Genomic DNA, 72,089 nt, shown 5'->3' with positions numbered 1-72,089 from the left:
TTTAGCACTCTTTAGCAGCATCCCACATATTTTAATATATTGTGTTTTATTATTGTTCAGTTCAAATATTTTCTAATTTTCTGTGTATTAGTTTCCTATCGCTGCTGTAACAGATTACCACAAATTTAGTGTCTTAAGAAAATGCAAATTTATTATCTTATAGTTCTGGAGGTCAAAGATCCAAAATTTGTTTCACTGGTCTAAAATCAAGGTGTTGGCAGGCCAGTACTCACTCTGGAAGTCTAGGGAAGAATTAATTTCCATATCTTTTCCAGCTTCTAGAATCTACTTACATTCCTTGGGTTTTGGCCTCTTCCTTCACCCTCAAAGCCAGCATTGTACCATCTTCTCTCTACTCTGATCCTAGCTTCTATTCTTACATCTTCTCTCTCTGACTCTGATCCTCCTACCTGCCTCTTGTAATTACATTGGGCCCATCTAGACAATTTAAGATAATCATCCTACCTCAGGGTGCTTAATCACATCTACCAAGTCCTTTTTACCATGTAGGTAGCATATGTACAGGTTTCAGGGAGGACACAATACCTGTGGGAGGTCATTATTCAGCGTATTATACCATGTGATTTCTTTTCATTATGAGTTCCAAATATTTTCTAATTTCCCTTGTGATTTTATTAAATTGTGTTGTTAAACTTCCAAATATCTGTGGAGTTTTTAGATATTTTTTTTGTTGATTTTTAACTTAATTGTGTTTTGAACAGAAAATAAACTCACTATGATTTCAGCCCAAAATGTATTGAGACTTGTTTTTATGGACCACTATATGGTATATCTTGGTGAATATTCCACATACATTTGAATAGAATATGTATTCTGCTATTGTTGAGTGTAATAACCTATAAATTAGGTCAAGTTGGTTGATAATGCTATTCAAATCTTCTCTATCTTTACTGATTTTTTTCTTTTCTTTGATAATTTCTAAAGGAGTGTTAAAAATCTTCAACTAAGATTGTGGACTCTTTCTCTATTTAGTTCTCTTGTTTTTTGCCTCATGTCTTTGAAGCTCTCTTTTTGGGTGCATAACCATTTAGGATCACTATGTCTTCTTGATCAATAGATTCTTTTGCCATTATGAAATGTCCCGCTTTGTCTTTGGTAATGCCCTTTGTTTTGAAGACAACTTTGATGATATTGCCCACCAACTTTCTTATGTTTAGTGTTTTGACAGTAAATCTTCTTTGTGCCCCTATCACTTTGCTTTTGGAATATCTGGTATCTTTATATATAAAGCATATTTTTTGTTAACAGAATATTTGGGTATTTTAAAAAAAAATTCATTCTGATTACTTCTGTGTTTTAATAAAAGTACTTAGCCCATTCACATTTAGTTTACTTACTGATATATTTTTTAATAGTTGTTTTGGGAAAGACAGTATGCACCTTTAGTTTCTCCAAGTTTACCATGGGTTAATATTACACAGAATACATATAGTGTAAGAATCTTACAACTGTATACTTCCTTTACCTATATCACTCACTTTGTGATTTCATCATATATTTTACTGCTATATGTTGTATACCTCAGAATATAATGCTGTCAGTCTTGTTTGAGAAGTCAAATGTCTTTCAAAAAATTAGGAAAAGTTTAAACAAAAAAAGGTTTTATGTTTTCCCAAATGCTTATCATGCCTGGCAGTCTTCCATTCTTTCTATAAAAACACAACTAGTATTATCACTCTTCTTATAGAAGAACTAGTGAAAAATTCTTTCAATTTTTGTTTATCTTAGGATGTCTTTATTTTGCTTGTATTTTTAAAGGATATTTTCACTGGATATAGATCCTAGTTGATATTTTTTTCTCTCCTAGCACTTTAAAGATATCATTTCTGTGTTTGTGTGTTTTCTGGTGAGAAGTGCTGAAGCTAACGTGGCATTTTTTTTATGGTTTTGTCTTTGACTTTAAGCAATTTGACTGTAATGTGTCATATTGAAGTTTTCTTTGTATTTTTCCTACTTATTTTGCTTACGGTTCACTGAGCTTCTTGAATATATTAGTTGACATCTTTCTTATGAATCAGAAAATTATTTGCTATTAATTTTTCAAATATTGCCTTTTGTTCAAGTCTCTCTCCCTTCCTTCTGGGACTCCAATTAAACATGTGTTAGACCTCTCGATTATGCCCCATACCTCTTTAATGTTCTGTTCATTCTCCAGTTTGACTTCACTAGTCTTGTCTTCTGCTGTGGCTAGCCATGTTAAAACTCATCTAATAAGTTCTTTATTTCAGATATTGTATTTTGTAATGCTAGAATGTCATTTTGATTTGTCTTCTAGATTCTATTTCTTATTCAAAGAATTTCATATTTTCATTCATTCTGTCCACCTTTTGTCTATTTTGTTTAATAAGTTAGTCTTAGTTATTTTGAAAATCTCTGCTTCCAACTCCAATATTTAGATTATTAGAGGTCTGCTTCTATTGAGTATTTTATTTCTCCCTTTCCTTGCTTCTTTTCACGGCTAGTAATTTTTTATTATATAACAGATCTGTTGATGAAATATTTTAGAAACTTTAGATTTAGTTGGGTTAGTTTCGAAGAGAAAAAAATATTTAAAGTTTAAAAATAGATGTTTTGGGGCCAGCCCCGTAGCCAAGTGGTTAAGTTCCCGCACTCCACTTCAGCAGCCTGGGCTTTCACTGGTTCGGATTCTGGGCGTGGACGTGGCACTGCTCATCAGGCCAGGCTGAGGGGGTGTGCCACAGAGCCCAACCAGACGCACTCATGACTAGAATCTAAAACTACGTGCTGGGGACTTTGAGGAGATGAAGAAGAAAAGAAAGAAAATAGATGTTTTAATGAGCCAGCCATAATTTCAAACATCAAAAAATATGAGACTTAGAAAATTTGAGACAGATAGAAATTCAGTTTCAGTGAGGGAATCTATTAGATATTCTCTTCCAAACTTAATTATCAATCTATTATATTTCAGCCATTCATTCTCTACTACGTGAACTGTCTTGGCCACTGTCAAACCCATTATGTGTAGCAAAGTAGATACCTTGACGCTCAGGAAGACTGACTTCTGCATATGTGGGTGCACTGACTTAGTCCAAGTTGTGGCTCAGCGGCTAGTCTGGGGAGAAGGGAATGAGGATAGCGGCCTTTAAAACTTAGAGTCTGTGGGTTGGCCCAGTGGCGTAGTGGTTAAGTTCCTGCCCTCCACTTTCGTTTGGATCCCTGGTACAGACCTGCACATAGCTTATCAGGCCATACTGTGGCAGCATCCCACATACAAAATAGAGGAAGATTGCTACAGATGTTAACTCAGCAACAATAGTGCTTGAGCAAAAAAAAGAGGAAAATTGCTAACAGATATTTAGCATATCTCTTAAATATGCTAAAACATGCTAAAAATAGCTCATGATCAATCTTCCTGACCAAAAAAGAAAAAAAAAAGTTAGGTCTGAGGGAGTTGCCCAGATAGCATTTAGTCTGGCGGAGAGCCCAGCTTATCTAGCTGACTCACTCTAGAACGACGGAATGAGTACTGCATTAGTAGTTATAGAGTGAACTGCTTAGTTTATATTGTACTCAAAGCACCCAAAACTTAGAGGCTTAAAATGACAACCTTTTATTTAGCTCATGACTTTGCAAACAACCAATTTGGGCTAGGCTCAGCTGAATGGTTATTTTTGTCTCAGCTTGGCTCACGCAAAAGTCTACAGTCGTCTTCAGGGTTGGGTGGAGGCTGGCTAGTTCAGGATGGCCTCAGATGAAACGGCTTGCCACTGCTCCCAGTGGTCTTTCCAGCAGGCTAGCCTGAGCTTCTTCACACGGTGGCTGAGAAGGGTTCTGGTCGAGAGAAGAATTGTCCATGGTCTCTTGAGGCCTGTGCTTAAAACTAGCAGATGCTTACTTTCACCACATTGCATTAGCCAAAACAAGTTACAAGAAAAGCTCAGATTCAGGGGGAAAGGAAATAGACTTCAATTATTTATGGAGGAAACTGCAAAGTCACATTGCAAAAACTATAAATACAGGGAAGCATGAACAATCGTGGTCATTTTTTGTGATCCAGTGCATGGAAAGAAGGGATATATTCCTGAAAGTTGAAAGCATCTCCTTATCTCCACAACACTTAAAATCGCACCCTCTTTCAAGGCTTCTCGGAGAGGCAGCACAATGTGAGGGAGAGTGCGTGGACTTTGGAGTCAGACAGACCTGAGTTACTGGCTGCGTCACAAAGGGAAAGTACACAAGCTCTCTGAATTTCATCACGTGAAATTTGGACAATCAATATCCGTCTCAAATGATCATTGTGAGAATTCATTAATACTACCTGCTTGACACATAGTAATCACTGAATCATAGTAACATGACCATTTTTTCTTTCCAAGTCTGGTGTTCGCCTCTGCTGTGAAAACTGCACTGACTCCCTCAGCCCAAGCAGATGGCTCTCTCTTGAATGCCTACCAGTCACAGTGCTGGAGAGCCAGAAGGGACCTAGGACCTTTTTACCCCAGACTGTCATTTAGAAGTGAGAAGTCTGGAGGCAAGTTAAAAGGACTTCTCCAATATTGATTTCCTTTACCACCTATAAAGTTTGATGTCGCTAACTCTCAGTTAACATACCCTCGGCTTCTCCTGGAGCCTGTTAGCTCTTTGACAGTAGTGGTCCTACGCTATTTTCCAGGTGTGTGTCCTGCACCTAGCACGGTCGCTGGCACAGAGCAGGCACTTGGTGAAACGCAGTTGTGTGACTATGTGTGAAGAGTGAAGGACAGCAGTGTCTTCCAAGTTATCTGAAAAGGTCAGCAGGGTGGACGTTATCCATGGGCCTGGAGGAAATGAGCTGAAACTAGGGAAATTAAGATAAAAGGAAGCCTTATTTATTTATCATCTTCTCATGACCTGATCTTGAGGTTATAAATCAGAAGGAAGTAAATACAGACTCATAAATATCAATAAACATGATTCTTTATTCAAGCTGATAAATATTTACTGTGGCCCCATAGTGTATATCTCCTGGTTTCACCTCCAAATTCCCTCTCCACCTTTTGCATCGCCCAGGAAGCCATCCTACATGCACTGCTCCCTTGCTAGGGTGACCCACCCTCCTGACTTGACCAGGACATTTCCATTTTCAACTGAGCGTCCTGCCTCTCAGGAAGCTTCTCAGTTCCAGGCAAACTGGGCAGGTGTTCACACTGTTCCTGCTCTCTTGCTTCCCATTGGTTCAGCCAACAGGATGCACCAGCAGGGGTTCGGAGGTGGGAGCAGACTAGGCTTTTGTGTCTGGGCTTCTTCCTGCTGAGTCTCTGCTGCTTGGCAGGGACTTCCCTCTCTTTACCAAAGCCACAATTTCTATCAGACGGCCTTCTCCTAATGGCTACCCTTCCAAGTTTCTGCTCCTTCAGACCCAGGGGTGGGAATGCCTCCTCTGAGCGGCTAGAACTGGAGTCTTGTACTTTTTTTTTAAACCATGCCCAAATCTTTGAAAATGTCCCTTTATTAAATTGCCCTCAAATTCATGAAGAACACCACTCACTTCCTCATGAGACCTGACTGACACTGGCCCTGGCTTCCGGAACTGTGCTTGGCATGGCCACGGACATGGGCATGCACACGTGACCCCACTCACCACCCACTGCAGGGAATAATTTGTAATAAAGTCATTGAAAAGCAATAGAACAATATCTGAGCCTCAGTATTTTCAGCAATGAACTGAAGGGAATGAACTCAAAACATGCTTCAGGGGTCCCGCAATGCAAGAAAACATTTTCTGCCAATATTTTTCTTTTTTAAAGATTTTATTTGTTTTCCTTTTTCTCCCAAAAGCCCCCCAGTACATAGTTGTATATTCTTCGTTGTGGGTCCTTCTAGTTGTGGCATGTGGGACGCTACCTCAGCGTGGTTTGATGAGCAGTGCCATGTCCACACCCAGGATTCGAACCAACGAAACACTGGGCCGCCCGCAGCGGAGCGCACGAACTTAACCACTCAGCTACAGGCCTAGCCCCTTTCTGCCAATATTTTTAAATCTCACTAAACATCTTTTTCACTGTTCCATATTTTATTAAAAATAAACAAGATTTTCAAGGTAGTTTCTGGTTCCAACACAATAAGACTACTGATATCTTAACAAAGTGTAGATTAAATTTAACGTTCAGGGATAACCAGGGAGAGAAGTGCACAAGGCTGGCTTGGCGTTGTCGTGGGAGGTGTCAATGAGAAGATGGACACAACAAGCTGACCTTCGAGGATGGGCAGTTTGAGACACAGGGAAGCCGGAGGGAGGAAGGCATTCCAGGTTAAAACGGCATTAAAACAAGACCTGAGGGAACGCCACGCAGTGCTGATGAGGCAAGGGAGAGGCTAACATGATTCGTCTGGGACGGAGTCCAACGGAGCTAGATGTCGGAAGCCTCCACCGCTAGGGCCACCTGATGGGCATGTGTCCTGTTGTCTCGGATCAGGAAGGAAAACAGGTCATTCTAAGAGTCTAAGATGCGAACCTAACTGCCTTCTGTCTCACATGGAATCTCCTTTCATTTTGTGTGTGATGAGTTCACATGGGAATAACACCCAAGGTCACACCACACATGTTCTCTATAAGCAGAGAAGGTCATGTGGAAGACCAGGCTCCCAGCCAGATGCATCCTTTTGGATCAGACCCAGTTTGGGAAGCCCTCACTAGGAGGGGGACCTCAACATTGGCTGATGTTTCAGATTAATGGCATTCAGAGGGCCCGGATCTACCATTTAGAAAGACCCTTCAGACCTCTACCTGTTTGCTAGAGGAGTATTCCCAAAGCAGAGAGGGTCCCTTGATGGAGTTATTTGGTGACTATTTACAAATTTGCACAATTAATGTGACTTTTAGATGTAAATATAAATCAGCCCAGGAAAACACATGCTTAACTAGCAGGCAACGTGCAGAGGATTTTAAAAGGGCTGCCAGTGAGGGGTTAACCCCAGTCCTCATATCACACCAAAGGAATTAATGGTGGTGCCCGCTGAGCGGTGGAGCTCCCAGAATGCAGCAGGAGGTCGGCAGCGTGCAGTTATTCCCAGGTGACATCGTTTGAATGTCATTTAAAGTTCACTTTCATTATTTTAATTGTCACTGTAAAAATTTCCCATTCAGGACTGATTATGTTCTAAGAGAAATCAGAACTTAAATTCCAATCAATCATAATTGAATGTGTTGTTACAAGTGGCATATAAAGCTGTACCTCGGACATGATTAAGACAAGTATTAGTTACTTGTGAAAAGCTGCAGGAGATTTAGGAGCAAGCAGGATTAATTCTGAGTAATTTGCACAGCCAATGCTATTAGACGAGGCATGGAAACCCCTTCCAGGTGCCCTGCATGCCCAGGGAGGGGTGGGGCTGCTGCTCCTGTTCCTCCATGAGTCAGCAGGAGCCTGACCAGGCGTCGAGTCCTGGGCTCCTCGAGGAGACACGTGACTTGGCCCTGGGTCTTCCTGTTACTGGCTGTGAAAGTTGAGGGAAGGCACTTGACTTCTTTGAATATCAGTTTCTCCTTCTGTAAAACCTCTGCCTTAGAAATTTAAGAATAATTTATGGTTTAAACAACATAAATGTGCTAAAGTGCTAAATGTCCCTGAGGTGCTCCCTCGTGCTAACTTAAAGTGTTCTCAAATGTCAGCTTCTGCGGGAGGGTCAAGCGGTGGCTGGCAAGCACTGTTGGGAGGCAAAGAGGATGCAGGAGTGTGGCCAACAGGTGAGCCAGCCCAAGACACTGGTTTCATTGAGAGGGGTCCTCAGGTACCAGGGTCAGAGTCCCAGCAGAGGGGGTCTCCATTCTTCCTGCCTGTGTCCCTTCTTCCCTGCCTCTCCTCAGATCCAGCTACGCACACAGCCGCTAGGCTTGGGGGGTCATCCTTCCTAGGATCTGGACCTTGGTTCCTTTCACTGCACACAACCAAGAACAGATACCTTATTACAAGAACTGGCACAAAACTCAGGCCTTGGGATGGAAGGGAAGTTAAACTCACAGGCGTTGGAGTTAGGCAGACCAATGTGTCAAGTTTCTTAATCTCTGAGGCCCAATATCCACGTCTGGGAATAGGGATTAGAGCTACCTTCCTACAGGGCCATGGAAAGGATGAACACAGTACCTGACAAGTTGTAGGCTCTCAAAAACGGTGGTTATCAATGCTACATCAAACCCACCGTGGCATCAATGGAAATTTGGGATTTGTGCAAGGATTTCCAAAGGGAAACCAGAGGCTAGGGCTCCTGGTTTCTGCTTCCAGAGTTTCTGTCTGAGGACATGGTCTTGCAGTCCCTTGGGTCTGTGCTTCTAGACGTGCATGAAGAGGATGACCACTGCTCGTGGTCCTCACCTCTCTGCATCCTAGAGCCAGTGGCTCCCCTCCCGGCACGGCGGGAGGCAGGACCCAGAGCGGGAAGTACCAGCCTGTGGCTCTTCCCTGCTGAGAAGAGCAACAGGTTTAGGTTCTGGAACCTTCCAGAGAGAGGAGGACCTCCACATCTTTCCTCCCCCCAACTCCACATACAAACGAATTTTCTTGGAAAGGCAAGTCAGGAGAACCGCCAGGAACCTAATAAAGGTCTTTGAAAACAATGTTTCTCCATTTGAAAAATAAACCACGTCTTTAAATGCATTAACTCTGTGGGGAAATAAATGTAATAAACCAAATTCAATCCCTGCCAACATTTGTTTTCTTATCTATGTAAAATCAATATACTTGTTGTAATTATGTCTTTCAATAAATCCTCCCAAAGTCTTACTTTCTCATAAGATTTCCTGTCGCACTCAGATTCATTGCGTTCATTTTCCATCTAGAGAAATTGTTACTTGCGCTTTCAAGCCACGCGGTTTCCTTGAAGGATGCTTGCCCCACCCTCCTCCCTCTGAGCTGCCGCCCCTCTTCTGCGGGCGCCTTTCAGGAGACAGGACTTTAACGGGGTGGGGTGCTGGGCCGCTTGCGCTCAGGGTGACAGCCGTCTTCGGTGTGGGGTGACTTTCCTGTTCCGGCTGCCTCTGCCCGCCGTCCTTTGCACGGCCCTGGCCCCGGGAGGGCAGCCGTGGCTACAGTCGGTCCCCTCTCAGAGGTGAGCACACGGCTGTGTTGTCAGGGCCTGGATGGCACAGCTGCCGCGGACTCTTCAAATAGGAGCAGTTATTTCATTTGTGAATGGATGTGTGTACTCTGGGGCCTCCTGTCTCCGCCAGGCTTACAGGAGATGGATCACAGTGTGCTGGAGCCAAAAGAAACGCGGAGAATGCCAGGGCAGCCACCGGCCTGGCGCCTGCCCCTGCTGTTCCGGGAATCCAAGGGCTACTGTGTGCCAGCACCTCTGCCAGGCCTGCACACAGTGGGCTCTCACCAAGAGGCAGCCTCCCTCCCCGTCCTGGCCGAAGGCAGGACGCTGAGTTTGGAAAGGGCAGTGACTTGCCCCAGGCTGTCAGCTCTGAACTTGCTTTGTGACTCCCGACGCGACGCTGCCTGTTGTGCCGCCTCGACCCGGGTCGCAACCTCGCCAAGCGGCTTTCCCTTGTCTCCCGCTCCCTGGGGCTCGCAGATCCTTGCACCGTGTCCCCGCCCCTGCCCCCACCAGCTCTCTCCGCCTGCCCTCCGAGGGGCCCCACCGCCCCCGCCCGCAGGGCTGCCGCCCTGTTGGGGGGAACCCGCTCTCTTACAAAATCCTGTTTGTTGTGACAGGTCAAGAAAAGGCCATCAGCCTGGAGAAGTCCTGGCAGAGAGGCACAGCTTGACGAGCGGAGGAGACAGGAGAAGAATGAGCTGCCAGACACGCTGAAGGGAATGTAGACTTTAACTTATTCATTGAGCTAAATTATTTACATTAAGGAGTCGGTTGCTCTGAGTAATTTATCTCAAGCTCCAGTCCCAAAAGCGTTTTGAATAGGAGTGCTTGACCCTGGCAAAAACAAACAAAATAACTAGAAAAGCCTGGGAGAACTCGCTCAAGCGCTCCTTGCAGAGCTGGCAACTCAGAGAGGACGGGAGGCTGCAGAGCGAGGGGCTCTGGGGCCGTGTGATGTGCGCATCACCGTGACAGCGACGTCGCCCGGGGCCGCTCCCCAGTCCCTCTGCTGATTGGCGTGGTCTGTGACTCTGGTGCCCTGGGCTTTCAAACCACCTGGTTAAAGGGGACTTGAGACATGACCAGAGGCCACGAAGGAGTCAAGCCACACCCTGCAGAGATGGGAGGAGCTCCGTTCAACATTTATAAAGCCCTGCAGGAATTTAGTAATTGTAGTGGGGGTAACGTTTGCTATTCATCTCTTTTCAATTATTAATCAGCAGAAAAGGCCAGGTATGCAGGAAACCCAAGCACGAACAGTTAGCCAGGTCTTCACTAACATGGGGATCCCGGAATTGGCTGAACAGTACAAGGTCAAGACGACAGCTGTCTCTCCTTCAGAACTCCGGGGGGGGGAGGGGGGGGGGCGGCGTGGGGCATGGCCCGGGGGTGGGGGGGGGTCAAGCTCCTGAGCTCTGCTTGGGTGGACTGAGGCAGGTTCCCACTAGAGAACCTACAACTAGAAGATACAACTATGTGCTGGGGGGCTTTGGGGATTAAAGAAAAAGAGGAAGATTGGTAACAGATGTTAGCTCAGGGTCAATCTTCAAAAAATAAAATCAAAGTTCTTAAAAAAACAAAAAAAAACAACTCACTGTGGGCCTCTGGGTCCACCTCCAGGGGATGCCAGCTCCGTGTAGACGAAAAGCTGACCATCACCCCCGACTTGTAATATAGCAATGGTCATTTCACTGACACTTGAGTATCCTTTGAAGGCCTAATGAAGAGAAAAAGGCAGTATTTCCCTGGAGTAGGTCCTTTGTGTCTTCTGTCTTTTCTGGAAGAGGAGATGGAAGGTAAACATGGTGAGGAAGGCCCCAGGCCCCACGCTGTGGAGCTGGGCAGAACCAGGTTGAATTTTAGACTCTGCTTAGTAACTGAATGGTTACTGATCTCCGTTTCTACATTCATATAGTGAGGATAACAACGGCTGCCTCAGAGTTATTTCTTTTCACTTTTTTTTTTTTTTTTTTAAGCTAAGAACAGTTTAGGACTCTAAGAAAGTTTTTTTTTTTTTTTAAATTGGCCCTGAGCTAACATCTGCTGCCAATCTTTTTTTTTTTCATTCTCCCCAAAGCCCCCCATACACAGCTGTATAGTCTATTTGTAGGTCCCTCTGGTTGTGCTATGTGGGACACCACCTCATCATGGCTTGACGAGCAATGCCATGTCTGTGCCCAGGATCTGAACCAGTGAACCCTGGGCCGCCAAAGCTGAGCATGCAAACCTAACCATTGGGCCACAGGGCCAGCCCCTACCTCAGACTTAGTTTTAGGAATGGTGTGTATAAGAGAGTTCTCACGCGATCAACACTCAATATAATGGTAAAACTACCATTATTCCAGTTTACTCTCTTGGTTCCATATTATTCTCCATTTGCTGATGCAGTGCTTTGTGAACATCTGGCTGTCCTTACCATCTAGTAGAAGAAACAAAAATAACTTTTAAATTCCAAAAGTGCAGGAAGCTCTTCTGTTTCTTTCATACCCCTCACAAGGACCTCTCTGGTGCGGCACCTGCCACCTCCCTGGTGTTCAGTTAGAACTGTGCAAAGACGATGTGCTGTCAGAGGCACACGGTTTGGTGGAAAGGACCCCGAACCTGGAGCCAGAGGTCTTGGGTTTAAATTCTATTTCTACCACTTACTAGCGGGTGTCAACGAAAATAATCCATAACCAATCTATAAATGAAAATTTGGGTGAGTTTATTCTGAGCTGAAATCTGAGGATTATAAACCAAGAGAGTCTTTCCACAAAGGAACAGAGCACTCCAAAGAAGTGGGGGTATACAGGGTGGTTATATACCCTCAAAAAGGATGTTTCACATATGATTGAAATGTCCCTTTTACAATAGTCATGAGGCTGCTCTGTCGGCACAGCGATTGATGGAAACAGCAGATAGATCTGCTGTCTCAGTGAACCCCACAGGGTGGCAGGTCTGTTGCCTCGAGCTGGGTGGTCACAGATGAGTGCTGCAATCAGTTCCCAGCCTAAGGAAAGATGCTTAATCTTGAAGGAGATGCCAATGTTGGGGGGGAGGGAAGTTGTACCTTTATCTCAAAATGTCTAAGCAGACATACAATGTGTGCTCAATGGCCACAGTCAGGCCCTTTTGGAAAAACAAAGTCAGGCCGAATTAGGTTTACACCAAATGGCTTCCTCATATACTCCAATATATCCTATTGCTTGCCATTTCAATTTGTCACAGGTGACCTTGGGCTAGTCACTCTACTCAGTCATCCTCCTTACAGCTCTGTGAGACAGATGGTATTATCCAGATTTTATTTTATTTTTTAATTTTTTCCAAGATTGGCCCTGAGCTCACATCTGTTGCTGATCTTCCTCCTCTTTTTCTTCCCAAAGCCCCAGTACATGGTTGTCTATCCTAGCTGTAGATCCTTCTAGTTCTTCTAAGTAAGACGCCGCCTCAGCATGGCTTGATGAGCATTGTGTAGGTCTGCGCCCACGATCTGAACTGACGAACCCCAGGCCAATGAAGCGGAGCATGTGAACTTCACCACTACGCCACCGGGCCGGCCCCTATCCAGATTTTATAGGTGAGGAAATTCAGGCTCAGTAACCATTGACTGCAAAAGCCTACACAGCGATGGCTTCAGCTGCTAGACCGTGGAGCTTACACCCCGAGTCCAGAAGGGGTCGCTGAGGGGGTTTCAGGCAGTGTGAATGGATTTCCACTCCTGAGAGGCCAGGCTTGCCAGGCAGGACAAGCTCCTGTGTGGATGGGTTCGCACCGTGAACTGGCTCACAGGGTGACCGGGCCAGCAGGCAGGGTCTGAGAAGGAAGAGGACAGCCCACTAGAATAGTTAGAGTTTAGTGTAAAGACTCTTCACAAAGGTGTGGGCGGGGCTTAGGCAAACGTCCACAGAGACTGCCTCACTGGGAGAAACGGAGAGCAAAGACCAAACTAGATGAACTTTTTTGTCTAGTTTGTGCAAGAGACACAACTTTCTTTTTATTCTCCTTCCTCATTTATTGTGTTATCCCAGTCTATGGGGCAAATCATCTGCCTTGACCTTTCCCCTTGACTTTATCCATTCATTCGTTCATTCATTTAGTTTTTATGAGAACCTACACCATCAGTCACTCAGTCCTAGTCATCTTGTTTGGTGGTCTTGATTATCCCTCTTGGAATGGTGTTCAGCATAAACCCTACCTACTTATTGGTCCTTGACCAAACATTTCTTAAAGGCTGACTTTCTAATAGTCTCGGTCTTCCAGGTATGAGGGTTCCTGGGCCACTTGAAACTACACTTTCCACCCTAGTTGGAGGCCCAAGGACCACTTTATGCCTCTCACAACTGCCTTCCTTCTACTTTCCCGACCCTCCGAATCAACGTTTACAGAGGGTCACACCCAGGTCTCAGGACCTTGCTCCTGGCCACGCTGATTGGAGCCAGCCATCATCCCTCACACAGGAGTCCTCATTCTTGACTGGGAGCTCTAGAGCAGTTTCTATTTCATAGTCAAGAACCTTCAGAACATTTCCTTTCCTAATCACCCTAGATAGAAAAAACATTTTCCGTAATTTTGCTTTACAAATCTCCAGATATTTACTGTCCTCTTTTTTCATCTAGCTTTCTCTACCCTAAGCTCTGTGAGGGCAAGGCCAAATTGTGTTCTCAGGGCTTAGCGTAGGATGGATAATTGTATTAGACTGAATGCCCATTTTCCTGGTGACTCCAGGATGGAAAAACTGAATGGATGACTGCTCGTCAGTGGGAAGATACAGAGATGATAAAGGCATGGTCCCTGCCTTAGGAGTTTACAGTCTTTGATCCCCACAGTCTGGTGGGGAAATGGACATGAACATGCTCCAGCTGACTACTCGTTCAAGAGAAGAAAGTATCCAGTGAAGGCACGAGGAGAGAACCACAGGAACTGGAGGAAGTAGCCATTCTGCCTCCAGAAGGCCTAAGGAAGGGCTCATGGAGAGAAGGGCGCCTGGAAGACCAGCTTCCACTCTTCTATGTCCTCCAGGAGTAAGAAGCACTAAGTACACCCTTTGGAGGTCCTAGTGGGCTTCATTGGTTGTTGCATTTTCTTATTCTTAGGCTGACTTGGTATGATATTTTTCAAACAGGTATATTCCAAGTGAATCAAGGTTTTTCTCAGGCTTTAACATGTTGCTTTCACTGTACCCTCTATGCTTTTCTCCCCAAGACAACCAGGGAAAGCAGGTCAGACTTCTTATTAGCGGTTCAGAATGGATTATTTGCTTGTATATCAAAGAACCCAGGGAGAGAGAAAACAAAAGAAACGAGTCAATAATGTTGGAATTTCAAACAGTATGGAAACTAATTGGTATAAGAAGTCAATAGCTTGGAATAGAGGTACCTCTGTCAGCCACTCAGATAAAATTAAGTGGAGAACATGTGTAATTGTGCCCTTGGGGAGGGGGATCCACTTAATATCCCTAGTCATGCAGCTTTGATTCTTGTTTACTTTGAAATATCCTTGAAATAAATTACCCAGATACTTTTTCTGTTCATGGACAACAGATTAATTTTCTTCTCCTTGCTCACGTGACAGATAAGAGTAGGGAGGGCCGTCTGCATAAGAGAATTGCTACATTACATATTGGGGAGGGGCAGCCACTGGACGTTGGAGGCTCAGCACCCGAGGTTCGCCACACTCAGAGAATGACTCAGAGATTACATTTTTATAGAATAGTCACTTCCACTCACCTAAAACTATCTGTACCTAATAATAACAGAGCTGGTTAAGCTGCTGTTCACATCACCCACAGACCATCTTGGAGATTCTTATTTTAAACTGTTTGGCTTGTCCTACCCAAACATGAGGGAAAATGCTACCCTTTCTTCAACAGCTCATTATCTAGAGAATAGGATGTTCTGGAAGGAACCTCCAACAATTGGGATCAGCTACTGTGTCCTGAGCTAATAAAGAAGTGACAGACATAGCCTTGCAACCACTCACCACAGTCTCAAATTCCCCATTGCTCCCTACAACCCTTTCCCAGTCTATGTAAACAGAGGCTAAGAGGGGAAGTTGAATGTGAAATTATTTAAATTGTGTGTCCTTGAACTCATTTTCAGCCTCTCACCAGGCTAAGTCAGGAAGCTCCACGAGAATCAGTGCAGCCACTGGAATGCCTGCAGGAATGGACACCGAGCTCTCTGTCCCAAGCTGGATGCTTGTTGAGCTGCACAATACTGCAAATCCACCCTGGTGTTACCCCAGGGGTGATGAAGGGAACTTGACATAAGTACTTTGAAGTTTGGGATGTACATAAACATAAAGATGGTGCCAGATTCCTTCCTGGACATTTCTGAAGGAAAATGGCTTGCTGGAGTAGTCTGACCCAGGAAGCTGAATAGGGATTATAAGTGGGATCCCTGGGAAAAAGATGGAGCAACTTCCACTCGAAGAGGAGCTTAGCAACTTCAAGAGCTTCCTATGAAAGAACATTCACTATGACATATTGAACATGGTCCTGAACACTATGTACAGGTTAGAAGGGATGCAAATACTTCCCTTCTGTGAAGGGGCCTGATGAGGACAAGGTTGAGGGCATGATCTCCTGCTCCCGGAAAATATGAAAGCTCCCCTCTGAGGGAACTATAGTTACAGAGGAGACCAAAGTGGGGCTGAGTGCTACCCCAAGAAATCTACGCACATGATCTACATGGAGACAACCACATCCTGGAATCAGACCAAGCTAGAGGCCATGTAGTTAAAACCACGTCTTCCAGTGTATCTTGTCCCTTTCTACCACTCTCCACCACCAACAACAAAAGACAATCTGGAGAGGGAGGGAGAAGGAATAAAAGAATAAACCATACCCTGGTCACACTGAAGATCCTGAGATAAGTCAAACCTGAGCTGGGGGAAAGGGGAGAGATGATTAGATTTAAATTTAACATGGACTTGATTAAATCAAAAAATAAGGCAGCATATATCATTGAGATTTGACAAAACATTAGATTTGTCAATCCATTGTTCAAGGTACTCATTAGAAAAAGAGAAAAATTATTTTTAAGTATTTGTACTCCACTAATTTTGTCTATTCAAAAAACTGGCTATATTGCTATTGAGTGAAAATCAGACTCCCTATAACTTCCGTCCATTGATCTTGGTCCTTCTCTCTAAAGCCACCATCTACTCCCCTTTTCACATAAGGGCCCTTTAGCTACCAGAAGATGGGAGCTTGGTCTTCTTCAGGCTGAGCATCTGCAATTTTGTTAACTGTTTTCCTAACCCATGGCTTCCAGATCTCTCACTATACTGTGGCTCCCCTTTGGATATTTTCCAGTTTGTCAGGATGTCTTTAAAAATGTGATGACAGTAAGTGAATCTAGTACTCCTGGAGGGAAGCAGCCAAAACAGAATAGAAAATGAAAATGTACTTTCCCTTGATCTGTAAGTCATAGTTGGGTACAAATTCTTATTAGGTTGGCTAAAAATGAACATTTATAGTTTTCTTACTATGTGTCAGGGATTATGCTAAGGTCTTCTCTCATACTATATTATTCAGTCCTTACAAAAATCCTTGTGGGTTTTTCTCTTTTGACCAAAATAAAGTAACAGAAACCAGATTTACACTCTCACCTAAAACAAATTAAGATCTGGAAGAAATATATGAAATTACAGTGTTCAAGATACTGGACACAAGGCAACAAAGGGTAGTGATCCCCGAAAGACAGGAAGCAAACAAGCTGAGCCTTATGATCGTCTGAGCTTACTGCCTGGAGAGAGCTCTTAGGCTGTGGCACAGGGAGGAGGAGCCCAGGCAAAGCCCAGGGTTTTCACTGAGTTGAGGAGACAGAACTGGGAATCTGGGAAGGCGATAGTGGCTAAAGTTCACACAGACTGGCAGAAGAGAGAGCTGTACCTGAAAAGAACTTGAAATCTGCAGAGGGCTTCTGCTAAGTCTTCACCTGAGGGTTGAACAGTACATGCACATGAGGAAACTACCCCAGGCTGGGGAAAGAACTGCTTAAAAGGGTTAAGGGGAACAATCTCAGACGTCATGCAGAGCCAGGAATAGGACCTATTCTCACCAACAAGAATGGAAAAATCCATCATTCACAATGCATTCAGTAGAGTACTCAGAAGGGGCTTACCTCAGTAGCGGGTAAAATTAGCCCTAGACTAAATATTTTTTGTCCTGTTTAAAAAAGTTAAAAGAAAAACCTAAAGGGATAAATTGTTTCTGTGTAACTTAACTATGTCTTAGAACAAACCTCAGGAATATTTATAGGAATAAAAATATATTTAGGACTCACAAAGAAAAATCACAATGTCTAGCACCCAATGAAAGATCACCAGTCATGCAAAAAAAGAAAAAAAAAAAACCACATGATGAGAAGAAATATCAATCAATTGAATAGAATCAGAAAAATCACAGATGATATAATTACTAAGAAATAACATAAAACAGTTATTATAACTCTATTTCATATGTTGAAGATGCTAGAGGAAAGATTGAAAATATTAAGTAGAGACATGGAAGATATAAAATTCCCAAATAGAAATTCTAGAAATTAAAACTACAATTCCTCATGAGAAAAATATACTAGATGGCTGATTAGACATTGCAGGAGAAAAGACTGATGAACTTGAATGAAAAGCAATATAATTAGCCACTTTTAATACACAGAGAGAAAAAAAGACTGAAAAAACAATAAACAGCACATCAGTGAGGTGTGGGACAAAGTCAGGTAGCCTAATATAAGTGTATTAGGGAGTTTCAGAAAAAGAAGTGGGGATAGAAAAAATATGTTTTGACATAATGGCTGAAATTTTTCCTAATTTGAAGAAAAGAAGCTCAACAAAATCCAAACACAAGAAACATGAGTAAAGGTTCACCAAGGCACATCAGAATCAAACTGCTTAGAACTAGTGATAAAGAGAAAATCTTAAAGGAACCAGACAAAAACAAGTCAAGTTATAAAAAAAGAACAAATATAAGGATGACAGCAGATTTCTCATTGGAAACAGTGCAAGCCAGGAGACAATGAAGCAAACTCTTTAGAGTGCAGGGAAAGAGAGAGAGAGAGAGAGAGGAAAACAATTGGAGTGACATTAGCATTGTGGTGGTGTGACTTGTTCCCTTTGTCTCTCCTACAATCAGTAGGACATCCATAGACCAACAAAAGACTCACTGCACAGCACATCAGAATTCCTGAGAGATCCATACATCTATACCTCTGAAGGTGGAGGGACTGGACCTTGGGGAGGCAGTAGAACCAGGGGAGCAGCAGCACCCAACGTTGGATCAGGAACTGCTACACCACCCACAACCCAGCCTCCTGCCCCTGGCAGCAGCAGCAGAGCCTTAAAGCCCAGTCCTCCCAGCAGCTAGGACTACATCCAAGATCCTGGTGCCCCTGGCAGTGGTGGCAGCACCTGTGATTGGAGGCTTCAGGAACTGTGGCAGTGCTTATAACCCAGTCCCTTCCCTTTCCCCAATAGCAGTGGTACTGTCTGCTACCTGAGGCCCCAGGAGCCATGGCGATGCCTGGGACCAGAAGCTCCAGGAACCATGTTAGCATCCCAACCCAGATACAGCCCCCCACCATGGCTGTGGTGGTGGTGCCTATGACTCTGGAAGCAGCAGAAGTGCTCTCCAGCCTGGTGACCCTGGTAGTGATGGCCATGACCACAGTGACACCAGCAGTAGAAGGCACCAGCGACCTTGGAGTTATAAGCAGTGACAATGAGGGCACTAGTGACATCTCTGGCAAAGATAGTGAGGGTGGAAAGCATTGTCTCTCAAGTATAACCAGATGCAGCTCAGAATCAAAGTAAATAAAACCTTACCTACATAAGAAAGCTATTCCCTACTATAAACGCACTGACGGAGGACCAACTCATCAAGCACCATGAAAAATTATGGTAACACAGTATCAGACAAAGAAAATGACAATTTTCCAACAACAAAACTTGAAGTCATAAAAAGTTGTGATAGAAATGACAGAGAATTCAAAATAATTGTCATGAAGAAACTCAATGAGCTACAAGAAAACTCATAAAGACAGTTCAATGAACTCGGGAAAAAAATTAGTGAACAGAAGGAATACTTTACCAAAGACATTGAGAGTCCACAAAAAAAACAAACAGAAATTCTGGACCTGAATAACTCAGTAAATGAGATAAAGAATACTGTAGAAAGCACTGGAAAAAGAGCAGACCGTATAGAAGAGAGAATTAGCAAACTTGAGGATAGAAATCTAGAAATGATTCAAGTGGAAGAGGATAGAGAACTCACACATTAAAAAAATGAAAAAACTCCATGAGAAATGTCCAAATCCATTAGAAAAATCATCACAAGGATAATGAGTATCCCAGAAGGAGCAAACAGGGAGAAGGAATCAGAGAGCTTATTTAAAGAAATAATAGCTGATCACTTCCCAAACCTGGAGAAGGAACTAGATACACAGTCCATAAAGCTAATAGAGCATCTAATTATCTCAACACAAAAAGATCTCCTCCAAGACACATTATGTTAAACTGTCAAAAGTCAATGAGAAAGAAAGAATTTTAAAGGCAGCCAGGGAAAACAAAAAGATAGTAACCTAAAAAGGAACCCTATTAGGCTCTCAGGAGGTTTTGCAGAGGAAACTCTGCAGGCCAGGAAAGACTGTAAAATATTGAAAGATAAAAACTATCAGCCAAGAATACACTATACAGAAAAGCTATCCTTCAGATATGAAGGAGAAATAAAGACTTTCCCAGACCTAAAAAATCTGAGAGCATTTCCTACCACAGGACCTGCCTTACAAAAAATGTTGAAAGAAGCTCTTCCAGCAGAAATTAAAATGCAAAAGTATGCAAAACTTTAAGTCAAGTGATAAATAGACAAAACCAGAAAATTGCAAAGCTATTACAGAATAGAGTGCTGGACACTTAATTATAGCATAAAAATTAATGGGAAAAAAGGCATTAAAAAGTATTAAAGCTGGGGGCCAGCCCCGTGGCCAAGTGGTTAAGTTCACATGCTCCACTTTGGCAGCCTAGGGTTCGCCAGTTCAGATCGTGGGCATGGACATGGCACTGTTCATCAAGCCATGCTGAGGCAGCATCCCATATAGCAGATCCAGAAGGCCCTACAACTAGAATATATGACTATGTACTGGGGGGTTTTGGGGAGAGGAAGAAAAAATAAAAAGAAGAAGATTTGTGACAAATGTTAGCTCAGGTGCCACCCTTTAAAAAAATAAATAATTAAAGCTACTTCAATATGGCAATGAACTCACAACATAAAAAGGGATAATTTGTTGACAAAAAAAAAATGTAAAAGGAGAAGAGCAGAAAAACAACCTGTATAGGGAAATGGAGATAAGATGTTATCAGTAGAAAAAAGACTATTTTATCTATGAGATTTTGTATACAAATCTCATGGTAACCACAGAGCAAAACTCTAGAGCAGAAACACAAAACATAGAAGAGAGATAACTGAGAAAAACATAGAAAACCACAAAACTAAAATGACAGACAGAAACACAAGGGAAAAGAAACAATGGAGATATAGAATAAACAGTAAACAGAAGATAAAACATCAATAGTAAGTCCTCATATATCAATAATCACTCTAAATGTAAACAGATTGAAATCACCAATCAAAAAGCACAGAGTGCCTGGATGGATTAAAAAACAAGATCCAACTGTGTTCTGCTTTGAGGAGATTCATCTCAGTTCTAGACACAAACATAGCCTCAAAGTGAGGGAGTAGAAGATGATACTCCAAGAAAATGGTAGCCAAGAGTGTGTAGCTATATTTATATCAGACAAAATAGACTTCAAGCCAAAAAGGATAGCAAGAGACAAAGACAAACACTATATAATAATAAAGGGGACAATCCATCATGAAAACATAACATTTCATAATTTATATGCACACAACATAGGAGCAAAAAAATACATAAAGCAACTATTAACAAACCTTAAGGGAGAAATTATCAGCAATACAATAATAGTAGGGACCTTTAATACCCCACTTATCTCAATAGATAGATCATCCAGACAGAAAATCAACAAGGAAACACCAGCATTAAATGACACATTAGACCAGATGGACTTAATAGTTACATACAGAATATTCCATCCAAAAGCAACAGAATGCACATTTTCTCAAGTGAACATGGAACATTCTCAAGGATAGACCATATGTTGGGAAATGAAACTAGTCTCAATAAATTTGAGAATTTTGAAATCATATCAAGCATCTTTTCCAAACACAACAGTATCAAACTAGATGTCAACTACAAGGAAAAAAAAAACTGAAATAATTACAAATATGTGGATAGTAAAACACAACTACTGAACAACTATTGGATCAATGAAGAAATCAAAGGAGAAATTAAAATATATGTGGAGACAAATGAAAATGAAAATACGACATACCAAAAACCACAGGATGCAGCAAAAGCGGTACTAACAGGGAAGTTTATAGTAACACAGGCCTACCAGAAGAAACAAGAAAAATCTCAAATAAACAATCTGACACTACACCTAAAAGAATCAGAAAAAGGAGAACAAACAAAGCCCAAAATCAGTAGAAGGAAGGAAATAATAAAAAATCAGAGGAGAAATAAATGAAACAGAATCTGAAAAGATCAATGAAAGTAACAGGTAGTTCTTTGAAAAAATACAAAAATTGACAAATCTTTGGCTAGACTAAGATAAAAAGAGAGAAGCCTCAAATAAATAAAATCAGAAACAAAAGAAAAGTTACCGCAGAAAAACAAAGGATCATAAAAGACTACTACAAACAGCTATAATGCCAACAAATGAGAAAATCTAGAGGAAATGAATAAATTCTTGGAATCATACCTTTCAGGACTGAATCATGAAGAAACAGAAAATTTGAATAGACCAATCACTAGTAAGGATATTGAAACAGTAATTGAAAACAATCTACCCCCACCAAAAAAATTCAAGACTAGATGGCTTCACTGGTGAATTCCACCAAGCATTCAAAGATTTAATACTTATCCTTCTGAAACTTTTCCAAAAAATTTAAGAGGAAAAAAATGCTTCCCAATTTACTTTTACAAGGCCAACATTACCCTGACATCAAAACCAGACAAGGACAACACATGCACAAAAAATTACAAGCCAACATCTCTGATCAACATAGAAGCAAGAATTCTCAACAAAATATTAGCAAACTAAATACAACAATACGTTAAAAGAATCATACACCATGATCAAGTGGGATTTATTTCAGGGATGCAAAGATGGCTCAACATTCACAGATCAATCAATGTGATACACCACATTAACAAATTAAAGGATAAAAATCATATTATCATCTCAATAGATGAAAGAAAAGCATTTGGCAAGATTCGACATCCATTTATGATAAAAAAAAAAAAAAACCTCTCAGTAAAGTGAGTATAGAAGGAAAGTATCTCAACATAATAAAGGCCATATATGAGAAATCCACAGCTAACATCATACACAATGGTGAAAAATTGAAAAGTTTTCTTCTAAGATCAGGAACAAGACAAGGATACCCACTCTCACCACTTTTATTCAACATAGTACTGGAAGTCCTAGCCAGAGCAATTAGGCAAGAAAAAGAAATAAAAGGCATCTAAGTTGGAGTGGAAAAAATAAAGCTGTCACTATTTGTGGACATGATTTTATATATAGAAAATTCTAAAGACTCCACCAAAAAACAATTCAAAATAATAAATAAATACAGTAAAGTTGCAAGGTATCAAATCAATATGCAAAAATTTGTTGCATTTCTATAAACTAACAATGAACTATCAGAAAGTGAAATTAAGAAAACAGTCCCATTTAGAAAAAGAATAAAATACCTAGGAATACATCTAACCAAGGAGGTGGAAGTCTTGTACACTGAAAGCTAAAAGACATTACTGAAAGAAATTTAAGAAGACACAAAGAAGTGCAGAGCTATTCCACACTCTCAGATTGGAAGAATAACATTGTTAAAATGTCCATATTACCTAAAGCAATCTACGGATTCAATGCAATTCCTATTAAAATCCCAATGAAATCTTTCACAGAAATAGAACAAAAAATCCTAAAATTTGAATAGAACCACAAAACACCTGAACTAGCCAAAGCAATCTTGAGAAAAAAGAACAAAGCTAGAGGTAGCACACTCCCTGATTTCAAACTGTACTACAAAACTATACTAACCAAAAAGTATGGTATTGGCAGAAAAACAGATACACAGATCAATGGAAGAGAATTAAGAGGCCATAAATAAAACCACATATATATGGACAACCAATTTATAACTAAGGAGCCAAGAACATACAATGAAGAAAGGAAAGTCCCTTCAATAAATGGTGCTGGGTAAACTGGACAGTTGGACACGAAAGAATTTACCTAGACCACTATCTTACACCATAGACAAAAATTAACTCGAAATTAACTAAAGACTTTAATGTTAAGACCCAAAACTATAAAACTCCTAGAAGAAAACATAGGCAGTACACTCTGACATCAGTCTTAGCAATATCTTCTTGGATGTGTCTCCTCAGGCAAAGGAAACAAGAGCAAAAATAAACAAGTGGGACTACATTAAACTAAAAATCTCTGCACAGCAGAGGAAACCATCAACAGAATGAGAAGACAACCTGTTGAATGGGAGAAGATATTCGCAAATCATATATCCAAGAAGGGGTTAATATCCAAAATATATAATGACTCTACAACTTAACAACAAAAAACAAGGCAATTAAAAGATAGGCAGAGGATCTGAACAGATACTTATCCAAAGAAGACATACAGATGGCCACCAGGCACATGAAAAGATGCTCAACAGCACTAATCATCAGGGCAATGCAAATGAAAACCACAAATGAGACATCATCTCATACTCCTTAGAATGGCTATTATCAAAAAACAAAAAATAGCAAATGTTGGAGACGATGTACAGAGAAGGGAAACCTCATACATTGTTGATGAGAATGTAAATTGGTGCAGCCACAATGGAAAACAGTACGGAGATTTCTCAAAAATTAAGAATAGAACTACCATTTGATCCAGCTATTCCAATTCTGAGTATTTATCCCAAGAATACAAAAATATGTACCCTATGTTCATTACAGCATAATTTTCAATAGCCAAGATATGGAAAAAACCTAAGTGCTCATTGATGAGTGAATGGATGAAGAAGATGTGGTATATATATACACACACACAATGGATATTCTTCAACCATTGAAAAAGATGAAATTTTGCCATTTGTGACAACATAGATGGTCCTTGAGGGTGTGCTAAATACGCTAAATAAAATGAGTCAGATGGAAGACGACAAATACCGTATGATTTCACTCATATGTGGAATATGGAAAACAAAACATAACAAAAACAAAACAAATGAACAAAAACAAACTCATAGAAGCAGACTATAGATTGGTTAGAACCAGAGAAGAAGTGGGGCGGGGAGAGGACAAAATGGGCAAAAGTCATTTATATGGTGATGGATGGAAACTACACTTTTGGTAGCGAGCACACTGTAGTATATACAGATGTTGAATTACGATGTTGTACACCTGAAACCTATATAATGTCATAAAATAACGTTACCTCAATAAAAAACAAAAACTATCAACCTAGAAATCTATAGCCAGCAAAAATATCTTTAAAAAAGCAAAGGGAAAATAAAGACTTTTTCAAACATACAAAAACTGAAAGAATTTATCAACAGCAGACCTGCATTACCAGAAATGTTAAAGGAAGTTCTTTCAGCAGAAGAAAAATAATGTCAAACCGAAATCTACATCTATACAAAAGAATAAAGATCATTGAAAATGGTAACTAAGTGGCCGAGATAAAATACCTCTTTCTTATTTAAACCTCTTTAAAAGATAATCAACTGTTTAAAGAAAAAAAAGTAATAATGTATTATAAGTGTTATAACATATGTAGAAGTAAAACGTATGACAACCTTGACAGAAAGGCTAAAAGGGAGAAATGGAAGCACACACTGTTACATGGTTCTTAGACCACACATGAAGTGGTATGATATCACCTGAAGACATGATTGTGATAAGTTAAACATGTATAATACAAACCCTAATGCAATCACTAAAATAAAAATAAAATCACTAAAATAAAATCACTAATAAGCCAATGAAGGAGATAAAATGGATGCATATGAAACACTCAATCCAAGGGAAGACAGAAAAAGGGGGAAAAGGAAACAAAGAACAGATAGACAGCAAATAGTAATATGGTAGTTTTGAACTCAATTGTGTCAATAATCACATTAAATTTAAATCTTAAACATCCCAATTAAGAGGTAGAGATTGTCAAGTTAAAACAAACAAATAAACAAAAAAAGGAAGACCCAACTATGCCATCTATAAGAAACTCATTTTAAATACAAATACACAAATAGGTTAAAAGTGAAGATTAGAAAGGACACAGCATGCTAGGGCTGAAAAAAACTCACACGCACACACAAAGCAAAATTGGAGTGGTTACATTACTAATCAGACAACAGAGATTTCTAAGAAAAGAATATTAGCAGATATGAATAGAGTTGTTTCAACATGTTAAAAGGGTCAATCCATCAAGAGGACACAACAATCCTGAATGTTTATGCACCTGATAACAGAGCGCCAAAATACATGAAGCAAAATCTGAGAAATAAACCCATTTATGTTTGGAAATTTCAATATCCCTCTCTCAAATTGACCGAATAAGTAAAAAGAAAATCACTAAGGATATGAAAGACTTGAACAACACTATTAACCAACTTGACCTAATTTACGTTTATAGGAACATTTTACCCAACAACATCCAACAACAGAGTACACAGTCTTCTCAAGTGCACACAGAACATTTACCAAAATAGACCATACTCTGGGCCATTCAAAAAGTCTCACTAAATCTAAAATAAGTTAACTCACACAAAGTAGGGTCTCTGACCACAATGAAATTAAACAAAAAATCAATTATATAAAGATATCTGGGAAAAATTTAGTAAAATATTTGTTTGCTAAATTACACACTTCTAAATTATCCTTAGATCAAAGAATAAATTGAAAGACAAATTAGGAATTATTTTGAGTTAAATGAATATTTTGAGGTGAGAACTAAATGTAAATCTAAAACTATAAAATTTCTAGAAGAAAACATAAGAGAAAATATCGATGATCTTGGACTAGTCAAAGATTCTTTACATATGACACCAAAAACATTATCTATAAAAGAAAAAATGATAAATTGGACTTTAGTGATAAAAAGGAATGAACTATTGATATATGCAATAATATGGATGAATATTAAAGTAATTATGCTGAGTGAAAGAAGCCAAAGGAAAAGGAGCACATATTGTATGATTCCACTTATATAAAGCTGTAGAAAATGCAAAGAGATCATAGTGACAGAAAGCAGACCAGTGGCTGCCTGGCGAAAGGGTCGAGGTGGGGGAGGGCTGTGAGAGGGGATTACAAAGAGGGGATGATGGATATGTTTATTATCTTGATTGTGGTGACAGTTTCATGAGTGCATACATATGTCAAGACATCAATTGTAAACTTGGAAGATGCAAATTTTATCGAATATCAATTTTATATCAATGAAGTTCTTAAAAAAAGTTCTTTGCGGTAAGTATTCTTAGTAAACCCTTCTTATAGATGCAGGATCTGGGCCACAGAGAGGCTACTGATGTCTCCCAGGTTCTACATATGGGAGTGGCCAAGCCAATATCTGAACCCAACTCTGACTATAGAGTTTAACTCCACATTTGAATATTTCTTTCCACTGTAGAATGTTGCTTCGGCATTCAAGAAGCTCATGTTGAGCTAGTACTCTGTTAGACAAACGAGGACTTTTTCACACAAGCTGCTTTCCAGTCTGGACTACTCCAAACAGAGCTTACGTAGTCGTGAATGTGTGGAGCGTCCTGGCGCTCAGTGCTGGGCCTCGTCAGTTCTTTCACTATACTCTCTCCCTAGGCGATATCGCTCAGTCCTGTAGCTTTAAACACCGTCTCTAAGTTTGATAGCTTTCAAATTTGCACCTTCATTCCAGAGTTCCAGAAGTCTGTACCCTATACCTCAGACAATAAAAAGGACTGAATGTTTGTGTCCCCCCCAAAATGCCTATTTTGAAACCCTAACCCCTAACGTGACAGCATTAGAGGGTGGAGCCTTGGGCAGCCCAGGGCCAAGTAGTTAAGTTCACGCGCTCTGCTTGGCAGCCTGGGATTTTGCCGGTTTGGATCCTGGGCGAGGACATGGCACCGCTCGTCAGGCCACGGTGAGGCGGCGTCCCACGTGCCACAACTAGAAGGACCCACAACTAAATTTACAACTATGTACTGGGGGGATTTGGGGAGAAAAAAGCAGAAAAAAAAAGAAGGTGGAGTTTCTGGGAGACGATTGGGCCGTGAGTGTGGGGCCTCATGAATGGGATTAGTGCCTTTGTAAAAGAGCCTCCTGAGAGCTCCCTTGCCACTTGAGGGCACAGTGAGGAGACAATTATCTAGGAAGCAGACGTGGACTCTGCCAGCACCTTGATCTTGGACTGAGGAGCCTCCAGAACTGTGAGAAATAAATTTCCGTTGTGTACAAGTCAAAGTACTTATGGGGCTTTGTTATAGCAGCCTGAACAGACTAAGCCACCTAACAACAATGAAAACAAAACTGAGGACAATCTAGTGACAGAAACTTGGGGGGAATTTCTCTAAAAATAAAGCAGATGGATTTATAGTACGAAAAATCTTGCCAGGCTTCATCTCATAAAGAACTCCGGGCACTAGACAGGGAAATGTTTTCTTCTTTCCTTGTCATCTTCCTCAAGTCTCAGAGACCCATGTCTCCTCTCTCTGAATCTGAGAAAGTGACTCTTCCACGAGCATTGTGGACATGCACTGGGGAGGAGAGTAACCCAGATACCCTGTGTGTTGGGAAACACCAGGTGTAGACTGCTCTCTGTGTATTTGATAGCTACGCCGAGAGCAAAGTCAGGGAAACACCTCCTGATGACTCAGAGGAGCAGCCGTGTTCTGCAAACATCCAATTCGGGAGGAGAAGAATTATTTCAGGAAACTGTTTGACATTTTCAACAGAATGCAAAATAATTGGTTTCCAAAAAAGTAGGGACAAATGATAAAGAAAAGAAGTAAAGAAATAGAGGCAAAAAATCATACGGTAAGAACCAAATGGAACAAGATATAGTAGGATGAATTAAAAAGAGAAATGAACAATATAGGGAAGAATTACAAGACAATAAAAACCGAAAAAGCAAAATTAGAATCCTCTTTTGAGACTGAGAAACTGCCATAGACCAGAGGAGACAGTGAAGATACATGATGACCAAGTGCATTTTGATATCCTGAATCAGATCTTTGATCAGAAAAAGGATGTTAGTAAAAATGTAATGAAATTTGAATAAATGAAGTTTCATTAATAATAATGTATTATTCGTGGTAGGTTGAATCATGCCCCCCCCCCAAAGATTTCCACTTCCTTATCCCTGGAATCTGGGAATATGTTACCATACATGACAGAAGGGACATTGCAAATGTGATTAAATTAAGGATCTTGAGATGAAGAGCTTACCTGGATTGTCTGGGTGGGCCCAATGTACTCACTATGGTCCTCACTGGAAGGTCAAAAGCGTAAGAAGGACATGAGACAACAGAAGCAGAGGGTGGAGGGATGTGCTTTGAAAATGGAGGAAGGGGCTGCAAGACAAGGAAAGAAGGCAGCTTCTAGAAGCTGGAAAAGGCAAGGAGCCCCAGAGCCTCCAGAAGGAATGCAGACACCCCAGCACCTTGATTTGGGACTTCTGACTTCCACAACTGTAAAAGCATAAATTAGGGTTGTGATAATTTGTTACAATAGCAATGGGAAACTAATACACTTATCATTGTTGGTTTCATAGTGTAACAAATGTTCCACGGTAACAAAAGATGTTAACCGTGAGGGGAACTGGGTGAGCGTGTACAGGAACTGCCTGTACTATCTTTGCAACTTTTATGTAAATATAAAATTATTCCAAAGGAAAAGTTTTTTTTTAAAAAACAACTCTCGTTTGGGGCCTTAAAAAACAGAAATTGACAATGCAAAAGATCAATTAATGTAGCAGTCAACTGAGAATGTCTCTCAGAATACGAAAGAAAAATACAAAAGTGATTGCCAGTAAGGTTACAGATATGGAAAACAAGGAACAAACACGTCATGTTTGGAAACTGGGGTTTTGGAAGAAGATGTCAGAACAAAGGAAATAGAAACAATAAACCTATTGTGCTAGGAGAAAATTGTCCTGAACTAAAGAAAATCTGGGTTTCTAAACCATTCTGGCATTTTTTTTTTTAAAGATTGGCACCTGAGCTAACAACTGTTGCCAATCTCTTTTTTTTCCTGCTTTATCTCCCCAAATCCCCCCTGGTACATAGTTGTATATCTTAGTTGCAGTCCCTTCTAGTTGTGGCATGTGGGACGCCTCCTCAACGTGGCTTGACGAGCGGTGCCATGTCCGCGCCCAGGATCCGAACCAGCAAAACCCTGGGCCTCTGCAGCGGAGTGCGCAAACTTAACCACTCAGCCACGGGGCTGACCCCCCTTTTTTTAAAAAAAATAACAGGAATGAAGAAAAAAATCCTATAAGATTTTATGCAGAAAGAAATTCAGGTTACTACAATGGGCACCAGTAAATCTGGCTCCCCTGTGCTAAATGATTCCCTCTTGTTGGGTGAGTCCCCAGGGTACAGTGGTGGATCCACTTCCTATTGGCGTTCAGCACCCTGCCAAAGCTGTTTGGTATTGTGGTAGACAGCTGGCTCAAGTTGGACCAGTCCGATTGTCTCTCCCAGGAATGGGAAACGTGGATAGAAATATCAAGTTGTTGGAAGTATTCCAGCCAAATTACCTTGATAGCATCACCCTAGAAAGATCTATGGAGCACCGAATTACTTTGGTTCCTGACTGTCCCAAAGCTTGATTTCAGCTCTTCCTTCAACTCTGTAAAGTAATCCTTTCAATAAATCCCTTGTTTTCTTAGTTAGTGTCTTTAATTCATTCAGGCTGCTATAACAAAATACTGCAGACTGGCTAGATTATAAACAGGAGAGATTTGTTTCTCACAGTTCTAGAGGCTGGAAAGTGCAAGAACAAGGCGTCAGAATGGTTGCCTTCTGTTGAACGCCCACTTCCTGCTTCATAGCCAGCGACATCTCTGCGTGTCCTCACATGGTAAAAAAGAAGAGAGATCTCTATGGTGCCTCTTTTATAAATACACAAGCCCTAGGCACGAGGGCTCCACCTTCACAACCTAAGCACATCCGAATACCATCACCTGGGCATTAGGATTTCAAGGTATGAATTGTGAGGGGACACAAACATTCATTCGTCAGAGTTATTCTCCTTTTCTTACAACTGAAATAACTTTAATTTATATAATTATAAAAGAACCAGATCACACTGGACTCAGAAATTTTCTCCGTAACACTAAAAATCAGAAAGCAATGGAACAATTTTACAGAATATTGAAGGGAGGGAATTTATTATGTAGCAATGTTATAGTCATTAAAATTTTCCTGGCAGATATGAAAGTGCCCAGAAAATATAACACTCACATACACTTGTTGAAAAAGTTATTTGAAGATGCGTTACTGTGCTGAACAAAAATAAGGATGGGAAAACTGTAGTACAGAAGGAATGGTGTTGAGTCTCGCAACCAGTACAACACAGAACTGTCTTAAAATTGTAACTCTGGTAAAAGGAGTGTGTGCATTAAAATGCCTCTTGAAAGAGAGGATCTATATTGTAAGATTTAATCATTTGAAACTGATAAGGTAGCTGTAGTTTTATTAACAAATTATATTATACTTACACTAACAAAATTATATCAACAAAAAATGCAAGGTGAAAGGGAGAGTAGAATAAGTAAAAATGTTCCCAAACTGTTGCCTGAGGGGTCGGCAAATATAATGCCAGTTCATTTTTCACTTTGATAATTAAAGATACATAGATTTGGAAAGTGCTTTTGAGAAACATCAAACAAATCATTAAGGTAATAAGTTATATAATGTCAGAAATAATGGGCATGATAAAGAACAAGCTAAATGTAGTCCATATAACGAAAGACATTAAGGAAGAAGAAGAAAGAGCATGGACAGCTCCATACAGCAAGATTATGAAAGACTGAACTTTTAACTATGGCCGTAGGGGTAAAACGTACTAACTCCTCGACTAAGTCAAAGACTGCAGGCTGGTCTCAACAGTAGCGTAAGTCATCCCACTAAGACGAAGCCAAACACGACAAAACCAAACAGAATAATCATGGAATGAATAAGCATATATCAGAGGAAAACTTTTCAAAACACAGCAAAGTCATAGTTTTAATATTAAACAGAGGAAAATTCAAGGCAAAAAAGCATTAAATAGAAAAAAATGGAATTTCTGTATATAGATTCAAGCTCTTCATCCTATTAATGTAAAACATCTTTTTTTCAGTGCTTATGAAATATTATAAAATTTTGCCATATAAAAGGCAAAAAAATTCAATAAATTTCAACAAACGACTACTATTGGTGACATTCTTTCATAACAATGATATAATTCTAGAAAATAGCAGAATAACAGAAGTTTTATTTAAACTTCTCCACAATAACTCCTCCTCAATCACTCATAGTTAAAAACAAAGAAAAACTCCTAAACACGTCTTAGATCAAAGAGAAAGAAAACCAAGTGATTAGTGACTATACACAAAAGAATAGCAAAGTAAACCTTTTATTCTAACTTATGGGAGATAGCCCAAATTTTATTCAAAATTAAATTCTGACCCTTAAGTGTCTGTATCTTTTAGTTTTGAAATGAGGAAAATAAATGGATCATTCAACTAAAGAAGTTGGAGGAGAAACGTTTTCATATGAACATTAGTAAGAAGGAATTAATAACGATTGTTTTAAACTGAAAACAGAAAAAGAATTTAGCATAATACTATATGCTCTTATCTTTATATCATATTGCCTCTTAGGTTGATTATAAGTTCCGATTTTCAGTGCTGTGATATTCTACTTATGCAAATCATCTGAGAATCTGTTCTGGGAGCAAATTTTTAACTGCCTCTTTATAGCGGGTAGGCCATTGAATAGGCAATGGAGTGGAAACAGAGGGCTTCCACTGGGAACTGAAGAAACACAGCTTGACCAGAAGTATCTCGGAATCGACTGTACTATTTGTGGTACAACAGAACACTGCTCTGGGGTCCCCAACCGCCATGGACCTGCTGTTACCTCCCAGCTCCATCTCTCTCTTACTTGGTCTTAACAGTCAACCTTTTCAAATACAAATAATACTACCACAAGTAATTACCTATTGTATAATAATTGTTTTAAAACAATAGCCATGCTTTATCTTTGCCAGTGTACATTTCCCTTTACTTGCTATTGTATACGATACTGGGTTGCTTGGGAAGCAGACTAAGACTATCCTTAGAGCAACAGCGAGGGAGAGCACCCAAAACCATTTTTTGGTGAAGAACTGGACATTCTCTATTTCAGAAGAGTCATCAAAGTAGTCAGCAGACGTTTTCTGGGCTTCCTGACACTTGTTTTACAGTTTAGTGCTGGCTTTATCGAGCTACGCAAGGGAGGATGTTGTTTCAGCTCCTATGACACCTTAACTGGGCTCTCTTCACAAACGCCATCTTGCAAGGCCATGTAGTGGAAATCATGTGATCTCCGGAGCCACAGAGCTCTGGCTTCAAATCCTAGCTCCACCAATTTCAAGTTCTAGGACTTTGGCAATGTCTTCTCTTGATAAAATGGGATCTTTGGCTGATATTCTCAACTATAAGACAGAGACAATATAATCTATCCCCCAGGGTTCTTAAGAGAGTTAAATAAGATAATAAATACAATGTGTTTCGGATAGATCAGGAACTTAGTAAATGTCCATCTCCTTTCCATCGATTATTAAGACATCCTGTGTGCTAGGTGTTCCCCTCTTCATTTGGTAGAAGAAGATGGGGAGCATGCTCCCGAGGATTGGAACTCTCCACCAGCCCTGATCCTTCCAACAAAACCAAGAACGTTGGTTTCTCACCCTGTCTCACTCACCTTTTTCCTCATCTTCCTGTTTCTGTCAACTCTGATGACTCAACTGAGGACTGACTCTTGGAAAGTTCTGGTGAGAATAAAGTTTTGGAATCCAAAAAGCCCTTCCTTAACCAGGGCAATTCTTGGCATATTCCTTGTGTTACGCCTCTCCCCTCAGCCAGCAATACGCACTTCTGCCCGTGGTTCCTCAGTCCGCCACCTCTCAAAGTTTTCTTGGGAGCTCCCAGAGCACAGCGCTCACAACCTCATAAGTAGCTTGGGTCAGTCACCACATCCTCAGTCTGGGGAATGCTACAGCCTCTCCCAAGGCATGGAGCCCTCTCACTGCTAAAGTCCCTCGGTATTTTTCAAAATGAGAACACCTTCTCCCTTTTAAAAATTCCTGGGTATTAAAATATCTGAAAGATGCTTCTTGTGATAAAAAATCTTAAAGGACATTTTAGTGTAATAATTCATTTTCCACTTTCAACTCTCAATACTCAACATCCATTGATTCAGAAAAGTACGTAAGGTAGATACTAGAAAGGAGAAGAGCTGAGTGACAAATCCCAGGACTTGCCTAGAATTGTCCTTCCTGGAACAAGCAGGCTCGGCCCCCTTCTGTTAGGATGAGTTTCCTTGTAGGAGAATTGGATTTCTGATAGGCCTTTGCTCATGTGAATTTCCACGATGCCTGCAGCCAGATCCCTAATGTTCTGGTCCCGCAAACCTGTTCTCCTGGGGCTTGCTCCCAAACTCCAAACTTCAATGGACAAGTCTCCTTACAAGAAGGCTCAGAAACTTCTCAGAAAATAACTTAAAATTTTATATTGAAAAATAGAAGACAGGGGGCTGGTCCAGGGGTGTAGCAGTTAAGTTTGCACGTTCTGCTTTGGTGGCCCAGGGTTTGCCCTTTAGGATCCCGGGTGAGGACACAGCACCACTTGTCAAGCCATGCTGTGGCAGGTGTCCCACATATAAAGTAGAGGACGATGGACACAGATGTTAGCTCATGGCCAGTCTTCCTCAGAAAAAAAGAGGAGGATTGGTGCTAGATGTTAGCTCAGGGTTAATCTTCCTCAAAAGAAAAGAAGAAAAAAGTTTTTTAAAAACAGAAGACAGAAAGAAAAAAGAGCATAAAGATACCATGCAGTTTAATAAATTATTATTGACATCTGTTATTAACAGTGGCCATATCAAGAAATAGAATCTTGTCAATCCCAGAAATCCCCTATGGCTTCCCAGTCACATTGCCTGCCCTCCCCACTGCAGGTGGCCATTATCCCGAGTTTTACAATAATCACTTCTTTGCTTTACTCTACACTGTACGAGTTTCCCAGGGCTGCCATAGCAACTTGCCACAAGCTGGATGGCTTAAAACAAGTTTATTTCTCACAGATCTGGAGACCGGAAGTCTGAAGTCACTGTTGCAGGGTCGTATTCTCCCTGAAGGCTCTGAGGGAGGGGACTTCCTTGCTCCTTCTCGGCTCCTGGTGGCTCCTGGCAATCTTTGGCGTTCCTTGGTTTGTAGACATGTCACTTCCATCTCTGCCTCTGTCATCACAATGGCATTGCCCCTGTGTGTCTCCACATGGCCTTCTTACAGGGACACTAGTCATTGGATTTAGGGCCCATCCTAATCTAGGATGACCTCATCTTAACTTAATTGCATCTTCAAAGACTCTATTTTCAAAAAAGGTGACATTTACAGGTCCCAGGAGGATGTGACTTCTGGGAGGGCACTATTTAACCCAGTACATACTCTCAGCATTTAAGTATACATGCATTCCTGAGCACTCTATCTTCATTTAGACTGTTTTTGAACTTTGAAAACTTGCATTACACAGTATGTATTCTTTTGCATCTGTTTTCTTTCACTCAACATTAGCTTTATGATATTTAGCCATGATATTACACGTGCTGGAGTATGTTCCTTTTCGTTGCTACATGATATTGTATTATATGAATATACATTACTTATCCATTCTACCCTGATGGATATTTGGGTTTTCCAAGTCTGGGTTTATTACAAACATGTGTTACATATGTTCTTGTCCATGTCTCCCAGTATACGTGTGCATGCATATCTGTTGGATACATACCTGTAGTAAGCGGAATAATCGTTCTCAAAGATACCAGGTCATAATTCCTGGAACAAGCAAATGTCACCTTTTTTGGGAAAAAGGTCTTTGCAGATGTGATTATGTTCAGGATCTTGAGATGGGGAGACATCCTGGATTATCTAGGTAGGGCCTAAATGTGATCAACCACAGAGATGGAGGGAGGTTTGACACAGACAGAAGAGGAGGAGGTGATGTGACCATGGAGACAGATGGGAGGGATGAGGCCATGAGCCATGGAATGCCAGCAGCCACCAGGAGCGGGAAGTGAAGGAACTGATCCTCTTCTTGAGGCTCCAGAGGGAATGGGCCCTGCTGTTACCTTGACCTGGGATGGGTAATACTGATTCCTGACTTCTTGCCTCCTGAAATGTGGGAAATAAATTTCTGCTGTTTTAATCCATCCATTTGTGGTAATTTTGTAGTTCCAACAGACATAGGAAATAAAATACCTAAGAGGATAATTGTTCGGGCGTGGGTATGCAAAGTTTCCAAACTTAGAATATAACGCCGAACAGTTTTCTTACGTTGTTGTAGAACTTCACCGCGCCAACACAGAGACGTCCCTGTTACCTGCATCCTAGGACTTGTGTGAAAGGCCCTAAGATACAGTGAAGTTATTCTGTGCAGGCTGCAGAGATTTCAAGCCTAAGGCACCTGCTCAGCATTTCATCTACGTCCTTCTGGGACTATTACCTGTTGTGGGAATGAGAGCTCTAGTTGGATTAGTGAGAGTCCCAGTATTACACCTCTGAGAGTAGATACGCTCTCCTGTCTGAAGTGAGGAACTGAGCAGGCGCAAGACAGACAGGCTGGCAGCCACAGTGCAAATCCAGTTCACAGCGTTCAGCCAAGATGGAAATTCAAGGACTTGGCTTCAGTATGTAGGAGGTAAAATGTGCTTCACCAATACAATAGATGACTTCTAAATTGCTGGGGCTCAGACAGTCAGTAGCTTCCCCTCCTTGGGGTACGTGGAAATAACTAGATATATATTTAGCAAGGAGTACCAGAGGATTCAGGAATAAATACCCAGTCAAGGAGAGGGCAGCTAACAAAATTAATGTCATGCATTGAGTTAGTTCAGAAGCCACTCTGTACTGCAGAACATGCAAATAACCAGGTGGAAGTGTTAATACACAGAAGCTCAAGCTCAAGGACAGAATTCCGTCCCCCTGAAAAAGAAAATACCTTAGCAGGAGGGACTTGGCAAAAAAGCAGGGCGACTGCTGCAGGCGGTTTGGTTAGGATATGCCAGGAGAGAGGAAAGAAAGACAAGGGAAATGTACTTAGACAGAAGGGGACGCAGAGTTTAGTAGAGATATATATATATATATATAAGCTTCCATGTGAGATTCAGGTTTGGGCTGCAGAAACACCAGAGGAGCAGGGCACACGTAAGGAGAGAGAATAGTTCAAGGCAGAAGTGGGTCAGAATGAAACTCTTCAAAGACAGGGATTCAAGCTCTAGATAAACAGTTGCTGCCCAAGAAAAGATGATCCACCCAAGGAGAATGGGCGAAGGAAAGCAAACAAGAGCGAGGCTTGCAGCGACTAGAGGGTAGGCCCAAGACACTCACAGAACGTGGCCAGGCGATTCTTGAGCCTCTTTGGAGACTGCAGGATGGCCTGCAGCAAAAGCTCTGCAGGGTGATGGGGTATTGACAAAGAAGAGCACAGAGTTTGGAAGTAGACAGACATGAGCTCAGATCCCAGTCCTACTAGTTACAAGCTGTGTGGCCGTGTGCCACCGATGGACCCTTTTTAAGCTTCAGTTCCTTGTCTATAATTCAAGAACAAGGATATCACAGGTTCATTATCATGACTAAATGAGACAAGTTACGTGGAGAGTGTCTCACTACATAGTGCCTTAATAAACGCGAGACATCCTCCTCTGAGCCGCTCTCTCTCTGCCCACCTTCCTCCTTGGTACGTAATAAGCCAAACCCTTGGTGGACAGGCACATACCCACTGTTCGTCCTGGCGATACTAATTTTAAAGTCCAAAGCAGCCAGGTAAATTTGAGACCTCACTCCCTGGTGGGCTGAGAATTCTGACTTTTTGTCCCTCGCCCTCCTAGTCAGAATAAACTTACAAGTTTGGTGATAAGGAGTTAAAAGATTGAGGCCATCATGACCCATCGACAACAGCTGGGAGGACAGAAAGGCAGGCTCTGAGATGGGAACAATCAGGAGGGCTTCTTTTCCAATGCCAAGCAGCGCCTCAAGCGAAGCTGTAGGGAGCCGAGGACCTCGCTAGGTGACCCTGTTACTGTGTAGCTGTTAGGAGAAGGCCACTGAGGCAGAATGCATGCCACCGGGAGAGGGTTTTCCAGAACACGGGCAATTCCTTTCTTCTTGAAGTCACATATACCTCCAGCAGGACCTGGTTGTTCTTCAACTTTTAAGAAATACAACAAAAGGTTCTGGATAGCCCAACTTCTGTTAGCAATTGGAATGAGCAGAAGCGGGAAGGCCCTCCTGCCGAACATAAGACGTAGGTGATGACACGAGCCGACGTTTGAAACAAAGCTAACAAGACCGGTCAAGATGATTCTCCATCTCCTGTTGCAAACCGTAACTGCACGTTTCTTCTCCTCAACGCTTGAGCGCAGAGCTAGGTCAGCAACTCCTGACGAGGCCCTCTCCCCGCAGCTGTCAGCCCCAAGCGCCGGCCCTGGAAGATCTGAGCACGCCACCCATCCTGACCAGACCCCAGCGGGCGGCGGCACCGGGGCCACAACCCTGAACGGAGACGCGCTGGAGGAGACATGAGGCAGAGAGTTAATCTGTTTGGCATCTTGTTACCTCTCTCCTGAGTGTAATATGGGAAGCTGTTAATTGCCTGATTTACTGTAATAGTCATTCTGCCAGCAGCAGTAAATAAAATTCATTAATATACGGTAACTCACTGCCAGGGAGGCTAGTAATCACCAGAAAATTGGGGAGACGTTCTCTGTATAATACCTTTGGAAGAGAAAAATACAATTTACACCCCTCCTTCTTGAGCATTTATCATTTTTTATTTGCTTGCCTTGAGCTTTCTGTAGAAATTCCCTGGGTTCTATAATTTGTTTTCTTTCCTTCCCTCCATCCAACGGCTGCACGTTCTCTGAGAAGGAGTAACTGGAGCAGCGGAAGCGGAAATGCTTTAGAGCGCGGGGTCAACTGGATGGCGCTTCCCTGTGTAACCAGGCTCTGCTATTGGAAAGGACCCGCCAGGAGAAACAGAGGGGTCTCTCCTGTCTCTGCTTAGCCAAGGTTGGGGGGGCACACTGTGACGCGGGGGCCACGCTGTGACGCGGGGGGGGGGGGTCACGCTGTGACGCGGGGGGGGGTACACTGTGAGGCGGGGGGGCACGCTGTGACGCGGGGGGCATGCTGTGACTCGGGGAGCACACTGCCACGCAGGGGGGTCACGCTGTGATGCGGGGGGGGGACGCTGTCAGGCGGGGGGGGGCACGCTGTGACGCGGGGGCCACGCTGTGACGCGGGGGGGGGGACGCTGTCAGGCGGGGGGGGGGCACGCTGTGACACGGGGAGCACACTGCCAGGCAGGGGGGTCACACTGTGACGCGGGGGGGGGGGGGGAGGGGAACGCTGTCAGGCGGGGGGGCACGATGTGACGCACACAGGGGTGTCTGGCGTTGGAGACTTAGGTTTTTGCTTAATAGCTGAGAAGAGTTTAAAATATTTCTTAAACATGTTGGACACTCAGTTTCCTGCTCTCTAAAATAGGAACCGACACTTTTTGCATAGGATTTATTTTGGGATTAAATGGGATAGTTGCTGAATAAATATTAGTTTCTATTCCTCTGGCCTATTCTTACATCCATCCTTAAAAATGATAGCAATTTTTCTTCATTTTCTCTCTTGAGTTGGGTGCTGTAGATTAGAGACAAATTTGTTTCTCCTTTTACTAAATCTAAAACATATACCATGTATACTAAGAACTTGTGACATCTTATCTTTGCTATTTTGATTTTTCCTTTTTCCCACTTTCCTCATTTGAATATTTTATTTTATCTTTGTGTATATATTTGTGAAGCCATAAACCCTTAAATCCTTTCTGGATGAGAGTTTATGGATGCACACATGCATGCGCGTATATAAGATTTAGTACACATATGTATGTGCTTATGCATATGTGGCCTATTAGCTATATTCTACACTATTCTCTATTTTTCTTAATTGTACACAAGATTTTGTATACTAATTGTTGTCTTGCTTCCCAGCCAAAATCCTAAGTTCCCTGAGGACGTGAATAGATTTAATCTCAAATATTTGTTGAATTGAATTAAATCATATAGCTTGGTGGTTTCCTTTATTTACAGCAATTGTATGGACAAATCCAAAAATTAAGACAAGCCTGTCCACAGAATATGAGATATATGGCTTGCAGAATGAAGGGTCTTTCTATTAGAGTGGCAATCGTTTTTCCTCTGTGCAATAACTAGCATAACCATATATCCCCTCCAAAAAATAGAAATCCATTTTTTTTAAACACAGCCAAATTTGATGCTACTTTTGGCAAGACCATCTGTGATGCATGAATCACTAGCTAAAACTTCAGCTGTAATATGGGGACAATGAGTATTTTTGAGGAAAATGTAGGACATTTTGTCTCTATACCTGTATGAATCTGACTAGTCACAGAATATTACTTGAATATTGCAAGTTGCCAGAATTCTTGAATCCTTGACACTATGCACTTCGGGCTTTCTCCTATTAGCATCACTCCTCGTCCTCCAGCTGTGAAGTCAAGTGCTCAGAGAATTTCACTCCTCTATTGCCCGTCAGAGCCAATCTCTGATTAGGGCTCTAAGGCCAAGAGGAGACTAGTTTTTGAAGACATATATAAACTAACTAGAGTTTTTTCTCTTCAGTTAACTGATCATGAGACTATAGGTGTGGGTTTAGATAAGAGTGACAGTATGACAGGAATAGGTACACAGAAAATATAAGAGAGCTGTATATGAAAATTACATGTGCATGTAGAAACTACTTGATTAAGATCTCTTATATGTCACCTTTACTTGAAGTTGGAGTCTTGTAGGCATACTGAAATATGTGGATATATGGTATGATGGATCAGATAATACCCAATTTATGATGGGCAGCTCAGGTCACATGTTACTTAGTGTCCCATGCTCTACCTCTAGCAAGCTAAGAATGGTTTCCTGAAAAGGGAAGTAGTTCCTTGCTGAAGAAACATGACTTTGCTCCAAAATCCTCAGTCCCAACCTTGAGACTTTGCTCTCAAAGCTTGCTTCAGGATCCGTAAAGCATCATATGTATCTCTGACACTTTAATCCTGGATATGCAGGATCATAATAGCCAAGTATCAGTGCTACTTACACCGTCACTCAAAGTTGATAACCTTAGGGATCATCTAAAATTGTCAACTAATATATGAACGAGAGCAATATATCCAAATAATGTAAATGCTATCTTCAGAATCCACAGACACTCCAAGTATTGTGCATCTCTCCTAAAGACAGAGGAAGCAAAGACAACAATTTGTTCCTCATTTTGGAGGATATTTCACATGTCCCTGAGTTGGAATACCCCAGCATTGTCATGGAATTTGTTTCCTTCCGTCTGACATACACATGTCTTTTTTGGCTGCTTACTGCTTTTAACTTTCTAAGTCCTATCAGCATTATATCATCAATTATAGTGGACTAGAATGATTCTCTCTGGGATGGTGAGATGAGCAAGGTATCTCTGGACTAAATTATTATATTGAGCTAGAGTTATTGTAACTCTGAGTAAGGACCATCGTGTATATTTTTACCCCTGCTAGGTTAAAGAAAAGTCATCATTTTTACTTTGTTTTATTTTTTCTTATAGAAATAGAGAGACAAAAACATTTTCCAGATAGATAGGATCGTATCACATGCAGCATTTGTGTTGATTTGCTCCAAAATGGAAATATCTGAAACAGCAGATTCAATTGAGGTCATGACCTGATGGAGCCTACAATAGTCTATTTTCACATTCTCCAAAACCCAAGAGCCAACAGTTTTCCACACTGGATAAACAGAGAGTTAAGCAGGGATATGAGAGGGAGAACTATGTATATTAGTCAACTATTGACTACAATAATGCTGGATATATATTATCCCAAAATTTAGAGTGACTGAAAGTCAGCAGTGAGGCTGGTCTCCAGGCTTTAGGATCTAGCCTCCAGACTCTAGTCTCTGATCCCCAGCTCCAGGCTGCAGATTGGTTTCAGGTCTCCCTTACGTATCTCCATGTTTTCCCTTAGCCAGCAGCTACCTGGGGCATGTCCTCTTCTTGGTGAATCAGCGTGATAAGCTAAATTGTGCAAGCACAGTCCATTAGACACATTCCACTGGCCGAAGCAAGTCATATGGCCAAACCCGGAAGTAGTGACTCAGTGACTATTATAGGTGTGCTCCTTTCCAGGGGGAAAGGGAGTGGAGTGAATATTTGATGAACAATTATCCAATCATCACATCAGCCCTTCATATCTCAAAATTTAAGGATGATACTACTTTTGCGATTTCCACAAGGTTGTAGCATTAATTATTGTTTACTGTTTGGAGAAATAGCAAACTTTTTCAACATAGTGGCCCTTACTCCATGACTCCCTGGGACATGGTGGAAAGAGACTCAAGTTATGGGTATTGAGATTAGGAGTAAAGGTGGGGGTGAGCGATTAGAAGAATTAGCTTCCTCTTGCAAGGTAATTCTTTCAAGTGAGGTCATTATAGGATCTTCAGTCAAGGCAGGAACATCCTAATCAAACAAGAAAAGAGGGGGCTGTTGTGACTATTAAATGATGCTTAGCGGGGTTTGGGGGTCAGTGTGCTTTGAATTATCTGAATCTTGTTATATATCCCTTGCAAGTTTTGGAGTGTCACTCTTTCCCAGTAACTGTCTTAGCTTTCATCTGAGCAACATAATGAAGCTATGAACATAATGGATATTATACTTGGTACTGACGGGATCAAATTTTAAGCCTGCATTTGGTTGTCTCAACCTTAAATATGAAAGAAATCAGAGTCTTTTAGTACACTCACAGAAAGTTCCTGGTTTTTAGCCAATAGCTTACATGTAGAATTTAAGAGTTTTATCTATTCATTCTCTTTCTTTTATTTTGTAGTACTATTTGAAAAAATCTTTCCCACCCAACAGGGATTGGTGTCACCCTGCCATTCAAACTGTTCCATGTAACTGGCCACCTGATTCCCCAAAGCTTTTCCTCCAATGGAAACATTATTACAGAAGATAACAGATGACAATTTGATAAGCAGATTCCCATGGTAGGCCTCTGTCAGAATGCTGTCCTATAATGGAATTTCAATATTTACTGCCCTCAAAATTAATAATACTAGATAATTAATTCCAGGTCCACCTTTCATCTTCGTATGGTTCTGATGTCTGTGATCACTTCTCATGCCAATTTTTGCATCAGTGATGGTTCTTAATTGCAGGCAACAAAAACCAACTTTGATTGGCTTAACAGAAGCATAATTTATCGAAAGAAAGTTGGACAGCTCACAAAATCTCTGGGAGGGTCAGAGAACCAGAATTGATGGCTACAAAGTGAGCAACACAGCCCCAAATTACATCACAGAGCTAAGCAGGGGAAAACACCCCTGCTGCCATTTCTGGGCAGTAGAGGCCACAGATTGTCTTGTGGTTTACCGCAGAAACTGGACACAAGTCATAAATGCCACTGTTGCCCTTGGATACAGATGTGGCTGCTACCGCTCCTGCTGTTATAGCACTCTCTACCTAAAATAGATTCGACACAGTCCTTTTCGTCTTTGTAGCCAGTTTACAGTGAGTGTGTGTGTCTGATTGATGGAGCCAGGACAGCAATCTCTACACAACTTGAAAAGTTAGTCTAGGGTAGTGATTATATTATATGCTATTTATTATACAATAGCAGGCAGTTTCTGCCTCAGGAGATAGGAACTTCCCCCAACATATGAAGGGGGTTCAGTTATTGTGTGACCAAAAAAAAATGCCCATTAAGCTGAAACATAGGGGTTCTATGAAAGAAAAGAAACATTCATCTGATTGCTTGTGTGAGTTTTGGGTAACATAATTTTGTTTTTTTCCCCGAGTCTGTTCCTTGCCAGTGTATTCATGTGTGTGTGTGTGTGTGTGTGTGTGTGTGTAAAATCCCCGGAAACCCATCTTTCAGTAGTTTCTATCACACACACACATATACACATCTAGCTGTTTCAGAATCTGGCACTACAATGGGCTTGGTGTTCCCAATATTCCTCTTGTCTGGCTTTTAAAAGCCAAACAAAAAGAGGCATCTCATCAACCCCAGACTAAACGCACCTGGTACTTTCCAGGCGAGGTTGGGCCTGGGAATCACCCCGGGGAGGAGGCAAATCACAAAAGCCTGGGATTCATCAATTGCTGAGTTTGGAGGCTTGGCCGGTGATGATAGATCTCAATCAAGGATGAGCCACGGCTCGGAAGCACGTGCCATGCTTGCCATATGCCAAGCATTTTCAGGGCTCAGACACCGCTCCACGAGTCTGAGGGATTCTGATGGCCGACAAAAAGTGATACAGACAAATTGGTTTAGACAAAGAGAATGACAGCTCTTAATGACCCCATTCCAGAACCCTGCGGAAATGGCAACTCATTGTCCTGCTGGTGTGTGTGAGGAAGCGTTGATAAGTGGCTCCTGTGATGTCAGCCATGCTGCAACTGCTCTAGGCCAATGGGAGAGAGGTGGGGAGAGGGTTAGGGGCTTGTCTAGAACAGACGGTGCACGAGAAAAGCATGCGGCGCTGCGGGGAAGGTGGGGCCGGGGTTAGAAGAGATGCTGGGATTGAGGTTTATTTACCAGGTGCTGCCTGGCATCCTAATACCTCGCACCATTCTCCCTTCTGGGAAAGTTTCCCAGACTAATTATAACAGGCTGTCAAGCTGTTTTCCCTGATCTGTGTGACCCAAGACAGGCTTGGCTGGATCATCTGATCACTAGGGTATCTCAGCACATAGAGGGAATTTATGGACAGCTCTCGATCTCTTTCCTAAGAACACTTGCAGGAAAGTAGAAAGCAAGGAGGGAGCTCATACTGACCCAAAGGCTGACCCCAATTCTTCCCAATCATCAAGTTGACTTTGTTAAGCTGACCCCCTCTTCAACCCTCCCCCTCCCCCCTTCCTTTTTTTTTTTTTTTTTTTTTTTGCACTATTCCATCCACATCTCCATGCCTGGCAGCTCCTCTCAGAAATTAATCCCCCAGTGCATGCCTGCCCTTCAGTTCTATAAGAGAAAGCCAGGAAGTGAGGTGGTACTAATTTCTGGCCCGTGGATGATCCTGGTCACCAAGGTTCTCGAGAGGGAATATTTTGACACCCTGGGAGATGCATTCACCAACCAAATAGCATGTTCAAAAAAGTTTCAAAAATCTTAACTGTGACCATTTACTCTGAGAAAACTTCAGGCTGTTCTCTAAACGTTAGCCTTAATGACTATCAGAACCGGATTCCATGTGTTTGAACCCAACCATCTTCTTCTGTCTATTCGTCTTTCACCATCTTCCTCCCCTTTCTACTCCTCTTCCATTCTCCTGTCCCTATCTGCTCTCTTCTCCTTTCCCCTCCTTCCCTCTCCTCCCGTCTCCTCTCCTTTTCTCTCCTCTCCTCTGCTGGCCCCTCCCCCACCGAAATCAAGTCTCTCCTCTAGCCCAGGCCACGTCCTGAGCAGCCTGCTCTGACTGGAGTGGACTAGGACACTTTGAGTTCCCATCTGTTGCTTAACACCAAAGTTGCTTAGATACATCTCTCGGTGACAGCTGGCCTTGGCCTTTGACTACTTCTACATATGAGCTATGCAGTGAGCATGCATGTTCGGAGGGTCATTGGGCCAGAACCAACTCTCAGAATCTCTTTTTGAGCTGCCTGGATGGTGGTGAGAGTGGGGGCTGTTTTAAAGAAAAAGAGACTTGAATTCTTTTATGCTGAACTATAGGTAGAATTTAGCAGTAATAAAGAATCCACTACAGAGTGATAAATAAAACGGAATCTCCTAGTCAACACAGCTTTGAGGCTGTCTTCTTAGCAGTATAGGGATGAGTCATGGGAAATATAGCCAGGATCTTTAGGGAATAATAATTTTTACTCTCCTCCCCCATGAATCGTCACCTGTACCTGTGATTTATATTTTTAAGAGAAAAAGTGTTGGGGAGTATGTGTGTAAAGGTGAGGGGTCATGTGAAGGGGTGTGAGGAGAGAGAAACAAATTAGGAAATTTTGACAAACGCCAAGGCTAAATGAAGAACTAGTCTGTTTATAAAGATGCCTAGGAGGGAGACATTGAGCTTGGAGCTGGAGAGGCCATCGTTCCAGGGGGTCCCAGTCAGATCCTCCTGGATCTGTTTGGCAATGACTGCTTCCACCACCCTCTTCTTATGGCCAGGCCTCCCTTACCCTAGAACCTTTATGCAATCTCAATGTTCCGTCTTGTCAGAGAGACTGCATTTGGGATGAGAGGACAACAGAGAGGTGGGTAGGATTAGAATAGTGTGGAAAGGCTCAGGGAGGGCCAGACCATGCAGGAGAATCTGCCAAGGACGGAGGACGGGGGAGCCAGAAAAACATCAGGGTTCTATTCTGCAGGAGGAAAGCACTTTGACAGTGTGAAGAGCAGAAGGCAAGGCTCAGGGCCCAGATGTGGTGAGAGACGGAAGGGTGGATGAGAGCTGATGAATGGCCTGTGCAGTAGAATTAGGGGATAAGGTGACATTCAAGGTGGCTGGCAGGAGACAAGCATGCCATGTTCTTTTAAAGAGATAATACAGAGGCATGTTCCTCCCGACGCCCCACATACTTGCAGCAGCATTTTTCCTTCTTTGCTGAGCCATGGTCACCACTGCCCACTTCAAGCTAATGTGTCCTTGCTGGACACCTACTCTGTGTAAAGCCTTGTATACAGAGGACACACAGGAGTACAGTCTCTGTCTTGTTGAGAGTCTACCCAGAGGGACAAGATGGACAGGAACAAAGCAGCCTGTAATGAATGCCATGCGGCACTCGTGTCGTGAAATGTGTTCCCTGAGTTCACGGAAGAGAGAAGAGGTGGGCTAGGAAGAGAGAAAGAGAATTGGAATAGACTTTGGAAGAAGAGAGGGTGAGTTTTAGTGATGTAGCGCTGAGTAGCAACTCACCCTTCTGGGCCTCAGACACGCCCTCTGTAAACGGGAAGTGGGAGCCCCTGATGACTTCTGAGCCCCCGCCAGATTTCATTCTATTATTCTAAATGGTCCCATGCCCAGTGTGGCTCTCAGTTGGAAAGTCAGCCATGGACTTCCACAGCATCATGCATGTCCCTGTCCTCCTGAACCCTCTCTTTGCCCCTGCACTACCTAGGTTTGGAAGTTTACTCCCAGCGACAAATGGACTTAGCTGAGGCTTAGAGAGAGGAAATGTGTACAGCAGAAAAGAAAGCTGCGTTGGCTTTTACCAGTAGAGAGGGGGTTCGAGGCACCCCCTTCCTTGTTCTATATCTTTGTGAATAGACAATGTCTAGAAACGGAGGTTGCATGTTTGCCTGCACTGTCAAGCCACAGCCCTGTTAATGACCAGCATGGGCGAACTTTCCCCTGTCCCTCTCTGTCCTGTGTGAAGCCCCTAACGTTCACTGTGCATGGACTGGAGGAAGCAGGAGACAGGCCACCTGGGTTAGAGACAGGTAGATTGGTAATTCATTACAGTCTCTGAACTGTGACTTTGTCACAGCTAGGTGAGGGGACTGGGTGGGGCTTCCAAGGGTGACATGACATTAAGTTTTGGTGAAGTGTTGAGGAAAGAAACTGCACCTTCATTCTCATGATTTCTCTGTCATTTGCCCCAATTTCAATATAAGCACATTGCTCAAAGTTTGGTGTCCTGCTTTCTCAAGAGAGTTACAAACATGCAAAGGGATCTTAGAGCTTCTGAGAGAAAGTTGGGGCTTGGAAAGGGGAAATAATTTTCCCCAAGTCACCTAGCTAGTTAGAAGAATGAAAGAGACCCAGGGGACTGGCCCAGTAGCGCAGCGGTTAAGTTCACATGTTCCGCTTTGGTGGCCCAGGGTTCGCCGGTTCGGATCCCAGGTGCGGATCTATGCACCGCTTGTCAAGCCATGCTGTGGCAGGCATCCTACATATAAAAAATAGAGGAAGATGGGCACAGATGTTAACTCAGGGCCAATCTTACTCAGCAAAAAGAGGAGGATTGGCAGCAGATGTTAGCTCAGGGCTAATCTTCCTAAAAAAAAATGAGAGAGACCCGGGCTCAGAACTCAGCTTCTTTAAAACCAGTCCTGCGTTCTGTCCTTTCTATGACTCCCACAAAGTCTGGGTTCCTAAACCCTTGGCAGTAGAGGACGGCTCGCTGAAAAACTTTGATATAGCTATGGTTCCCGTGGGTCTGAGTAACAAACGTTAAGTGAATGTGGGCACACCCCTTCTAAATGGGAGCACCAGCAGGTTCTCTCTCACGTCAGGGACTCTATTTCTTTTCAGAACCTGGAAATGAGCTCTTCAGTAGAAAGTCAAACATAAATTTTTCCTTAGAATCTGAGGCTTCTTGTTTCTCCCTTGGCTTCTGCTGAGGTCTGTTGATCAGGGCACAAGGTTGCAGGAGGAGGAGAAACACTAACAAAAACTCTTGCTAAACGTCTGTGTAACCTTGAACAATCTAGGGCCTTAGTTTCCTTTTCTTTGAAATGTCTAGAGAGCACATCACCTAAGGGCTTGTTAAAAATACACATTCCCAGCATCTTTCCAGGATGTGTGGAATCAAAATGCCTGCGGCTGTGGTTAGGAATCTGCATTTATAACAAACCGCTCAGGCGATTCCGAGCATCCAGTGTGCACACCACTCTACGGCACGAGCCCTGGAGCTCCTTCCAGCCTGAGTTGTATGTGTAGGTGGGACGTGGGGAAACAGCCCCCAAAACTAAGAGGGCTGTATTCTTGGGTCTCCTCATCTGAAACAGAAGCAGGAGAAGGGAAAGCAGCGGAGTCAAAGGTGGGAATTCCCTGGGGAGCCGTTGTTGCCTTTCCAGGTTCTTGTGGAATGAGGCGGGACTGGCTCATGGCATTGGGCCATCTCTTATCAAGCAGACTGTCTGAATCCAGATTGCTTTTGTCTTCATCTTCTGTTTTCCTATACCCTTTGGCAAAGTCTTGTATAAATATTTTAGCCTGGTTGCAACTGTGCAATAAAGTATTATGGGTTGGGTCATGGTTAGTCCAAACGTATGCTAGAAGTAATGACCCCATCCTCCCCACCCCCAGCTGAGGTCAAAGTAATGTCACAACGTAATCAATGAGACACTCTAAGAAGGTCAGATTCAGCTGTCAGAGACAAAACTGAATATCTAGCTGTCTTGTTGTCCTCACCCAGAGAGATCGTCTTTCCAATGTTTGCCCTGGAGGTCACCAGGGTTATCTTAGTGGCTTTCCTTCTAGAGAATCCTGGAGGGAGAATGATGAGGAGAATTTGAAACATACTGCACACTCACTGAGGGGACACTGGCATGTCAGCACAAGCCACCATGAGTTGTATTTGTTGAAGATTATTTCTGACCCTGAAAGTTTGTAACTGATGGATGGAACCCAGGTCTCTGGAATCCAGCCTTTCTCAAACCCCAGGGCCAGTGCACCTGTGCTTTTCCTCAGCTACAGACTAGGGATGCTGTGCTATGCCTCGCTGTGGTGTCCTCCGTTCCCTGCCCAGGAGGGCGCAGCCCCGATTTCTCCAGAGAAACAGGAGATGTTGGAGAACGGAAAACCAATCTCTCTGATGAGAAGGCAAACCAGCATGGGAAGATTAGTTTCCCTCCACCAGTGAGAGCAATAACGATGGTTGTAACAGGTGGTGCTCATGCACCAGAGCCAGCAACAACCAGCCAGAAGCTGGCACAGCACTTTCATTGGAATGATCACCACCAGAGGGAGGACAGTATTTGAAGGTTTGGGGTTGCCAAAGGTTAACACTATAACTTTGACTGTTCTTGTATGTGAACAGGTGAAGTGAACAGGTAATTCTACAGTTCTTCTCAGCTATTCTTCTCGGTCCTGAGAAGGTGAATTTCCCCAGGGGAAGGAAGTTCCTGAGTCAGTGCAGCCCTGTGGCTCACCTTTTATAGTTCCATGATGGCTAGAGCTATGATTCTCTTGTTGGGTATCACCTGTGATGGCAAGTGTGTGCATGTGTGTGTACACGTGTATGTGTGTGTGCTTGTGTGTGTACATATGAATGTCCATGAAGGTGTCCCCTTTCACACATGCACCTGCACCCACATGGTGGATGCTCGTGGCTGTGGTGCCAGATGGAGTGCCTGCCCTTCACCCGTAATGAGACGCTCAGGCCGCCTTCTGTTCAGGCTGTTTCCCTCCTGTATCGCTCACATTCCAAGTTACAGGCACTTGACTTTATGGTTCCTTCATTCTGCATGTTAAGCAGCTGACACTGGCGGCTTCATCCTAACACGGTCTGTACAAGTCTGCGGCATTAGCGCTCCATCTTGAGGAACGAGAGCCAGAAAAGGGAGCTCTTTGGACCTCATTAGGATTCTTCCCATTTCAAAGTTATTCTTCTATTGTCAGGAAAAAAGAAAAAAGAAAGGACCAGGGCCCAGATTTCTTGCCAGCCCTGTGCAGAGACATAACCAGCTTCTCAGCGGCTGCATTTGCTTTTTTCTTAACAAGCTTCTGGACTGCATATTACCTAGAGAAGTCAGCTGTGCCTTGCAGGGTAATCCTCGTCCTGCTGTTGGAGGTGATAGCCCAGCACATGTGGAAGGCTGCTATTACCCTCTGCTTAAAGTCATCTGGAAGGCAACAAAATCTTGTTAGGGAAGCTGCCCTTTGCTGATCCCAGGCTGGGATCTCATTCTGGAAAGAGAACTCCCTTCCTGCACCTCTCTCCTTCCCTTTCTTCCCTCCTTCCTTCCTGTTCTCATCTCCTCCCTTATCCTCATCTCCATTCTGACTCTCTCATTCTCGTCTTGGTGTCCCTTCTCCTGACCTCTGACCTGGTCTTCCCCTACACTTGTTAATAAGGAATTCTGGAAATTCTGCAGTCCATGTTGCAGAAATGCAGGCAGGTCCAAGTGCCCACCTCAAAGACGAAGAAGAAGCCAAGCACCAGCGATGCAGAGGGCCACTCAACCAGACCTTTCCCCTTGGTGTGAGTGCTTTCCCATCTGACCTTCTAACCTCCCACTTACTGCGTGCATCCTTCTCTCCTGAGCCTGCCTGCCTGGTCCTCAGCTCCCCTACCCATTTCCGTGAGTGCTCTGTTTGTGAGCAGTTTTGCAACATCAGCATGTGACTGAGAGACTTGGGGCCCAGCTGCCAAGGAGACATTCTTGCTTTGCTTTCCCATGTCTCTCCTCCCCGGCCCACCCCAGAAAGGAAAACAGCAATGCCCTGGGTTGACACACAGCCTCTCATCCAGGAACTCTCAAAATAACTTTGCCAGCCAGGCTGATTACACTCATTTTTCTGGATGAGGAAAGTGTCCTTTCTGGAAGGGAAGCCTATTGCCAAAGACGACTCTAACTATCCTTGGGAAGAGTGACAGGATTGGCCCAGGTAGCACTCCCACTGGCATGCTGGGCCACCTCTGGTCCCACCCTGTCTTTGGGTGCATGGATTTAGATAACAGGGACCATAGGCCAGAAGGCCCTTCCAGAACAGGGATCCAGCCCTAAAACTGTAGGATGAAGTAGGACAAGGCATCTTCCTACATATTAGTTTCTTGTTTTTCTAGGTAAGTAAAAGGCAATTATGACCTATCACAAAGTCTCAAGCTCCTATTCTCACAATATCCAATTCAGTTAAGCTCCATAACCCTCAAAGAGGTGTTCCTCTCAGGAGCAGCTCAAGGTTTCACCCCATCGTTACTCTTCCGTGACTCTGGCCAGTCCAGGAAAACACACAGAGTCTTTGCTTTCCCTTTTATATGACATAAATTCTACAGTCATGCATCATTTAATGACAGGGGCACATTCTGGGAAATGCGTTCTAGTTGATTTTGTCATTACGAACATCACAGACTGTGCTTACACAGACCTAGATGGCACAGCCAACAACATGCCTAGGCTTGATGGTACTAATGTTATGGGACCACCATCATGTGTGCAGTCCTACCTGGCACTAGTCCTCTGAGACCACCATCATGTATGCAGTCCTACCTGGTACTACTCCTATGAGACCACCATCATGTATGCAGTCCTACCTGGTACTACTCCTAAGAGACCACCATCAGGTATGTGGTCCTACCTGGTACTAGTCCTCTGAGGACACCGTCTGGCATGCGGTCCTACCTATTACTAATGGTCTGAGACCACCGTCTGGTGTGCAGTCCGTCATTGACTGGAACGTCATTGTGCTGCCCAGGACGGCACTTAGGTTGCTTCCCTACACCCTGGCCTCCTGCCTCATGCTGAGAGCCTGGAGATCTATGTATTTTGAGTGAAGCAAAGGAATGAGGGGGAGAAATGATAGGAAGGGGAGAGGGGTGAGAGAAGAGGGAAGGAGAACAAGAAAAAGCAATAATGAGAAGTAGGGGGAGGGGACGATGGGAGGAGAGGAGGTAGCTCAGGGTCGCTCTTGCCTGGGTGTCCACTCCCTGCCAGGAGTTAGACCCTGCATTAGTGAGCTAGTGCTGCTGTAACAAAGCACCCCCCGACGGCGGCTCACACAGCAGACAGTGATTGTCTCACGGTCCTGGAGGCTGGAGGCCTGAGATCCAGGTGCTGCAGGACTGGTTTCTCCTGAGGCCTCTGTCCTGGGCTTGTGGATAGCCGCTTTCTCCCTGTGTCCTCACATGGTCTGCTTTCTGTGTGTGTGTGTCCAGTTTCGTCATCTTCTTATAAATGCACCAGTCGTTTGGATTAGGGCCCACCCAACTGACCTCATTTTAACTTAATCATCTCTTTAAACGGTTTATTGCTAAATAGTCCCATTCTGAGGTACTGGGGGTTAAGATTTCAACACACGAATTTGGGGGGAGGACACAATTTAGCCTATAGCAGACAAAACATCTCTAACCCTCTGACACCTCTCAGAGGTGGAAATTATTATCCCCATTTTAAAGATTTTTTTTTCCTATTTCTCTCCAGAGCCCCCCACTACATAGTTGTATATTCTTTGTTGTGGGCCCTTCTAGTTGTGGCATGTGGGACGCTGCCGCAGCGTGTTTTGATGAGCAGTGCCGTGTCCACGCCCAGGATTCGAACCAACGAAACACTGGGTCGCCTGCAGCGGAGCGCGCGAACTTAACCACTTGGCCACAGGGCCAGCACCTATTATCCCCATTTTAAAAGTGTGAAAGTGGAAACATAAGAGAGATTAGACACCACGTCCCGAGTCACTCAGCCAGTAAGTGATAGACAAAGCATGAGCACCAGGCCCAGCTCTCTCCAAAGCTGAGACACTGCGGCCAGGCCACACGCCCTCTTGACAGAGGAGGGGTGGCCAGAGAGTGGACAAGAAAGAACGTGGCCTTTGGAGCCACACCAGCCCCAGCTCCTTCAATCGTGGCATGACCACGACCCTGATTAACATCTGTTTCAGGTGCCTCATCTTTAAAACGTCAGACCTGCAATCAAAAGTCAAGGCTAGCCATGAGCTACACTTTCCCTCCTTCCAGTCACTCTGCATGGTCTACACACGTGTGTGCGGCTGTGAGAATCTACGGCAAACATCTACGTGTCTTATTATTCAATACAGCTCTCAGAGTCAGCACGTCTGCACACACACGAAGACACAGAAGGTGGGTAGAGGTGTAAACCCCTGGCGCGATCAGCTGGGAGCTGATGTGGTCCTTCCTGTTGTAATTTCCACGATTTCGCTACAGTGAGCTGCGAGGTTAAACAGTGGTGTTTGCTTTACCTCCCTAGGTGGACACTGATCTCTCTGAAGGCAGGGCTTGTGTCTTTTACTTTCCGTGTGTCTTCACAGGGCCTTACATTGCGCTGCATGTAGTAGACGCCTATAAAAACTGTGTGACTCAGGGAGAAACCTGTGGAAAGAGGATTTTGTAACCACACAAAGAGGTTCTTTGACTAGGTTGTTATTGCCACAATTAGGCTGTAAAAACCAACCACAAAGTATCAGTGGTCAATAACAATAAGTGTTTCTCTCATTCGTGAGCTTGTGGGCTCCCCGGGGCGGCCTCCCTTCAGTGGGGTGGGCCTAGGCGGCTCTGCTCCACGTGTCTCTCACCCTCCTCCTGCAATTCTTTGGCTGGCAGGGCATGTTTATCTTAAGGAGATGGCAGAAGGCAGGCCCCACTGCTCAAGGACATTTCAAAGACCCTGCTATCATCACGTCTATTAACATCTCTTTGACCCCATGACTGAGCCCAAAGTTAAAGGGTAAGGAAATACCTCTGTCCGTGAAGAGACCATGGCAAGGGTGTGGTTCCTGGGAAGGGTGGAGAACTGGGGCCAACAATCCAATCTATCACAGTGCCTCTTCTGACTTCTCAGTCGTGGTTAAGACCCTGCTATTCTGTCTCATCCTGCATTCTACATTCATAGAAATTGTGGGAGAATATCAGCCTTTTCCATCTCCTTGAGGATAACGCACCGAGAGCACGTCTCCTGAGTCTGGAGATTGATTACAGGGTGCCACGACATTTGTTGAGGCTGGAAATGAGGGTAAAGTGTTAGCATCCCCAGCATCCCGTCTCAGAGAGGCCCTCTACCCATGTTTCGGAAGTCAGGCGTCACACTGGATTTTGACCTTCTCTGTAAGATTAGCTGAGTCCTTCGCAGTTGCTGACTGACTGTGACCTGTATCTCCAGCTAAAGAGTGGAACTAGCAGCCTGCAACCTAGATGCCTGACACCCCCTTCAGGGCTCCCCTGCCCTACTCCCCACTCAGAGAGGTCTTTTTAAAACCTTTTAATTTAAAAGGACCTTTGAGCTCACTCCTTGGGCAAATACAATCACAAAGAGGCATGATAAGGTGATTTCCTAAGTGGGCAGCCCAAGACAGAGTCAAAGGGCAGCCAGGAGTCTGGAAGAGCTGCTGGAACAACCGGTTTGCTGCAATCTTAAGTGGCAGAATCTCCCCTCACACCTTTCCTGCCCAAAAACATTAAGTAAAGCTCAGTGTCTGGGCACATTTTCCCTCACAGCCATCTGTGGGTGGGCACAGGGGACAGTGGCCAGTGTAATGATGCATCTGCAAGGGCTTATGCACGTGCAGGGAGGATAAAATGGTCATCTACCTGTTTACCTGTGTGTCTGCTTAGAGCAGTCCACCTCTCGCAGGAGGATTGGATGTGAGGGAGTGAGTTTCCGGAGCTGCAAATCAGACAGAGCAGGAAGCAATAATGGGCGTCCCACTGGCGGATCAGAGAGGGAGTCCCTCGGCTCCGCTGTTTTCAACATGAACTTGGGAAAGACACTTAATCTTTCACGGTATCCATTTTTCATCTGTAAAAGTAGGGTTAATGACCCTTGCCTCAAAGCTTTTGGGGATGAACAACAGAGATAATGTACTTGGCAAGCAACTTTTCAAAAAGTTAGCTTCATTTCGTGCAGTAGGGATGACGACAACTGGTACTCTCGCTGTTTCACAGGGACTGGGCTTCTGAGAGCCTGGAAATATGGGAGTTGCACATGTGAAGGTTTTTGCCTCCAAATGGGAATGGAGACCACAGCTGTGGCTGTGTCAGTTCTTTGATATTGATGTCATTTTCATGGTGTTTGAGGGGCAGAGGAGAATGAGGTTTTGGCCAGCATCAGCGGCAGACAGGGCTATGGTGGCTGTGGAGAGTGGGAACCCAGAGGGGCAGAGGAAGCAGGTCCCAGGGGAGCCTCTGAGCTTGGCAGAGACGGTCTTGGCAGGCAGATCCCCACAGCCCAGGAGAAAGGCCTCACTGTGGCACCCCAGCCTCGGCTCCTTCCAGCAGGCGGGCTGGAGCCGCAGTGATGGAAGCCAACATTTTTAGTGAGAGCTCTCAGCAGCCTGAATGTTATTTTTTAAAATATATTTACTTCTTTCACATCTTTACATGAGGTAAATAACGTCAATATTTTGTTACTCCCATTTTCTAGAAAAGGAGACTGAAGTCAGAGGATCTAGTAATTTGCCCGAGGTCACACAAAGCTAGGTCTATCTGATTCCAAAGCCGGTGTCCCTTTAGCACCATGACAGCCACTGTGGCAGCTAAGACTCCAGCCCAAAGGAGGCGAAGAAGTGAGAGCAGGAAGCAGTCGGTGCAGGACTGACAGAGATGCACACAAACATGAACAGAGAAAAAACTGGCACTGCTTCAAACCCAGTTTAAGGCCGATGCCCCCAGGGCGACCTCCCCAGCCCAGCCCAGCCCCGCCCTTGCCCCCGTCAACATCTGTGACGCTAAGAGTTGGATCCATACAAAGTCCATCCTCACACCCTCTACTATAGTATGGTGTTTACCTTGTTTCTTCTATTGGACACTTTTCTCAAGGAACTCTAAACATTTCTCAGAAGAGCTGAAACATGCTTTTCCTCTAAATCCCCTTAGAGCCTGACACAAGGTTCAACCCAAAAGATGCCTGTTGCCATATTTCAAAACTCCCCTGGCATTTGAATGGCCCTCTTGTCTCCTTGGGCCCCTCAGTTGCCATTCTTTGAGCTGGCAGTCGCTGTAAGTGATGAGAGCTTCTAGTAAAGAGAGGCACAGTGGCTGAATAATGAGAGAGCGCAGTTGGTCCTGCAGAGGCGACATGCCAAAGGCCTGGAGGCTCAGCTGCATGGCACGGCAGGCCCACGGCACCATCGTCCTGAATCAGAGCAGGCACGTGGTGGGGCATGGCCCTGCTGCCGGCCTGCCTGCGCTCTCCAGTAGAGTGGTGTGGTGGGGAGCGGCCCCCTTCCTAAAGAAAACCTTCTTCCCGAAAATATCTCAGTGTCTGAAAGTCTACTATTCAGTTTAGTTCCTTTTGATTTTATGTTTGTTCTGCTAAAAGGAAAGGTTATTCATCAAACTATTAGCAGGTTGCGTTAGTGAGTTCTCCTCTTGAAAGGCAATAAAGGAAGCAAGAGGTCAGAATTCCCATGAAGGAATGGGACAGAGGAGGCACAAGATTTGAAGAGCTAGCTCTGGTACGTGGGGTCTCGTTGACAGCAGAGCATTTAGGGAGAAGAAAGGGCGGATCGCACACTGCCATGCTTGAGATATTCAGTGGCCACTCCAAGGTCCCTGGAGGCCATCCCAGCCAGGGTTCTCCATCCCCGGGGGATGTTCCATCCCCTGTACCTTGCCTCATTCCAAACGGCTTCTCTGAACACTTCACATGCTCCTACTTCAGGGCTTTGACCACGCTATTCCGTCAGCCTAGAGCACCATTCCACATCTCGTCTGCCTGCATAACTCACTTATTTTTTAGGAGTCAACTCGAGCACTGCCCCTAAGGAGAAGCCTTCTTGCATCCAGTCAAGTTATAGAGCGCTCCTCCTCACACTCCACCAGCCGTCACCCAGGATTCCCACACCACCACTCGGGCTGTGAGCTTCTCAAGGACCGGGGCTATGGGCCTGAAGCCTGGCGCAGCGCCTGCTGGGGCGGGGACTCCAAACCTCGTGAGGATGAAGCGGCAGTAAAGGGGGAGACGAAGCGGTCGATCGAAATGCACTTGGAGTGGTGCCCCCTGGGTTTTTCACAGTGTTCCTGACGACCAATACCCAAGACAGAACCATCTGCCTTCAGAGCAAGAAAATAAAATCCACTGGGAAGGAAGTAAGATGTATTTGACTCTATCAGGCGAGTCAGGAAGAGCCCAGAGCCCCCGGCACTCCGATGCTGTGCAGTGAGGAGGGCAAGGTTTGCCACTGGCCACCCGCTTGAGGTTCTTATGACCTCATTGGGAAAATTCACTCGATCTTGGAGAAGTGAGAGGAAAATCCTTGCCCATCATTCTTAGTCTTAGCAAACAGCCAAGGTTTCTAATGCCAACTAAAATTGGCTATTCCGCAGACTCTTAGACTGGGAAGATCCATTTAATCCACCTGCCTCTCTTTTTGGATTGGCATGATGTCTAATATAGGAGACGTTCAATAAATAATGGTTGAATAAATGGCTCAAAGAACGCCAGAAGCACAAGGCTACACGGCTTATTAGGCCCGGAGCTGGTTCAGAGCACAGGAGTGTCCCCCAGTAAAGTTCACCAACCTTCATCGCAACTTCTGTCTCATTGCAACTACTAAGTATAACCACCACATTCTTTTCCATTTAAAGTGTTATTGTGTGCTATTTCAATTTCAAAAGCAAGGCGTATGAATCATTGAATCATTGAACTGCAATAAATCACTGAACAGCAGAAAAATGTACTCCATGTGGTGGAATATAAGCTTATTTTCCATCAGGTGGACAAACACTATATGTTGAAAAAAGATACAGTCTGATGTACCGCCTTACCTAATTCCTGAGCGTCAGAACCGCATAGGAGACCACAGCTGCTGGGGTCTTTGAGGAGAGGAAGTGTGGGAAGTGAGGGCGTATTTCTGTGTGGGCTGGATCCAGAGAAAGGAGGCTGCAAACCTCAGCCTCCACTCTCGTTTTTGTTTTAAATGTTTTATTGAAGTAATAAAGGCCATCCCATAAATCTGAGGGCAGAACAAAGTGTTTTGAGAGCACATAAAATAATGTTGTTCTCGAAACCCTGGCATATCCTTAAGAACGGACCTCTCTCACGATCCATTTTGACTGCAGTCCAGGCAGTGGGTGGTGGCGCAGGAGGATTTCAGAGAAGGGTCTGCACAGGATAGAGAGTGAAGCCGAGGCATCACCTCCGGGCCGAAGGGGCCCGAGAAGTGCCGCAAGCAGCAGCATCACATACCCAGGAGAGAAGCTCAGGACTTGGAAGGGTGGGAGGGGCCTCCAGGAGCACGCACGGTGCAGGAAGAGATCAGCGAGGCCGGCTGCAGCGCACCTGCAGAAGCTGTCGGCAGTGTTATGGGGCTGCCAGTGATACTGCTCTCGCACAGGGCAGAAGCCAGGAAGGCAGCTATGACAAGTTAGAGCCCCGTCCCGCCCCAGTAACTGGGTCCTCTGATGTCGGGGCCTGTGGTCCTCAGCCCATGGCTGAAAACCGCAGGCTCCGGGGCCCCTGGGGCCCTGCCCAGTGGACACCAGGGGAGGTGTTTGCCTCTGGGTTCTCAGCGCTCAGTTTTCTTCCCTAAACCCCTGCTCCCCCACCTCTTGCCTTCCAGGTGACCTCATTCCCTGGAGCTGGGGACGTTTATATGGTCTCCGTCTTTCTCCCTTAACCCAGCCATTTCTAAGGAAAAGGGTCTGATCAATAAATTCACCACGAGATATAAAAGACTAATAAAGTTTAATAACTTGCCTCTCCCAGGAGTATTTGCATTTTAACAGGGGAATAGCAGCCTAAGCGAAAGGAATTAGGCCATAAAGGTACAATTTCAGGCACCATCAAGCAGCTGAGGGAGGTATTTTTAGTGGGAGAGAGGGTCTCCCCAGCCCCCCTGGGGCTCCCCTGCTGGGTGCTACTTCCTCCAAGGTCAGCCAGTTCGTGCAGAGGCAGACGGAGCAAACTCATTTCCTGAAGCTTCCTTCCCAGCGCAGTCCCCAGACTCGCCTTTCCAGAGCAGTTTGCTGCTTCACGCCCCCTTGTTGTCTCATCCGCCTGCTGCCTCAGTCTGCAGACGTTGACCAGGCACAGGATGTGACTGGAGACGCTGGCGCATCAGCAGTTCCAGGGACCGGCCGAAGCTTGAGGGTCAAGAACAAGGCCTTGAACTCAAGGTACCTGGGATCCCTGCCGGCTCTGCTCCTGCTGCTGCATGGGCCTCCCTCAGGCCCCTTCTCTGTTAAAAAAAAAAAAAAAAAAATTTTATTTTAAAAAAAAGAGGCTAATATTACCTATCTTTAAGGATTAAATGAGATGCTTCACGCAAAGTTTAATAATTGCTTGATAAGTGTCTGGTATTATTATCATAATATTAGTATCTATAGATGTCAAGGGCCTATAGCCCAAAGCAGAGAGAAGCATGTAAACAAATAACTCCAAGGCACACTGGAAGTTTCTCTCATCCTTCCAGGCTCACCAGAGAAGAGTCGTGCTGCTGGAGCCGCTCATTCTCACGGGGGCACAGAAGTGATGTCTGGGGAACAGCCAGCTGGCGTCAAGGGCCCAAAGGCAGGAAGTAGGAGGCGGCAGCTTTCCCGGGCCCCTGAATTCCAGGGAGTGTCAAGGTCTTCCTAAACAGATACCCTGTCTATGTTTGGAGAAGACGATTCTGGCCATGTCGTAGATGAGCTAGAGGCAAAGAGAGGAGTTAGGTGGCTGTTAGCAACGAGGCCAGGTCAGACCCCTACCCTGGTGGATGCAGGGTTGTGGGCCCGGCAGACCAGGAGGCAGACATTTCCCTTGAGCATTCCCAAAATGCATTCTGCCTGAAGGCCTCAGGGCGGTGGGACTGGGGGTCAGCGCACGAGCAAACGCCTCCGTTCCCAGCATGTGAAGGCTCAGTGTGTTGGCAGGAAGGCCTCGCTCCCTCCGCCCGTCTAGGCCGCTTTGTGTTGTGTCCCTCTCTATCTTTTGTGCCATTTCTGAGCATGTCCCTGCAATGACTTTTGGGCTATTGTACGTATTTTTCAAGTGCCACGTAGAAGGCGTACTGTCTTCACATGTGTTCCTTCTCCTCTTCCAGCGCCCCTTCCGCCTCAGCAAATCTTCCTCTAGAGCTGGAGGCAACCTCTGAAGAATGATGGCCTCTCTTATCCTAAACAGTGGGCATATGTCTCGTCATACCTTTCTGAGTCCGTGGGCCCGTGCAGGACCTCGGGAGCCAGGGGAGAGGCGTGGGGCACCCCATGTGGTATATATAGCAGAGGGGCACCAAGAAGATTTGGGCCAGGAGTGCCCCCACTCCTCCCCCCAGTGCCGCCCTCGGGAATGGAGCGATGGGTTGGAGAGATCATTGGAGGATGAGATAAGGCAGACTCAACACCAACATGGGACGCCCCCTCAAGTGCCTGACAGTATCTCAGGAAACAAGAGCAGAGGGGAGTAGTAAACAGGGCCGTACATCCAGTGGGGTTTACTTAATCCCACCAGGCTGAGGACCGTGAGAAGGCAAACACTGCGTCTGGTTCATATTGTGTCCCCACATCCCAGCTCCTCCATGCCCTGGATGGGAGAGGAATTCAACAGCAAAATTAGGTCCTCAGAAAGTCGGGGGAGGGATGTGAAGGGGAGAAAGTCAGTGACTTACATCCCAGGGCCTTGCAGGTGGGGTCAGTCACAACTACCTATCTTTGCCCAGTTTCTGAACCAGTTCTGACCAGAGGAAGCAAGAAAGTAGCGATGCTTGGCCTGCCTGGGGATGTGATGAGAATTACTCTCCCTGCCCCAGGCCAGGTTTCTGCTGCTTCTGGTGAGACTCCCGGGCACCTGCTTGTTCAACCTCCTGAGTATCTGCCAACCACCAGCCTCACCAGCAGAGGAACAGCCACCATCTCTGATGGCCTGCTGCCCCCACTCTCTGTTTGGCACTTTCAGATGATGATTACAGCCCACGCCAAGCCTGTGGTGACCCTGGACTTCTGGGAGTTACCTACTTAACTATGGGTAGTCCCCTCTGGGGCCCAACCCAGCTCCCCTTCACACCTCCCTGCATTTTGACGCGTTGGGCGAAGCTCAGAGGCCCCTAGTGAGGCTTGGAGGAGGCGGGAGAGGCTTGGGGAGACGTGAGCCCCACACTTGGCCCTGGGTCAGCGGCTGTCTCAGAGGGGAGCAGAGATGGCGTTTTTATTGCTTGCACTTCATTGCATCTGATCCTAATGCCAGGAGCTTATTGTTCAGATTTTTCTTCAGGTCAATGCTAATCCACTTTATTACTGCATTCTCGGTGTAGGGGAAGCAGCAGAGCTAGGTTCTGCTCATATTTTTTGGCCGTTAGTGTCAAGTGCCATCGGACAGGGCGTGTCTACTTAGAATCTGGGGCTGAGAGGCAGTGACCTTTCTGGATGGTCCAGAAAATTGGGAGCAGAGCCCACAGGGCCAGCAGAGGGCCTTCTCCTAAGGAGAGGAAGCAGGGAGGGGAGAAAGCAGCACAAAAGAGACAAGACAAAACCCGGGGGGTGAAATGGAAGCAAAAGCAGGACAGTGTGCTGGAAGGAGCCCTGGACCGGGCGCCTCCCCTCCACCTGCACGGCGATGCGGGCCTTTGGCCAGGCACTGAATTTTACTTTCTTCTTCCATAAAAAATTATAAAATATTATAAGGATAAATACTTATAAAGGTGCCAAAATACAGTATTTAACTTGCAGTAAGTTCTCAACATAGATTAGCTGAATTTTAATGGGATCAGTGTGTCTGTGGTAAGGGCTTTCTAGGTTCATTCATTCTTTCTTTGAATAAATGTTTATTTAGTATCTACTATACTCCAGGCACAGCAGAACTGAGGATGCAGCATAAGCAAGAGAGACACCGACACTAATAGGACCTTTATGCTCTGGAAGGTGTTGAGTACTGTCCCAGAATAATCTCATAAAAACTACTTATTACCTCACATTGCTATGGGACCTGGCTCAATTGCTATCTTCTCAGGTAGGTTTTTGACCCCATTGGGCAGGGACCATGTCTTGCACCCTTGGTGTCACAACCTTGAGCCTCTGATCTACAGGTAATGCACTCTCAGTAAAAATGGACACTCACCTCTGCTAACTCCAGCTCAAAATAGAGACCAAAGGTGAAGTAAGGACCCAAATGGCCCTTCTACACTATGACTCAGTCCCTCATGATAGGCCCTGTCTTTGGGGATGACCTCTGCCATTAGGGCCAGGCTCATTTCCATGATGTTAACCCATAGAAGCCCAGAAAAGACCCTACTACCTCCAGAGAAGGGCAGGTGGATGGGGGCCAACCGAAGTTCTGGAAACATCCTATTCTTTTGAATGAGAGCGAGACTGAGGTCAAAGCTTATATTTTAAAACTTTGGAACCCCTGTGTCAGAAGAAGAGTTTGAACTGTGTGGCTGAGAGCCTTTGAGTTTTCCCAGACCATGCATGACACATGGGTCACAGCGATTCCCTGAGACACTCATGAGCTTCAGCAAGAACCAGCACTGGAGACCTCCTGTCCTCCTCAGCCTTCAGAGGAGGGAGAAGAGCGGCCACGGAGGGCAGGACACGGGGGCGTTGGGGAGGTCCCTGGCTAAGGTCAGAGCAGCGCATCACTAAAGGAGAATGTCAGAACCAGGCACCTGTGGCAAATGGAATCCAAGGATGAAAGAGAGTTCTGGGTCACTGAACATTTCCTTTTCCAGTTAAAAGAAAGCAAAGGGTGGGAAAGAGAAGTTCCATGTCTCAGGGTTAAGATCAGTTGGTCAGTGGGCACATTCTCAGTAATGCGCACGGTGTCTTTCTCTCTCTCTGACATACATATGCCACAAATACAGCCTATAGTTCCTTAAATATAATTCTACACAAACTATGCCCAACCCGGAATCTCACAGGGCGGGGTGCCTGTACGAGAGTGTGCAACCCTCTAGCACGCACGAGCACACCCTCTAGCACGCAGGAACAGATCCTGGGGAGGAAACAGCCCTGAGGGGCTCTGCTGCATTGTTCTTCCCATTGATTTTTTTGACAAATACATAAATAATAAAATAGTAATAAAAACTCTGTTACAGTCTGCCTGCCGACATGGAATGACTCATCTCGGCAATGCTTCTTCCAGTTCCCAGGGGACTCCATGGATCACAGAACAGAGGAAGTGTCCTTATCCGTGATTTGGAATGCTTACACAGCCAAGGACTAACGGCCCTCTGAGATGTGGGCTGTGCCGGCGACTCGCTGCGACGTTGGGAAAGCACACTGGCGGCACCGGGACGACGTGGGTTCACAGCCCCGCTTCTGCCACCTGACTGTGGCAGGTGACGGCTGCACTCCCTCGTCTAGAAATTAGGGATGGGCGCTGGGCTCTGAGAGGGTCCACGAGGTAATGCTTGTTGATGCAGTCTCTTCTGTTTGTTAAATAAATGAGTGGATGTCTAATCTCTTCCCAGTGCCTCCGAATATTGGTGTGTTAATGTACACATGATAACACTCATGCTATTAACTTGGGCTTCTCTGCTTGATTTCAACAGTCTTCTTTAAAAGTATAGCTTTCCAATTATTTATTTGTTTAAATTATAGAGATTAGAGATTGTCTTGAATTCTGACGAAAAATTAAAACACCTTAGAGTGCCTGAGAATCTAACCTAAGAAGATTAAGACTGAAATCCTATGGATATAGATGATAATCTCTAATATTTGTATAGAAATTTTACTTGTAAGATCATTTCTTTTGTGGTGGGTCCTCAAGACTCACTGCGACGAGAGGACAGCCAGAGCAGCTGAGACAGCCACGCTTCCGAGCCTACCCCCCGCCCCCCCCGCCAGTCTGCCCAAGGCCGCAGAGCATGGTGAATGGTGTCCAAACCTGATGCAGTGGGTCCGGCTCCCGGGTCAGCTCTGACTCCAGTAGACTGCCCCTGTGCCAGGCGGGTGGACTGCACTGGCCCTGGCCGGGCACCAATAGCACTCTGCAGCACCTCACACATGGCATTGCCATCTCTCAGGCGTATAGGCTACCATGTGGCCAGCTTTGCTCACAAAGGACCCTCAGACATGCCACCAACTGCCAACGGGCTTCAGACACCTGCTCACCTCCCAGGCAACTCTGAGTGTGCATCAGACTAAATTCTTCTTTAAATTCTACAATTCCCACCCACCACCCCACTACACACACCCTTTTTGTCTCAATTTCTTGGATTATATTCTTGCAAGGGGAATTCCTGGTTAAGAGTATGTTTAAGGCTCTTGATAGAAATATCTAAATTGCTTTTCCTAACCAACAGTATATGAGGGTGTCTACCTGTCTCACACCTTTACCAGCACTGAGTACCGTGTGTGTGTGCGCGTGTCCATGTGCATGTGAGAGAGGAGGGAATGGAGGATGAAGAAGCTTAATTATGAGATCAGCAGGGGACGCACCTGGGAGTGGTCTTTCTGAAACTGGAGAGGAGAAATGTAGAAACGAATACATTCTCTCGACACCAAAGGGCAAGAGGTCACTGAGAGGTGCATGTTTCCTGGACTGACGATGTTAGAAATGACTATAACTTGGTGAGCCCCAGCAGTGCTGCTGATCGGCAAGGTGGGAGTGGGCACATGGGCTGAAGGTGGCAGAATTCATTCTCCGCTCGCTTCCCTGTCTCCCCAGAGAACCATCACCCGGGGGAAGTGGAGGCCACATAGTTGCTGCCAGTTCCTCTTCCTCTTGCTCTGTCTCTCAGGACACATTTTAATACAGGAAAACCTCAGTCAACCAGGAAAGGAAGAGAGTTATTTTCCGGAGATTTGCTTTTCTGACTAACGGAGCATTTATGCTATTTTTTAATATGTGCTGATGTAGTGCTTGCTCTATGCCGGGTATTGTGCTAATCATGTTGCAAGTATTAACTCATGTACCACTCATAGAAGACCTGAGAATGTGTCCCAATATATCCTATTTTAAAAATAAGTAATCCGGGGCCCACCCACTGGCGCAGCAGGTAAGTTCACGCATTCCTCTTTGGCGGCTCGCAGTTTGCCAGTTCTGATCCTGGATATGGACTCGTGCACCACTTGCCAAGCCATGCTGTGGCAGCGTCCTACATATAAAGTAGAGGAAGATGGACACAAATGTTAGCTCAGGGCCAGTCTTCCTCAGCAAAAAGAGGAGGATTGGCCACAGGTGTTAGTTCAGGGTTAATCTTCCTCAAAAAAAAAAGTAAACCGAGGTGCCTCTGTCTACTGGGAGGTGAAACCCGGAGTCTGGCTCCACATCCACATGTCTAACAGCTTCCCTCAGCTTTCCCTGACATGCTTCGTTTTAGTATAAACCTTGTTAGTGAAAAGCTTTTAAAGAATTATATAAATTTCAGCAAGTGAAGTGGAGTGAAGGGAACAGAACGTCTCTGCGTGATGTGAGAACCCCACAGGGTCTTGAGGTCATTCAGACCAGTTCCTGGTCTCAGTGCACAGGCCCATGGATTAGCCAACAACAGGTCAGGAACCTGGGACAGGTGTGTCCTGAGCCAAGGACACAGTCCTGCCACCACTCACCGCCAGAGGTGGTTTTCTGTTTTCCACTTTCTACTAAACTACTGCTGGGAATTTGTTTTTGGAGAGAGTGCCAGGTTTTGAAATGGGACACACCCCCTGAATCCTTGTGCCACTGCCGTTAGCTGCACAGCTCCCAGCAGCTCGCTTGTCTTTTGCAAGGGGCTTCACTGTTCTCATTTGTAATTGGGTTGCTGTATTCCTAATAGTTAAAGGAAAGATAACTTATAACTGCCTAAATCGGGGATTGGTAAATTTTCTCTGTAAAGGGCTGGATAATAAATAGGTTCTGCAGACAAAGAAGTAAAATTGAGGATATTATACAGATACTTACATAACAAGAGAGAAAATGAATTTCCTCCAATTTTTTGTTGACAAAATTCAAAATATAATAATAACAATTAATGATATATAATTAAAATAATAATAATAATCGAGCACGATTTTTCCAGTTTTATTGAGGAATAATTGAGAAATAAAAATTATATATATTTAAGGTGTAAAAAGTGATGTTTTGGTATACGTATACATCATGAATGATTACCACAATCAAGCTAGTTAACATAGCCATCGCCTCATCCAGTTACCTTGTGTGTGTGTGTGTGTGTGTGGTAAGAACACTTGAGATCTATTCTCTTAGAAAATTTTGAGTATGATTTTTTGGATATGTGTCTACAAACAGGAAAAATGGAATTTTTGTGAGGAGGGCTTGCATTTCGCTCAGGTGGGGTTCAGTTAGTTGTCCTTGTCATTGGATCAATCACAATGTTCCTCTGTAAAATATATCCTTAGTTCACAGGCTGTAAAAAAACAGATAAGAGAGCAGACTCGGCTGCCAGGCTGTGGTTTGCTGGCCTAGACCATTTCCTGGTACATTACGTATTTAACAAATAGCTGTCCCCTCTCCCTGAAGTAAGCCAATGACTCTGGTTTGCTGGGTCCCACTTAACCCAAATGGAACCCTTTAATCAGAGGGATGGTTCCAAACATTCTAAGACTTCCTCTGAGTCATCAGGTCTCACACCTGGGCCCACTGTCCGTGACACTGGAATCAGCAGGTTTGTTAAAGTATCTGTGCCTCAGTTTCTCTCTTCCAGAAAATGAGGATGAACATGTTCTTTGTATTTTATAATTCTGCCAGGCTATTGGCGGGAAGTGGGACTGGTACTCAGAATAGAGACAGAAGGAAAAGTTATGTTAAAACAAAAATCTGCTGAAAAAGTACTTACAAACTGTGTATCTGATAAAAGACTTGTATCTAGAATGTATAAAGACCTCTAAAAACTCAATAATAAGAAAGAAAATAACCTAATTTTAAAAGTGAGCAAAAGATTTGAATAGACACTTCACCAAATAAGAGGAGATGAGAAAGAAGTACCTGAAAGGTGCTCGGTATCATTAAGTCATTAGGAAAATGCTAATGGAGACGTCAGTGAGGTACTGCCACAAACCTATTAGAATAGCTAAAATGGAAAACAAAGAAACAAAACAAAACTAATGATAGCAAATGTTGAAGATGCTGAGAACCAAAGCTCTCCTACTGTGTCAGCGGGATTGGAAAACGGTACAGCCACTTGGAAAATACTTTGTTAGTTTCTTATAAAGTGAAACATACACTTACCATATAATGGAGCAAATACCCTAGATGTGTACCTGAGGGAAACAACAACCTATGCTTATGCAAAAGCCTGTATGCGGAAGGGTACAGTGGCTTTATTCATAATGCTTCAAACTGGAAACAACCTGCTGTCCATCAACAGTGGATAAACTGGTATATCCACATAGCCGAATACTTCTCAGCAATAGAAATGAAGGAACTATTGATACATCTAATAACATGGATGAAACGCAAATGCGTTCTGCCAAGTCAAAGAAGCCAGGCTCAAGCGACTCCATTCGTATGACGTTCCAGAAAAGGCAAAATTATAGAGACAGAAAACAAATCAGTGGTTTGCACGGGTTTGGGTTAGAGGAGGGTGGGTGGGTTACCAAGGGGTGGCAGACATGTTCTAGATCTTGACTGTGGTGGTGGTTTCATGACCATATGCATTTGTCCAAACTCATAGAACTACACCCCAAAAAGAGTGACTTTTACTACGTGAGGTTTAACTCACTCAACCTGACTTTAAATAGACTAAATAAGCGTGTATCAAGTGGTGACGGTGCCCTGGTGGGCCTGCACGACATGGTGTGTGACAGGCCATGTGGGAGCAGGTGAAAGGGACATTGAGTCTGGGTGGTCTGGAGAATGCAAACCATCACTCTAAGCATTCCTCTGGAAGGGCATCTGTCTGCTCTCCTCTCTCCTTCTCTACTCTCCTTTCTGGCCCCTCCTTACTGGTCCTCAGTCCCCCCTCTGCAGAAGAACACAGCGCCACCCATCCCCTCTATCCTCCTGTAGAGAGCGGGCCACATGGGCGGGAGGCATCCCCATATCTGCTCCAACACCCTGCCAGGGCTCGTTTGTGCTTTGGGAGAGGAAACCCAGATTACAGACCTCCCGGCCAGGCTGAGTCAGCATGCTGGCTCCTGGCTGGTGCGGGAGATGTAAACAGAAGGAAGTCAGTGCGGAAAGTTACAGAAATCACAGTCTCTTGTTCTGTCTGGCCGAGTTGAATCAGGAGGGCCCAGCTTATATTTGGGCTACATTTGAACAGGAATGATTTGAAGAAAGGTCAATAAACACCTCTGTTTCCAGTTGAATTGCTGCTTGAGAACCAAGCCAGCAGGCCTTCCTTGGAGTGATGGCAAACTCTGTACAGGGGGCCTGAGGGCGGATGGACCCTGAACTGCCCTGACAGCCTTGGGGACCCCACCTCCATCTCAAGGAAGTCGGGGAGACTACTCCGAGACTAGAACGCCAGCCTTTCAGGGGAGGCCTGTCCAACAATGAGATTGCAGCGCGGTGAGCATCCTGCCAGCGTCCTGGGGTCAGTCAGTCTCGGGAACTCCCTGGGAAGGAGCAGGGGAAGTGGACAACGAGCCTTCCTGGAGGGACAAAGGAGCTTCAGGGCACCACGCTTGCCGCACTGTGGCACAGCGGTAAGAGCCGCGGCTCTCACCCAGACTGCGGGGTCACACTCGCCTCTGCTGCCTACCACCCATGTCACCACGGGCCCACTAACAAACCTCTCTTCGCCTCGATTTCCCCATTTCCAAAGGGGAATCCTGATAGTGTCAACCTCAAATAGTTGTGAATTAAATGAGTTGGCCTTTTGAGAAGTTGAAGATTGCTGTCACAGTGAATATCTCTTGGGCCAGGAGCCCACTCAGAGCTCCTGCCTGTGCTGTAGGTGTTACAAAGGCCCTCTGGAGCCTGGACGTCACTGTATTGAAAACGAGAAAGCAGCAGCATGAGGACAGCAAGCAAGGACAGACAGATCTCTGCCCTCTACCTTGATATTAGGGGAAACCCAGGTCTGAATTAAGGATTATAGCTTCTAGCCAACCACCAGCTCCCACCTCAGCCCCAGCTGGTTCCAGTGCTACCACACCCTGCCTCATTTGTGTCTATGCCAGAAAACTGCTGACATGCCCCGGCCCTCTATTGGTTTTCTCCTTTGAATATCTCTCCACTTGATTCACTTCCGACTCTAATCCCTTCTGTCCAATATTACTGGGGCGGGGTGCTGTGGCTCTCATTTGGTCCCAGACGGTGTTCAGTATTTTCCTCACAAGTTGCTGCTCTGCTGCACCCACAGGTTTCTTAGCTCTTCTGCCTCTGAAGTCACCCTCTTGTGCAACATGTACCAAGTCTTTAGGAGCTGTTTGGGGAAGTAGTCAGTTTGACCCTTGCTGACCTTGATCTTGATTCCTCCATTAGCCTCCCCCAAAGCAAAGCCTGGGTCACTCACAGTGGTGAATTCCTTTGCCGACCCCACATCCCCCTCCAGATACTGCTCCATTCTTCCCCTTTACTCCAATGACAAATTTTGTAAAGAGCAGATTCACAGGCTGCCTCTGATTGCTCATTTTCCGTTCTCACGTCGGCCTGCTTCGATTGATTTTCTGCAGTTGCTCTCAGCCTCCTTCAATCCAGGTCACTAGTGACTTCCATGTTGCCAAATCTACTGGACACTTTCCTCATTTGATTTTACTTAATTTTGCTCTATATCTAGCACTGTTGATGACCTCTCCTGCTTAAAATTCTCTTCTCTTGGCCTCTTTGGATGCCACACCCTCCTAGATTTTTCTTCCATATTTGGCTACTCGATCTCAGCCTCCTTTGCTGCCATGACTTCCCAAGTTCTAAGCTCCAGTGCCTTGAAGAGAATTGCTGTGACCACTTTTCTTCTCTCTCTCCCTACATGATCTCATCCATTCTCCCAGCTTTAAATGCCCTCTGGATGCTGGCAGCTTCCCAACTTACGTCTCCAACGCAAACCACAACTCCGAGCTTCAGTCACGTACACTTAATTGTCGACCTGACATCGACATCTCTATTCAGATATATGACTTGTTAGGCTTAACATGTCTGAGACTGAACTCTTGATACGCCCCTTAGTAGCTCCTCCTCCAGTCTACCCATCTCAGTGAATGGGACCACTCCCTATTAAATTGCTCATCCCAGAAGACTGGGAGTCACTCTGGATTGCTCTCTTTCCTTATACCCTAGACCCAGTCCATCAACAAATCCTGTCAATTCTACTTCCAAAATATATTTTGAAAGCCTCAACTTCTTTCCATCACCGTGTAACTATCATCACTTGCCAAGACTATTGCAACATCCTTCCAACTGGTCTTCCAACATTCTCTGTGGATGCCATCAAATCCATCCCTCACGTTAGAAGGATCCTTGGAAACATCAATCACATTCTCTATTGCATCTCTGATAAAATCTAGCTGTGGGAGCACACTTCTGACCTCATTCTTTCCCCATGCTCTTATACACAAAATGTTGAGTGATTATAAGCCCCTTTGCCTTACTCACATTTTCCGTTTTTGTTGAATTCCTGGAATATTTCCATTTATTTGCACTCCACTCTTCCTATGCTCACAGCTTCTCACCCCATGGAAAAGCCAGTCTAATGGCCAGAATTTGTTGATCTGCTATCAGAGCTGCATCCCACCATGGTTTTTAGCTAAAATTCTCAGCATATTTTTGGCTTTTTAGTCAGATGTTAATCCTATATGGCTTATCAGTTCTCTGTAGAAAATTAATTGCTTGTATAAAAGCTGAGAGAAAATGAATGCCATGTAAGCAGCTGTTGCCATCACCTCCATGTTATTTTTTGAGGAGCATGTGGGAAGCTCCAACTCTATTCCAAACAACTCCCCCAATGACTCATGTCTAGAATGTGGAGTCCTTCCATTAGAGTCACTTATTTGTCATTGTCTCCGTTGGGAAGAATAAAAATTGATCACCAGTCACTAGCAACTCCATGTGGAGTGAATAGGGCCTTATCAAAGGGACTTCTAGCTGGGAAGATTTAATAGAAGAAAGGAAAGAGCTAATCACCACAGGCCAGCAGGTCTAGAGCTGAGGTGGGGCAGCATTGGAAATTCAAGGTCACTCTGTGCAAATGAGGGGGGAGAAGATACGGCTGAAGTGGGTGGTGGAAGAGAAGAGATACTCAGCAGACAGACTCAGGACCCTCACAGTGTTATCAAGTGCCGCACTGGCTTATCTTTCAGCCACAGGTTCTGGGGTCTCTCCTTGATTCTCACCAGCCTGTGACTTCTGTCACCTCCACTAGACAATAATCTCCTAATGGGCAGATATGCTTACTTACCATTGTCCCTTCAGCACCTCTTAGGGGGGTCAGTATATAGTATCTCCTCATTAAAAACTCTCACATTTGAGAAAGAAGGGTGGCTGTGCGCTCCTCTGGGAGCAGGCACAGGTGGTGAGATCAGAGACAGGACTTATAAATGAGCAACACTTTCATCCGCAGAGTTCTACGTTTGTCCTGAGGAACTTCTCTGTGTCTGGCCCCTATCAGACAATGAAGAAGACCCAAGAGCCGAGTAAAGTCCCATGCCCCCCGGATCTAATCAAGGACTCATAAGTAGAGATGAACTAAATATAACATTGTGTGCAGTAGGAGTTCTGAGAGGGAAGATGGGGTGAGCTGACACACATCCACAATATAGATAGCACCTAAAACGTTCACACAGAGGCCAGGAAAAAATGGCATTTTAGAAAATAAAATGAGGAGACAGCCTACACGAAGAAGCAAAGATAGATGTGAGGGTAGCTCATCTTTGAGGCAATGAGGGGGCCTCCCTCATGGATCTGAATGGAGCCTGTGGGTGGGGCCGGGGGAGATAAAGCAGGATCGGCTGGGTCATGCAGATTATTGCAGGTCTGAAGAGTCAGGCCCAGAAGTCTGGGCATGCAGCGGCGAGTACAACGTCTAGAGGAAGACGCTGGAAGAACCAGCTTTGAGATCTGCCTGCCGTTTTAGTTTCCTAATTTACTAAAGCGAGGAGTTTGGACTAGAGGATCCCTCCTACGCTCTCAGCTCTGATTTCTCAGATTCTCAACTGGGAACCTGTGTAAGTCCTTCCAGTAGCACAATTTTGACAAACTTGTAACCGAAAGTTCGCTCTCTGAACCCGATGCCAATCCAAATAACGAGAACAGAGTCTTGAGTGGAAGAGGAAAGGTTTTTACTATGCCAGGCAGAGGGAACAAAGCAAGGGCTCATGCCTCAAAAATTGCTAGCTCCCCGATGAGGAACGGGTAGAGAGTTTTATTTGGGATTTTGGGTAGGGGAGGGGGGAACATGTAGTTTGTGCAGCTCTGTGCTTTCCCACCAGCCTGCG

The 72,089-nt window shown here is 44.3% G+C and overlaps 2 long non-coding RNA genes across 2 annotated transcripts; one reads left to right on the top strand and one right to left on the bottom strand.

The window, feature by feature from the left end:
- The first annotated feature begins 38,357 nt into the window (after positions 1-38,357).
- Positions 38,358-57,807, top strand: LOC138920043 (uncharacterized). Its single transcript, XR_011430658.1, has 3 exons — positions 38,358-38,465; positions 52,784-52,982; positions 56,596-57,807. It is a non-coding gene; the product is annotated as an uncharacterized lncRNA (long non-coding RNA).
- On the bottom strand, positions 41,026-43,783 carry LOC138920041 (uncharacterized). The gene is made up of 2 exons (XR_011430651.1): positions 43,533-43,783; positions 41,026-41,969 (listed from the first exon to the last, which is right to left on the bottom strand). It is a non-coding gene; the product is annotated as an uncharacterized lncRNA (long non-coding RNA).
- Positions 57,808-72,089: the final 14,282 nt, after the last annotated feature.

This window comes from Equus caballus, chromosome 2, assembly GCF_041296265.1.
Source record: "Equus caballus isolate H_3958 breed thoroughbred chromosome 2, TB-T2T, whole genome shotgun sequence".
Lineage (NCBI taxonomy): Eukaryota > Metazoa > Chordata > Mammalia > Perissodactyla > Equidae > Equus > Equus caballus.
The sequence above is the reverse complement of the archived record's forward strand: the minus strand, read 5'-3'. Positions and strand labels throughout refer to the sequence as shown.